The sequence below is a fragment of the Mustela nivalis genome (assembly GCF_964662115.1).
Source record: "Mustela nivalis genome assembly, chromosome: 8".
Lineage (NCBI taxonomy): Eukaryota > Metazoa > Chordata > Mammalia > Carnivora > Mustelidae > Mustela > Mustela nivalis.
In genome coordinates, this window is record NC_139027.1 from 37016289 (window position 1) to 37071317 (window position 55029).

Below are 55029 nucleotides of genomic sequence, written 5' to 3' on the forward strand. Positions count from 1 at the left end.
TGGGGGGCAGAGCGCTGGGCTGAAGGGAGGGGGATGTGGGCAGAAGGTCCTGTCCCACAAGGAGATTTACTCTTCGATAGCTCTGTGGCCTTGGACAAATTATTTCAGTGTTCTGGGTCACGTTCAGTGCTTCGTGTCCTCCATGTGCTCAGCCATAAAGGGAGGAATTAGGATAACTGCTGCCACCACTGCCAGGAATGACGGAGTGCCTTGTGTGTCTGGGAGTCACTCTCTCAAAGCCAGAGTCCTCAGGAGGATCATCTGCAGGCCTGTCTTTGACCAGGTGCCCAAGGCCTCCTCAGGAGCTAGGGAACAGGAGAGGCACTCCTGTCCTCCCCTGTTGGTTCTTCCCAGGTCAGAAATGGAAAGCAGAACCCTACTTCCTACCAAGACATGACTGGGGTGGGGTTGGGGGTGGCAGGGGGATTTATCCCCAATGGGAAGCATGCTTAGTTGGCAAATAGAAAACTAAAAAAGCCAGTACACTGTGGACACATTTTTAAAACAGGAATCATTTCCATCTGTGCCTCCCCCTGAGTACTGACACCGTTGCAGTCGGAAGCTTTGTGTGCTAGTCGGAAGCTTTGTGTGCTAGTCGGAAGCTTTGTGTGCTAGTCGGAAGCTTTGTGTGCTAGTCGGAAGCTTTGTGTATCTTGTTTCCATCACAACGAAAACACAGTAACACTATTGAAATTTAAGAATATATTTGAATCTGAACTTGTCTCACATACCACTGGGGATAGCCATCACACGCTGGGCACGTACACAGGGCATGTGAGGCGTTGTCGTATTAGTGTCACAAGCCCGTCCCAGTTGTCAGAGCCATGCTTATCGGCCGGGGTCTGTAGGACAAGGAATGGAAGTGGACTCAGACCGTTTTTTTTTTTTTTTTAAGATTTTGTTCATTTATTTATTTTAGAGAAAGAAAGAGAGAGTGTAAACAGTCAAGAGGGGCAGAAGGGTAGGGAGAGAATCTCAAGCAGACTCCGTGCTGAGCGTGGAGCACAGTGCAGGGCTTGATCCCACCACCCCGAGATCACAACCTGAGCAGAAATCAAGAGTTGGACACTCAACCGCTTGATCCACCCAGGTTTCTCTGGACTCGGACTGGTTCAAATAGAAAAATACTGGGGGCACCTGGCTGACTCAGCTGGTTAAGCATCTGCCTTCGACTCAGTTCATGATCCCAGGGTCCTGGGATGCAGCCTCACATCGGGGTCTCTGGTCAATCGGGAGCTTCCTTCTCCCTCCCCCTATGCCTGCTGCTCTCCCTGCTTGTGCTCTCTCTCTCCCTCTCTCTCTGTGAAATAAATAAATAAAATCTTTTTAAAAATAAATGGAAAAATAATTTAGTGAAAAATATAATCTGGTGGTCCCCAGAATCCATGGGAAGGTTGCAGAGCTAGCTCAGAAAACAGGGAGAAATCAGGGGGCAGGAGTGGGGTGGGCAGATTGAGGGGGAAAAAAAGAAAGCATAGAGAGAAAAGCCACTCACAGGGGAAGGGGCATTCTGCTGCAGCTTTTTGTTCTTTCTTTTTTCTTTCTTTCTTTCTTTCTTTTTTTAAGATTTTATTTATTCATTTGACAGATGGAGATCACAAGTAGGCAGAGAAGCAGGCAGATAGAGAGGAGGAAGCAGGCTCCCTGCTGAGCAGAGAGCCCGATGCGGGGCTCGATCCTAGAACCCTGGGATCATTACCTGAGCCGAAGGCAGAAGCTTTAACCCACTGAGCCACCTAGGTGCCCCCTTTTTGTTCTTTCTTAAGCGCCGGCAAAATGGAGAGTATTTTGTGGTTAGATACACCCGCATTCACACAACAAGCGTTAGCTGAGTCCTGTTCCCAGAGAAGCAGAGAATGACGAACTGTGGTGTCAGGACAGGAGTAGGCTGGACCAAGAGCAGGACACTGGGGGACACAGAAGGAGTGAGTTCTGGTCTTTATTAAACCGGTGAAGGTGGTCTATGGTAAGCCTTGAAGGGTCATGCTGAGCACACATGTAGGGGAGCCTTGTAACCCATCATCAAAACAGAGCAACGGAGGCTCAGAGAATTGAGTCACTTGCTTTAGTAAATAGCACAGACAAGATTCCAGTTCAGAACCTCCTGACTGAAAGTCATGTTTGTAAACATTGGGCCTTCCTCCTCCTCCTCAGGAGAGTGCGCCTAAGAAGCTCAAACAAGCCAACATGTAGATGCCACAGGGAAGATTCAAAGAATCTACGAAGAGTTAGAGACAGCAAGCAGCTAGGAGATCTGGAAGGCTTCATGGAGGAAGCAGCATTCCCTATGGACTTTGAGGGCTCTCCAGGGTAACAGCAGGTGAATATATGTAGGAAAAATGATGTGGCAGTTTGAGGGAGTGAAACAAGCCATGTGAACAGGAGGGTTGGCGGGGGGGGGGGTAGCTCTAGAGATGGTGAAGGGTCCATGTGATAGCATGTGGGAATTCATGGAGGATGAAGGAGCAGGTGGAGACCTGCTAGGGGATTCTGTTGTAACCTGGATGGGCGTAAAGAGTGACACAGTTTCCTTCCATAGGCAAAGGAGGCATTTTTATTTTTATTTGTTTGAATTACTTAAACTTATTTATTAAGTATGTGAGCCTATAGATGTAGAGGGTTTTTTGGTTTGGTTTTATTTTTTAATTTTTTCTTTTTTTTATTCTAGTTTCAGAGGTAGAGTTTAATGATTCATCGGTTGCATATAACACCCAGGGCTCACTACATCAAGTGCCCTCCTTAATGCCCATCACCCAGTTACCCCATCCCCCCCATATCCCCTCCAGCAACCCTATTTGTTTCCTAGAGTTAAGAGTCTCTTACGGTTTTCTCCCTCTCAATTTTCATCTTGTTTTATTTTTCCTTCCCCTTCCCTATGTTCCTCTGTTTTGTTTCTTAAATTCCACATATGAATGAGATCTTTTTTTTTTTTAAAGATTTTATTTATTTATTTGACAGAGAGAGATCACGAGTAGTCAGAGAGGCAGGCAGGGAGAGAGAGAGGAGGAAGCAGGTTCCCTGCTGAGCAGAGAGCCCGATGCGGGACTCGATCCCAGGACCCTGAGATCATGACCTGAGCCGAAGGCAGCGGCTTAACCCACTGAGCCACCCAGGTGCCCCGAATGAGATCTTTTGATATTTGTCTTTCCCTGACTTATTTCACTTAGCCTAATATCCTCTAGCTCCCTCCATGTCATTGCAAATGGTAAGATTTCATTCTTTCTGATGGCTGAGTTTGCATTCCCACCAACAGTGTAAGAGGGTTCCCCTTTCTCTGCATCCTTGCCAACATTTGCTGTTTCCTGAGTTGTTAATTTTAGCCATTCTGACTGGTGTGAGGTAACATCTCATTGCTGTTTTGATTTGCACTAAGGGAGGGATTTTTAGATTGAGAGTGAGTTGGGGGAAGAAGGTCTGATATGCTCGATGATCCAAGCTGTGATTTAAAACAGTGATTCTCAGACTTTTGAATAACTGATACCAATAATTTGGTTTTGCCTATATATATATATATATATATATATATATATATATATATATAAAATTTAATTTAATTCAGGAAAGCAACTCTGCATTTTGACAAGGGCCTTAATAAAAATAACACATCACATCACTACTACCTCATAAAAGAAAAGCCACTTTTTATTCTGTGCGCCCCTCCCAAAAGATAGGATCTTAGAGGAAAAGACAGTCCTTCTAAAAAAAAAGGGGGAGTTGTCAACAGTCCCCCAGTACACTTAAATATCAAGGGCTCTCTCACTTTCCTCGTTTTATTTGGCCTGTTATTATACTAGTGTGGCTCTAGGACCCCCATGTAGAAACCACAGCTCTGAAAGATCTGGTCATGTATAGAAGGCAGTTTGGTGCTGGGAGAGATCACAGGCAGAGCAAAGATTTCTGCTCTTAAGGAGCTGCTGCAATACTTTGAACAGTTCAAATTGGGAGTGGGGGAGGCCTGTGGGCATGGGAAGGAGAGGGTGGATGTGGGAGATGCTGGGAGGGAGATGCAAAGTACTCATGTGTGTTCTGCCCTACGATGACCACAGTGGACATGATTCATTGAGCAGATCACTCTTTCCTAAGGGATCTAAGACACAGCCTCACAGTCCTCAGCCTGCCTCGGTGGAACAGAGGGGGTCCGTGACCCAAAACTTTTTGCTATCACTATACTGGGTGATTTCCTATGAAGGGAGGTAGGGATGGGGATGGAGATGGGAGTCACAAATGTTCCTGATGCTTCAGGGCTGGGATTTTGGAAGAAGTCTGGCTAGGTAGATTTATGTCTCCCAAAGATATCCATGTTGATGAACATGGAATGCCCAGAATCTGTCAACATGTTACCTTATATGGAAAGGGTATTTTATACATGGAATTAAGGATCTCAAAATTGTAAGAAAAAATGTTCCTGGATTTTCCTGGTGGGCTCAGTGTAATACTTTTAAGAATACTTTTAATAGGAAAGAATACTTTTAATAGGAAAGCAGGCATGTAAATCCAAGAAGATACATCAACAGAAAGAGAGGTCATGGTGATGAAGCCATAAGTCAAGGAATGTGGGCAGCCCCAGAAGCAGGAAAAGGCAAGGAAAAGGACCCTCCCCTAGAGCCTCCAGAAGGAACAGGCCATGCTGTCACCTTGATTTTCTCCCAGTAACAGATTTTCTCCCTGTGTCAGACTTCTAACCTACAAAACTATAAGATAATAAACCTATATTTTAGGTCATAAAGTTTGTGGAAACTTGTTACAGAGGCAACAGGAAACTAATTCAAGAAAGTTGTGTCATCCACAGAAACAGAGTAGTCTGAAGGGTAGGGTGAGCAGGTAATGGATTCTTCTTGGAGCATTCGGGATGTCATATATAAAGTACATGTTATTGGGGGAAATGACCATCCAACAGCTGGAACTCCAGAGACAGAAAAGAAGGAACAACAATACTTTAAAAGGAAGAGAAATAGATAATAACTAATTTGGGGGGGTTACCTACAAGGTTTCTGGTTCTTTCACCAAGTTATTTTATTTAATCCTCATGACATCTTGAAGGTAAGCTTTTTTTTTTTTTTTTTTTTTTTTTTAAACTTATTTTCACAAGTAAGCGGCTCAGGTAAATGGCCAAGGACTAGGAGATGTCTTAAAGTTTACTCAGCTAACACCTGGTCCAATCTCATTCTAGACAGTGTGACTTTGATCATTATGGTTCTACTGAAGTTCTGAGAAGGAAGTCAAGGGAATCTCTGACTTAAGTCCTGATTCTTCTCAGTAACACAGAAAACGAGGTCACCAATAAATAGTGCCAGGGTAAGGGGTCACTTTGGAAGGTTAAAAGTAAGTTTAGAGCAATGGTATTAGGAGGGGAGACAAATCTTTGGCAACCTGGAGATGTTTCTCAGAAGGAAAATTTCTTCATATCATGGGGTCACCAACTCCAAGATCAGTGGGTGTCATGGATGATGTCAGCAGTGACTCACTGTCTGTTGTTCCGGCAGAGGTATAGAGCATGAGACTGGACAGTAGCCAGTGGATCTGATTCCTCCTGCTCATACAGTGATTTATTCCTGGACTTCCTCACTGTGGGGGCAGAAGGAGGGGTGTGAAGGGATTTCCTCCATGTCTGAGGGCTCCAAGAGGACAGGAGAAGCAGCTGTTAATTTATAGACTTACGGTTGGATTCTTGTTGACTCAAGGAACTGGGGTCTTGTATGTTTCCTATACCTTCCTCAACCCATGTAGTATGGCACTGGGCTTGAAGCCACACTGGTCTTATTCTCTTCCAGGGATCCATAAGCCTGGGTACATAGCTGACATTTATTGGACACTTAGCATATGCCAATAGCCTCATGAAGCAGGTTTTCTCTGATCCTATTGTTCTGGTAAAGGATCAGAAGTTCAGAGAGATTCAGTAACTTGTCCAAGGTCGCAGAGCTGGTGAAAGGTGTGGCTAAAATTTAAGACCAGGTTTATTCAATTCTGAATCCCATACTTGACACATTTTGCTATGAATTAAATTCTCCGTCACAGGGGAAGTAGATGTAATCACAGTTTACCATAACACCGTATAGTTATGGAACTAAATGTGGAACTAAAAAGAAGCACATGGATGGCCTGGGAGGAAGCCCCTTTACTGATAGGAAGACACATGGGGGTGGGGGGAGGCTTCTTGGAGGAGTGGCCTCAGAGCTCAGGGGTGAATGAGTTTCTGACCAGTAAAAGAGCATTCTGGCTAGAGCAAGAAACAGGCAAAGATGTGAAGATGGTGGCCATGTTTGGGAAGAATGAGTAGTCTGACAGCCATGACCATGAGTCAAGAGTATGACATCAGGGGTTATTGTTGACACAGATGAAGACTAGAGGTTCTTTGAAAAACAAACCCTCAACACTTCCAGCTAAGTCCTAAAGCCAGACTCAGTATACATCCTCTCTCAAGAGAGCCAAGGAGGTGAACATTAGGGCCTACTTACCATTCTGTTCAGTAATTATTATGTTGTTCATTGAGTACATGTCAGGGTAACATTTTTGGTGGATTTGTTTGATCAGGATGTAAACTCTGTATATGTAGTCACAGGTTTCTCAGCTTGTTACTCAGATACTATGGTGATCTGATCATAAGCCACAGTTGGCTGTTCAGTCTTCTTTAAAATAGAGGGCAATATATCCTCTGAGAACTGTGTGCCTCAAAAATCTGCATGCTTTTCCTGAGCCTCAGCTGGGTGAGATGACACTACCAGTGTGCGATAAGCATTTTCCATGTTTGGTACTCGGTCTTTAAAAATGGAACATTTCAGGGGCACCTGAGTGGCTCAGTGGGTTAAAGCCTCTGCCTTTGGCTCAGGTCATGATCCCAGTATCCTGGGATCAAGCCCCACATCGGGCTTTCTGCTCAGGGGGGAAGCATGCTTTCTCCTCTCTCTCTCTCTCTGCCTGCCTATCTGCCTGCTTGTGATCTCTGTCTGTCAAATAAATAAATAAAATCTTTAAAGAAAAAATAAAATGGAACATTTCAAAGAGATATATCATTTTCCATAAATGTGGCATTATTGACTAAATTTTCTTTTCTGCACATTGAAGTTTCTTCTCATTTTTCCCTGTTTTCATCTACGCAGAAATAACCTGCATAGTTTTTATCCTTTAAATGATTTTTTATTCAAAAATTCCTTGAAATGGAATTAATGGGTCAAAGATGGATAACGTTTTTATGGTTTTTGATACATGTTACACAATCACCTTCTGAAAAGTTTAGAACAATAGCCCATTGTTGGCATCAAATTTCAGTGCAAACTCATCAGTGTTGGGAAGTGGGGTTTTCCTAATTTTCATTCATTCATTAGGTATAAATGACTTATTTTAACTATGGTCTCTTTGTTAATGATGTCAGTTGAACATTTTCTACATTTCTGTCTTCCATTTGACTTCAGCTTTTTGCAAAATTTCCTTTGTTTACTGGTCTGCTAGAATTTTGGTATTTTTCTTTTCAATTTGTAATGGAACTTGAATTCAAAATCACACATGGGAAAATAAACAAGTCTCTCTTTGGGAATTTACAGAAAGGAAAGGATGTATTAAGAACTAGGACAGCAAAGGACTATGAAAATAAAAAATAATAAATTTGAGTTTATTTTCATTTTTGAAGTTCCTCCAGTGTAGTGATTTTTTTTTTTTTTAAGAGCAAGAGCTCACACGTACACATGCACGAGTGGGGAGAGAATTGTAAGCAGGCCCTATGCCCAGTGGGAGCCTAATGAGGGGCTCGATCTCACAACCCTGAGATTATGACCTGAGCAGAATTCAAGAGTCAGGTGCTTAATCAACTGAGCCACCCAGGCGCCCCCAGAGTAGTGATTCTTAACTTGTTTTTAGATTATACATCTTTTTAAGATATGAGTCCTTACCCCCAAAATGAACCTGACCTATTGCATAAAACTTAAATGAGTTCATGGCCCTTCTCAGGCCTCTCCACTGACACCTCTCAGCTTCAGAGCCTTTGTTCTATAATAACTGCTTTAACTAAAAAGTTCAATTCATTATTGCTCATTTTTGTCTGTCTTAACAAAAAGCTACATTGCTTTGTTTGGTGTCAGAACGCTAATGCTATGAATAAGTCATTGTATTTCTTTTCCTTTTTTTTTCCCCCGGAGTTTTGCGACTGTCACCAGTGGACTTCATAATTCCCAGAGGGAATTTGACTTCATGACTCATACCTCCAGCTTCAGGTATGAAATGATCCCAGCAATGTGGGAACCTCAGAGTCTGAAACACAATTAACAGATTGAGGCCCCTATGACTTCAGACTTACCAGATTCAAAATTTTAAATAACATGTTTGAAATACTCAAAGAAAAAAATAAAAACCAACAAAACTATATCAAAATGTGAGCAAGAGAGAAAAATAACAAATGACCAGGCAGTTTGGAGAAAGAACTAAATTGAGTTTTTAGAAATCATCATTCTCTTCAAAGTGCTGAGAGAAAATAAACTGTTAATACAGAATCATATACCTATTAAAACTATCTACCAAGAAAAAGTAACCCATAAGGATATTTACAGGTAAATAACAAATGAGTTTACCACCAACAAGCCTTCACTAAAAGAACAAAGAGTGTTTTAAAAAGAAGGAAAATTATTCCAGACAGAAGGTATATTAGTTTTTCATTAGCTGTTATACCAACTTGCCACTAATGTTGTGGCTCAGAACAACACAAAACTATCTCCCATTTCTTCAGGTCAGAACTCTGATCCAAGTCTCATTGTGTAGAATCAAGGTGCCAGTCAACAGGGCTTCTAGAGGTTCAGGAGACAAACTGCTTCCTTGCTTTCACTACCTTCTAGAAGCTTCCTGCATTTCTTGACTGGTGGCCCCTTTCTCCGTCTTCAAAGCCAGTAATGGATGTTGGGTCCTTGTCACATGATATCACTCTGACTCCTTTTCTGTCTCCCTCTTCTACTTTGAAGGACCCTTGGGGGTTACATTGAGCCCACTGAGATAATCCTGAAGAATCTCCCTGTTCTAAGGTCAGCTGATTAGCAACTTGCTGAGGTTTTCACGCTCTTCCACAGTTTGCACTTTTGGGCAGAAAGAGGTTCATATGCTGGCCAGACATTAACACTCCCGGTACTCCTGTGGCACTGGAGTAAGTTCTTCACCTAGTAGGAGGCTGACAGGTGTGCCCGAGAAAGCCACAGTCCTTCCCCTTCCTGATTTCCAGTTACCCCCACCTTCGGACCTCTGATTGTCGATTCTCAAAAGCCTCTGGTTATTGAAGAGATGAAAACCTCACCTATATAAAGCATCTGGCATGATGCCCAACACAGGTGGCCATTTCACAAGTGTTCCCTCCTTCTAACCCCTCTGGGGAAGTCTGTTTTCTCTTGGCTGGGACAGCTCTTTCTTCCATTGTGTCATCAGATCCATACTAGGGCCCTTTTGGACATGCACTCTGGGAATTAATTCTTGGCCTCTGTTCTGTTGACAGACTTCTCTGTCATTTAATTGCATCTGTCCATTTACCAAAAGGAGGTGATCGCATTGGCCCTCTACCAGCAGGAGTACCTGAAAGGTTTAGGTTTCTGGCCATCCTCCAAGACTGGGGGTGGTCTTATATCCTGCCATTTCTTAGATCTCATACTGTTTTTCCTGTGTAATAAGAATTCCATCTGTTATTTGTAGATGGGTTAGCGATTCATAAAGCACATCCAGCAAAAGGTAGATCAAGTATAAGAATCCCCATTTTAGAGCTGGGAAAACTGAACCCCAGAAAGGAAGAAAGGCTCCCCTGGAAAACGGTCAGTGACTAGACGGCAAGTGAGGGTCTTCTGTGCTGAGGTTTCCTGACTACCCATCCAGGGCTTTGCTTGGGAACGAGACGTTATGGGGAAGCAGGGTCTGAGTCAGACAACTGTGAGCCTCAGTTTCCTCATCTGTAAAGTGAAGATAATAGTAAAACATGCTGAAGTTGTGAAAATTCAGGCAGCTAGTCCCCTTGGTAGCATGGTGGCTGGCATTGGACACTGCCTGCTGTAGACGCTGGCGGGGCTGCCCAGGCCTGCCCCTGCCCCAGGACAATGGCCTGCACCTGCACAAATCACGTCTGCTCTCCAAGGGAAGCCTGCATCCAATGACCTTTCAGTGTTGGGTGTGGAGACCCGACTCTCTTGCCAGGCCCTCCCTAGCTCCAGACGTCTGAGGGCAAGGGCTGAGCCTGTGTTCTGACAGCTCAGCTTGCCAACTCCCTCGGCTTGGTCCTTCTTTATTCACACCACGCCAGGGCAGATCCTGAGCTAACTCCCCAGTAAGTACCCTGTGTGCTAGTCTCTGTGTCATGCTCAGCTCTGTGCGCATACATGAAAATCAGCCTCATCAGGTGTGAACCGCAAAGGAGAGTGGGTTTGCATGGAACCATCTGCACAAAGTCATGTCCTACCAGTGTAGCAGAGAAGCTGGCCTGGGTTAAGCGTGTGTCCCGTGTCCTTGCAACAGACTAGGATGGGCAGGCTCTCCTGGGTCCTAAGTCCATGACCCTGGCCCCCTGTCCTGGGACCTGACAGCTGGGGAAGCCTCCAGGTTGGGGCAACCCCAGAATCTGGGCCGTTCTGTTCCTGGGTGCAACCTTCTTTCCCCAGTGATGCAACCCTTTGCAACAGACCACAGGGCAATCGTGTTCCTGTTACTGAGCACGGAGAGGCTTGCGGCTCGGTCTCTCCAGGAATTCTGACGCACCGCAAGTCCCTGTGGTTGGAATGCTTCTTTCCTCATAAAAGCCCCGGGCCTCAGAAGAGGAAGATTTCTTAGGGGACTAACATTTGAGGGAGGGCTTCCCAGGACCCAGCGACCTTGTTACACGAAACACCCAACAGAGAGATCCACTTTACCTCAAGTTATTTGGGGAGGGGGAATAGGACCCCTTAATTACCATCCACTCCCCAACTTCTCCTCCCCCAGGTAAGCATACAGTGAAAGAGGGAAAATGCAAGTGGAACTCTTGACAGCCTTTTCCCCACTTCTTTTTTTTTTAAGTATCTTTTTTTTTTTAAGATTTTATTTATTTATTTGACAGACAGAGATGACAAGTAGCAGGGTTCGATCCAAGGATACTGGAATCATGATCTGAGCTGAAGGCAGAGTCTTTAACCCACTGAGTCACCCAGGTGCCCCCTTTTCCCCGCTTCTAACCAGACTGCCACCCCAGTGTCCCCTGTCAGAATTCTGGAGCCCCTAATGCTGCCCCAAATATAGAGCCCTGATGACATGGATGGGTGAGTGCCTAGAGGCCAGGGGCTCTGTGACTCTACAGGCTGCTGCCGCTGCTCTTGCCCTCGAATGCTGCCTCTCAGCTCTGCTTTGCCTAAACCCCTTTCACTGTGGAGCTCTTCTTCCTTCCTCCTCCCCTACCTGTCCCATCTCGCTCCCCTGGCTGCTCCCCCAAGCCTGATTAGGGCGCCCCTGCTCTGTGCTCCCACAGTACCCCGTGCTTCTTGTATCCACGCACATACCACCCTGCGATGTAGTTTTCTGGGGGTGTGAACACTAAACCCGTGAAGACAAGGACACACCTGCCCCACTTACCTCTGTCCCCTCAGGATCTAACATAGCCCCTGGCAGTGGTCGGGGGGGCAAGGGAGAGGGCAAGTCTTCATGGAATGGATGCACATTAGGTTTTGCTGTGATGGCTGGTTGTTTTCACAAGGGGCCAAATCCCACCTTGAACTAGCTGGCAGCTTCTACAGTTTGGCTGCTGTGAGAGCCAGAGGAATTTCTCCTCTCGCTGAAGTTCAGCTTGAACAATGTCAGGAAGAGTCCCATGTCCCAGGCATTGTGGCTGAGGAGGTCTGAAGGTGGGTGGGCTGAAAAGCAGAGGCAACTTAACACCATGAGGTGAGGGAGCTGGCAGACGAAACCTCAGGCCCTGGGAGCCCGGGATCCCCGTGGCAGAGCTGTGTGAATTGCTGTGTCCTGTGCACAGATCTGGGGAATGACTTCCCATTGTCAGCCGGTGCCTTGCTGGAGTCTGTCCCCCTGCATTTTCATATGGATTCACTCCTCAGCTCCCTTCTGTGTTGCTTGTTGGCTTTGATAGGATTGTTTCCTTGAAGGCTTTGGTCACAGGAGGCAAACGTGCTTGAGCTAGCTAGCGTCCGCCATCCCGGGGAGTGTGTGAGACGGGAGTCGTGGTAAGAAGTGCAGTCAGACCTCGTGAGAGCCTCTGCCTGGCGACAGGGAGGTGATGAGATGTGAAGCCAGCCACATTTAGCTGTCAGGCAAAGCCCTCTGCCTTCTCACCTCCACATCTGTCTGCTTCATTCTTCCCTCCCCACAGAGCACGTTTCTCTGTCTCTCTGTGCACCTGCGGCAAGGGGCCGCTCGAAAGCATATGGAGCTTTCCCAGCTCGGAGCCTCTGTCTGAGAGCATGTCGGCATGGCCAGGCCTCTCTGCATTTGAGTTTCTACCTCCTGCCAGTCAGCTGGTTGGAAGCAGCTTCTCACCACAAGTCCCGTCAGCCATGGCCTGGGGACAAGGGCAGGTACATTTATCTGTGCCTGGCCCCAAGAGTTGTGGTAGAGGTGAGAGGGGTAGTTCGCAGAAGAATGGATCATGGGATTAAGCAGAATCTGCATATCTTGACCTTGACTGATGTGAACTTATGTGTTTCAGTGTGACCGTTTATGAGTGTCGTGCTGGGAGTCTTATTCTTTCATACAAGTGTATGGGGGGGGTGTATGAGAGAGAGAGAGGGAGAGAGAGGCGCCATGTACATGAGTGGCGGCTTCCAATCTCTTCCTTTACTCATTCGTCCACATGGCAGGTTCTGTGCTGAGAGTCAGGATTATCATGGTGAACAGAAAAGACACAATCCTTGCTGTGACCCGCCAGGGAGATAGATGTCACACAGAGGATCACACGAAGGAAGGAAGTGTCCGGGCTGAGGTCTTCAGGGTGAGGTTAGTCTGCTAGTCGGTGGGATAGGGCAGGGAAAGGTGTTCCGTGTGGAGGATGAACATATGTCCAAGGCCCAAGGCAGGAGGAAGAGGTGATATTGAGAAATCAAGAGGCCCGTGTCGCCAGAGTTCAGGGAATAAAGGGGGTTGTTTTGCAAGCAGAGCCTGGGTTTTGTAGACTCTCACAGATCCTGCAAGGACTATCGTTTATCTAAGATCACGGGAAACAGCTCAATGCTGGTTCTTTTCTAAAGTCCCCTCCATTGCTCTGACCTCATGTAAACTTGCAGGAAGTGGGCTGCCCCCTCAGTGCCTCTTTCCCCTGGCTGCAGTGAGGGGCTCTCTGATGCTTTTAGTCTCCTCACAGTGGACAGGGACCCAGCCATCAAGCCCAGTATATGACTTCTGCTTGGGGACTTGGCATCTCTTGTTAGGTGACCTCATCCGCAGCTGTCTCAATCAGAGATATGGGTTCTGAATAACATTGATCCCCCCATTCCTGATGTCTGCTCTCCTCGTTACCTCCCACCTCCACCCTGTCTTCTCTCTGGTCCCCAACCCCTTCTTCCTTGTGCAGCTGGCTGGCCCCGGGCAGGTTGGTGCTAGAATGAGTGCTCAGTCATTGTTGCTGAAGGTGGAGTAGCTCTGTGCTCTGCAGAAGCAGCCCTCCTCCACCACCAAGGGCGCCCAGCCACGAGGAGTTCCCAAGGCCTCCAATGCCAGCTTTTCCCATAAACACAGTCTTCCCCATCTCCGGGGCGTTTTTGGCTCTGGGCTTCTCAGGGGCTCTGAGTGCCCCAGGCCAGGCCAGTTGGTCTCTTAGATATTTGTAGCTTTGGAGGAGAGGTGGTAAGCCTGGAGAGGAGAGTTCTGGAGTGGGCCAAGCTAGTGGGGTGGAGATGACCTCCATCTTGGATGTGCCCTGAGTCAGAGCTAGCCAGTGCAAGTCCTGTGCACCGACCAACATGCCATCCCCGGCCCTGACTAGCAGCCTTGTTTACCATCTCCTTACTGCCTGAAGACTGACCAGGCCGTTAGCTCCCCAGGAAGAATTCAGACCCTTGCTCTGCAGAAGTAATAGGTAATGCTTGCATCGTGCTTTCTGAACTCTAAGCACCCATTAGCTTAGCTTCCTGAACTCTAAGCACCCATTAGCAGCCATTAACTCTTAGCACTTATTAGCTCAGTCCTCACAACCACCCCACAAGCTGGAGAGCAGTCGTGTTCTCATTTTACCAATGCTTCCAAGATCACCCAGACGTGGTGTGTGAGGCCAGGACCTGAAGCCCCAAGCACGAGAACCTGCCTCACAGAGTGGTCCTCCCGATGTTAACTGACTTGGCGGCATCTTGATGAAGCGATGGCCGGTGTAGGCAGGTTCCCCTGCTGCCCAACTTTCCAGGTTTACAACATTAACTTCCTGATTTGCTTGCAAATGGGCATTTCTCTATGAAAACTGCTTCAGAAATTCCCAGCCCAATCTCAGAGGCCTTGGCATTCTAGCTGATGAGCCAAGGCTGCAGAGAACAGGAAGTGAGGGCCCTGTGGGAAGTCCCGGCGGTCAGGAGTCCCCAGGGAAGGGCACCCTGCTCTCCTCTGGCTCTCTGCACCTCCCGGCCGACCTCAGGCCCTGTGTGTTGAGTGGAGGGACCCTGGGAACGAGCCCAGGCCCCAGAGACAGGGTTAGGGGAAAGCGAAGCCCTCCCCCAGACCCCCCTTGAGACCCCTTCTGCAAGTAAGCATGGTATTCCCTTCTCCAACAGAAGAGACAGGTTTGAAGGTGGCCAGGAGGCTGGCCTGCTCCTTCACTTTCTTCTTCCCCTGTGCCCTTAAACCCTGTCTAGAGCAAAGGCCTGTTTCAATGCTACAACTTGTAACGCATTTTACAGTCTGCATGCTATGTCTTCCTCCAGTCTGCCCCTGCTCTAAAGGACACTTCCAGAGTCATACAGCTGCTTAGCTGCAGGCCTGGGGACAAGATCCGGGACTTCTAGCTTGTCAAGGAAGCCCTTGTCAACACTCCTCATGCATCAACCCAGACGGTCTTAAGGATCCCTGAGTTGTCTGCTCCCTGATGGTGGGATCCAGGGGCACGAAGCTAGAGAGCAAGTTCAGAAAGGCAAAGAAGAGAAAGTTTAGGGCATAGGGTCTTGGAGAGAAGGTGGGGAGAGTATCCAGCCTTGTGGACAGTGTCATGCCAGCTGCTGGGGTGGGGAGCCTGAGGGGAACTGGAAGAAGGGTTGGACACCCTGCTGCTCCATTAGCCTTGTCCCCACTGTATGAGCCTCCACGTGGTCCCCAAATAAACCAAGAAGATCTTCACCCAAGGGTCTTTGCGTTTGCTGTTCCCTGCCCTGGGATACTCTTCCCCTTCTTTGACGTCACTCAGGTCTCAGTTCACGAGTCACCTTCTCAGACTGGCCTTCCCTTCCACTTTATGTAAAACATGCGCGCATCCCTAAGTCCCTCAAAAACAGAGCATGCTTGTGATTTCCCCTGAAGCACATACTGTCCTACGAAGTTAGTGTATTTGTTTACTAGTTTCTTGTCTGCCTTCCTCCATTAGATAATCAGGGACCTTATCTGGCTTTCCCCCCAGTGCCCGGAAGAGTGCCTGGCACACAGGATTAAGTCATTCCACGTGGTCTGGATGAAAGAGCACATGCACGCGTGAATGGGCTGCAGTCGGCTTGAGCCCAGAGTGGGGTGGGCACAAAGGTCCAGGCTTGCTAAGACCGCTCAGTTCCTCGTGTGAGATCTCTGGCTTTACAGAGATAAGAACCAGTTTGGCTTCTGTTAGCCTGAGTCACCCTCTTGGAAGCTGGGCTTGGCGAGCCCTGCATGGGTGTGTGAAAGCCAGGCACAGGCCCTTCCTCTTCCTCTCTGCAGGTAATCAGGAGGGAAGGAGCAGCTCCGCCCTGGGAGGTGTGGTGGCACAGGTAGTGCCCACTGCTTCTCCTTTACGTGCAGCAGCTTGGTCTGGAGCCAGAGGCTGGACGGTCTCCTAGGACCGCAGATTCTACCAGGCCTTTCCCATGGCTGCAGGTAAGTTTCTCTCACTCCTACTTTTCCATCTGAAAAATAGTGGGGGAGGGAATAGCTACCATTCGTGTTTACCAAATGCTCTCAGACTCTCAAGAGCAAGCTTCCAGGGAGACGTCAAGGGCAGGTAGCTCCAGGCCTGTCTGGGAGACCTGGCTGAGGGGGAGGCAGCAGCAGGCCCCACAGATGCTATGGGGCCGGGGACACTAGCCCAATGCCTGCCAGACCCGCAGGTGACAGAGGGGGCACACCTGCTGCAAGAAAAATCCTGGAGCTCTAGAGTCTGTTGGTCATTTTCCACTGGTGAGAGAGACGTGGAAATTGGGGATATATTTCTGTTCAATGGGAGAAAGAACCATGTGAACTCAATGAGAAACACTGACAGAATTGGGCACCAGGTCCCAAGATCTGAAGGGTCAGACGCAAGGGCAGGGGCCGGAATTCCTTGGCTACACCTGATTCGTTCTAGCGGATGGTTGTCTCATGAGGGTGCAGGCTCAGGTGGTCAGAACTTCTCATTTTTTCAGGAATAGTCAGATATTCCGATTTCCTTCAGCAGTATTTTGATTAAATGAAACAACAGAGTGAGCAAAGAAAATATTCTTTGGGCTGCTACTGGTTTGCAATCTCTGCTTAAGATCTGTGTGGCACAGAGAAAAGAACTTAAACTTGGGAGTCTGAAGACCTAGTTTCGAATTCTGTGCTCGACCTTGAATGGGTGAACTGTTTTCCTTTCTGGGTCTCCCTCTTCTCAGTATCAAGAGGAAGCTGACCAACTCTCAGGGTCTCATGGGCATGGTCATAGCCAATTCTCCCATAAGCCGGCAGACCAGGCGCTCCGCTGAGCAATTAACATGACCCATCTCTTCTAATCCTCACCACAACCCTATGAGGAAGCACTAAGACTGTTTACTGTTTCATAAGTGGGAACTTGGACAGAGAGGTTAAGTAATTTGCCCAAGACCAGACAGCCACTCTAAGGGGAGGAGCTGGGGTCCACTGCAGATGGTCTGTTCCAAACCACCCTATTGTGCTCTTGGATGCAGAGACTGAGTGAGCTCATGCAGGAAGAAGGACTTTGTAAACCACAAGCAGTTTTTCCAAGAGCAGCAAATCCTCCCCTTTCCCTCGGCAGGTGAGGCGATTTCCAGTGGAGTGTGTTAAAATGTCAGCCCATGGTCTTACCCTTCTTTCAAATGTGTAAAGAGGACACCATTCCCAGAACCAGACAGTGATAGAATGTGAAGGAACCTTTATGCTTAAAAACAGTCCACTTTGAAGTATTTTCAACTGGCACATGGTAGGCGCTGAGTAAGTTCGAGTTCAGGAGACGAGGGCGTGCAAGCCCAGTGAAGACACCATGTTTTCTGGGAGGCCAGAAAAGGCCGAGAAGGGAGACCATGGAGACCATGGAGAGATTTAGGGTTTGCCTCAAGGTCTGGGAGCTCGAGGACAGAGGAGCAAGGACCAAGTTGAGTGTGCACCTGGGACATGGAACTTCTCTCACTGGCCCTCTTCCTCCTCTCTAACACCACTGACCTCACAGCCAAGGTGCGTGAAGAAGGTGAGGCCGGAGGAAGAGGATGTAAAGGTAGAGGCAGGGATAATGATAGAGAAACTCCTTTTTTATAGCCTAAGTTTGAAACCAATGTGGAGCTACTGGAGGCAGACTTATTTTGATTTACATAGTTGGAGGAAGTGTGAATGGCTAAATTAAAAATTAACTTGATCCAAAGGGGAGTGATTGACCAACGTTGCATCTGCTGTGGTCTCTTTTCCTGCATGGAAGCCTAAGGCTTTTGGTTCTTGTGTGCTTTATCTACCTACGTGTCTATCTAATAAAATGGATCACATCTCTGCTGGGTAGGACACAATGATTGGCAGCTAATCGCGCCTGCAATTTGCAGTACTAGCCACCAGATGGTATGAGCACCTTTTTAGGATTTGTATTATAGGGTGACCAATCATCTCAGCTTTCCGGAGATGCAGGACTTTCCGTACTAACATTGGAAAGTTCTGGAAAAACCGGGCAAATGGCCACCTTAGTCCAAAGTCAGTTATAGAGCTTTCTTGTTAAGCTCCAAAAGGTTTTCAAATCATCCTTTCCTTACTACCAAAAAAACAAACTCCTAAAATTTCCAAGCAATTGTGGAATAAATTGTTTCTCTAGAAGACTTGAGTTCCAATCAAAAGGAACGCCGTAAGAGCAAATGTAATTTCTGCTTCTATTCCCTGTGCAATGAAGCAGAGAGGAAAGAGGTCAGTTGCCTTTCTGGCAGGACTGGTGTATGGGAAGGGATTCAAGAGCTGGGTTCAAATCCTGCCTCAGCCACCATCTGGGGCAAGTGATTTAATCTTTCTGAGCCTTTATTTCTTATTCTGTGAAGTGAGTGTAAGTATAAACCCGCCTTGAAAGTGGGTGTAAAGATACCCACCTTGCGCAGTTGTCATGAGGGCTAAGTGAGATCCATGGAAAAGAAAGAGCACACAGCCTGAGCCCGAAGCGCAGAAGGTAAGAAACCCAGCTGTGCCCTCCCCCAGTTCCTGGCCCGCTCCCTCTCCCTCTCCACCTGCCTTTGGAGAAGCTAGCTGCCTTATGAAGCTGGTCACCAAAACCAAGAAGGCAGGAGCAAACATGTGCCTCTAGAAGGACCAGATAAGCAGATAAAGAATGGCTTTCGGTTCAGATCCATATCAGACCCAGAACTGCTGGAGCAAAAACTATCTTGGAAGACTTGGAAACTTGTACAAGATCCACAGTAAGTTTGCCATTTGGACCAGGAAGGGAGCATGCTTCTTATGAAGCCGAGACTGATAACAGTTGACTCTATATACAATCTCCCAACAACCGTCCCCAGGCCAGGAGGGCACTCAGGTGGGCCAAGACACCTGGGAGAACCTCTGTCTCCAAACCTGGCCTGTCGCCGTGGGCAGCTTCTCACAAGCTCCTGGGTTTCGTAAAAAATGGACTTGGTTACAGGGCAGGTCTCGGCAGGTGGAAACTGACAAGAGAAGATGTGAGCTGGTGTTTGCCCGTCCTCCTCCTATTTGTACTGATATATTTACTCAGCTCTTGGAAAGAGTAACCAGAGACTTTGTACCATTATCTTAGTAAAAATTTCCGAAGTTTGGGCATGTGTGCTGTGACGCTCACGTACGCAGGAGTTGGTTGAAGGATCTAAACGTGAGATCGAGCTGTTGCAACTTAAGGTGCACATCTGTCCGCCCAAAGCCGGCTGCTTAAATTTTGATGAATGCTGTTTGTGTGACCTGCCTGCAGGCCAGCAGACACAGTTGGAAACGTTTACACCAAGGTTCACTGAGGTGTCCTGGTGAACTGGATTTGTCGGGACGGACCGCTGGCTGTGAGGGGAATGGGACCTGGGGGCTGAGCTGCTGGGCTGAGGCAGGGAGAGATTGGAGTTGGGAAATAAGATGTTCTCTCCCAAGAAGGACCAAGAGCCGTCAGATCTCCCCATCTCTGTGGGGTGCCGGAGCCGGCAGGATCCGCTTGTGAGCATCTCTTCCCAGTTCTGCATTCAGCATGGTCCTGCTGGTGGCTTGGGATCATCCACGGAGGGAGTGTTTATCCCAGAGAAAGCAGCAAAAGCTACTAATGGGAACTTTTTTGGAGAAGCCAGCTGTCCACATGGACCAGCACAGCACAGCCCTGCCTTCAGGCTCAGTGGCCCCAGATCACACACCAGGTCTCATCTATCTGTCCACGGGCCCCAGGGTGATCTTAATGAAAGAAATTTGACAGTGTCACCCTCTGGTTCCAGGTTCTTTAAGATAAATTCCCTGCCCCTCGGTGCAGCATTAAAGGCCCTTCCTCCTCAGACTTCTGCCCAGACTTTTTCACGACTTCTGCCCCTACCCCCAAATTCTGTTTGGACTCTGCCATCCTGAAAAATACAACTCAAGAAATACACATCGGGCTCCACATCTGGCCCAGGGCCAAAATGCCTGCTGTGATAACCAGCAAAGCTAGCAAAATATATTTCGAAATAATCAGATGGCATCAAAGAATGACCAGGGCTTTGAAGAACTGCAGAGGCCCCGACAGGTGGAGGTCAGCCTGGAGGCCTTTTGGCCCAGGAAACATTTTCTGGTTTCAAAAGCCCCAGCTGAGTTTTGGACAGTCTTATGGGGTTGGAGAGGGGGTAGGAGAGGATAAAATTTGTGTTTTATCTCCCACTGAGGAGAAGGGGCCCTGATAAACACCCCAGGTCTGGGCTGGGACCCTAAGGACCGGGACTGAACAGAAATGGAGTAACCTGCCTAGTTCTTGATGCCCCATTGTGACCACTGGAAGCCTGCTGGGGAGAAGGTCACCCGGAAGCACCCCCAGCCTCACTGCCCAGGGGAAGCAAAAGGGAATCATCTCTAGATAAAGACAATATGTCCAGAGCCTCAAATGACCTCTACAATGTTTGTTATACTACCGTGCCCAGCAGTCAATAGAAAGCAGCCAGGCATACGCAAGACAACCTGTGCACCAGACAGAAGCGGATTCCAGAAGGACACGCAGCAGGGATTCAGATAACGCCCTGAGCAGGCATAGGCTTTACAAGAACCATGAATACTATGTCCAAGGATTTAAAAGACAAGACTGAAACTTTTGGCAGAAACCATACCCCCCCAGAAAAGGAAGCAGATGGCAATCCTAGAACTGAGGGATGCAATTAGCTGAGATTGAGAAATAGCATTTATTGAACCCTTCCTATGTGGATGGTGCCCTAAAGGCACCAATAGTGGGCCAGGGCTTGGTCCCAGTACAGCTTGTCGAGTGTCACTCCGAGGACATGGTTGTCCTATTTCCCTCTGAGTGGGCCTTTGTCATTTCTGCTGTTACCAGGGCAGGGCAGGGCTCAACATGTAGAAGGCACTCGATGTCGTTTGCTGCCTTAAGCTCACAGGGAGAGCACAAGGTCTGAGTGGGAAGGCAGGGTCCGCAACGCTGTGTGGTCATCGAACTGAATTCGGGAACTAGAGTGAGGGGCTGAGCACCCGGAACCGAGAATAAGTTTAGTCAGAGATTTCCTGTGGGCAGAAATCATAGGGACACCAACTATTTTTGATAAGACGGAACCAAGAGTGGAATTGTGGCCAGAAGCGTGAGGAGAGGGGAGGAGCCTCAGGTCCCCCGCTCACTTCCTCCCCCAGCCCAGACGGTGAGGGCCTCCCCTCTGGAGTCCAGCCCGGCGAGCCGAGCAGGGTGGATGGGGTTAAGGGCATTGTGACTGACCTTTCCCACTTTACGTGGGGCGAAGAGGCAGACGCAATAGCTTTCCATTGTGTGAGTATCTGCTGCGTGCCAGGGTCAGGGTTGAGTACACCGTGTGCAACATCTCAGTCCTCACGGAACCTGTGACAAGGCCTCAATTATCAACCCGGTCTAATGGATAATGAAACTGCAGACAAGAGAACAGGGCGTGGGTGGCCCAGCTCCTAAGTGGCATGGGAGAGGGCAGCCCCAGGTCAGCGTGACTTCTCAACCTGGCCCTAGGGACTCCCTCCTCCCCACCTGGAAAGGCCTGCTAGGCCACTTCGCCAGCAAAGGTGGAGAACCCAGGGTTCTGCTCTCTGGGAGAAATCTGTCTCTCTGAATTTGGGCTGGAGACAGGGGAGCATTTACCCAGGAGCCACAGTGTGGGTGGGACCTTCACCTGGAATGCTGTCTGAGGGCAGGCAGGCAGGACGGAGCCCCTTGGCGCCCCCTGGGCAAGTCATCCTTCTCTTCAGTCTCCAGGGATGTTTTTCAAGGGGCGCTGGGGTGATATCAAGGAGGGCTTCGGAAGTGGCATTAAAAGACAAGAAGGAGAGAACTTACCACAGTGGGGGCTTGCTGCCTTCCCTCTCAGCAGGGGTGGTGACCAGTTTAGGCCCCTGATGATTCGTAGGTGTTCCAGAAATTATTCAGCAAATGCTGAATGAATGTGGCAAATAATCAAGCAATCAATCCTCCAGCCAGCCCTCCCCCAAACCAACAGAACTCCCCCTTGGCCCTCAAAGGTAGATATTCTTTCTTGCATGTGTTTCAAAGGCGAACACCTTCCTCAAGTCACTCATCTTGTGAGGACCGAGGGGACAAGTACAAGTCACTTTGTCCCTCAAAGTAATCACCCAGAGAAGTGATACAATTTTTGCAGAAATATTCCATTTGCTCTGAAAGAGTTTTTTAAAGATATGAGAAATTCATCTGTAACCTTTATTTTAAAAAATCTTTTAAAATTGAGGTGTAATTGACATATAACATATTAATTTTTTTAAAAATTGAGATATAATTGACATATAACATTAAATTATATTTAATTAAAGTATAATTGACATATAACATTAGTGGTATACAACATAGCTGTTTTCACCTATCATCTGTTTTATATACATAGTTATAAAAGTATCTTTTTTCTTGTGATGAGAACTTTTATGATCGACTCTTTTAGCAACTTTCAACTATACAATGTAGCCATCCTCTTTGAAGGATTTTGACCTCATTTGGACAATGACACTGATTTGTTGGTTAAAAATAAAGTCAGACTCATCAAGATCAGCTGTTGAACAGGATGACCACTGGCTGGGGGTCTGGGGACCCAGATTCTTAGGCGTACCTTTGCTGTTAATGCTCTGTGTGACCTTGGGCAGGTCCCTTTCCCTCTTTGGGTCTTTCTGAATGTTCTTCAAGACAATGATAGGGTGGGTAAGACCACTGCTGAGCTCCCACCCAGTTCTCCAATGGTGTAATCTGTGCTTCTGCATTAACGCTGGGCCCTCTGATTACGTAAAGCCCTGTCCATGCTCTTGCCATCCATAAATAGGAATATGCATACCTTTTTCCTAACTTCTAGAACGTAGTAAGGGAAGAAGTTAATGCTTATGTGTGCTCACTGCAGGCCAGAATTTCTTCCTTCCTGTCTCCCTTCCTCTCTTCCTTTCTCTTTTCCTTCCTACCTCCTCCTTCCTCCCTCTTTTCACCCATAGAGGAAGACATGATCAACCCCACTCTGGGCACTGAGGCAGAAGGGGCAGAGGCAGAGCCCCGAGAAGTTCAAGGTCACATGGGTAGCAAATGGCAAGTGGCAGAGGTGAAATCTGGATCCATCTGTCCAAGAGTTAAGTTGACCCCATTTTTCCAAGACCATAGCTCTCTCCCAGAGAGAGAGCTGAGGTTGAAACACCTCTCAGGAAACTGACTCCATGGCAGGGATCAGCGGACTTCAAGCCAAATGCAGCCAAAAACAACTTCAACAAAAACTCAAGCTGCCCTGTCCTATTCTGAAAAACAGAAATGCCCTGTATTTGTAAATTGTGTTAGAAGGTAACTGGCTTGTCATTTACAGATCACCTATCACTGTTTAAGCGACAATAGCTGAGCTGAGAAATCATGACAGAGACAAACCCTAAAATATTTACTATCTGGTCCTTTACAGAATGTTTGCTAGTCCCTGGTCCAGAGTCCAGCACGGCTGTCCATCCTTCAAAGAACACAAAGTGTCATGAGACTGTTCTGTGTGCCGAAGGGCCCCACCACTTGGCTTGTTAGAAAGGAGGATTTTTCTACTTAAATCTATTTTTTTCCCCCTTATATCTATTTTTAAAAAGGTCAACAAACAGTCTCAGGATACCTGTCAGGCCAATGAGGGAGTCAGTTTTCATTGCGCTCTTCCCAGGAACTCAGTGAAGGGGAAATAGAAATCTTAATTTTGGGGAAATTGCATGGGGGAAAAGGGGAGGGAATCAGTTACGACACCCCGTTGCGACACTGAGCACCGTTGAAAGTGACAACAACAAGGGTTTCTCATTTTGGAAATATGAGGGCATTTCCGTTTCTCAGAGTAGGACAGGGCGGCTTGGGTGAGTGACTATTTTCTTTATAAGCGGCAACTCAGGGCTCGAAATGGCAGTGTCGTGTTGCCTCGCTGTGGCCGCAGAATGGACACCTGCAGGTATCCCCTCAGTTACCTGATCTCTTTCCTCCTTTTCCTGTTCCATTCAGAGATAGCCTGCCATCCCTCGGGGAAGAGACCTTGCAGGATGCAAGTCTTCAGGTAAGGCCGCCCCTGCGAAGGCATGGTGGACGGACAGGCAAATGGAGCCACTACTGGCCGTGGGGGGCCACTGGCCACCACGGTGACTGCGATCTGAGTTTGGGCTGGAAAGGGAGGTCCGTTATTCAGGAAAGGGGAGCCACATCCGTGGTCTTTAGGGAGTGTGTCTCAGAATATCTCAGATGGGCAGAACTTGGCCAGAGGCCTGGCTGATTGTCCCGGAGACTCTGGCAACTCAGTGAGTGACAGCCATGGAGTCATGCTGAGGCTCTTGGCTGGGCAAGGCAGCCAGAGGGAGGCCCGCTGTGGGCGGTGCACAGCCCGGAGGCCCAGACTGCCAGCCAGCCTTGTGGGTCCATGTGGACATGATGGAGGACCCCGCTCCTTTGTGGCCTCAGTTTCCCTGTCTGTGACATGGGGTTAAGGATAACCCTCTGCCTGCCTTACTGGGTTGTTGTGAAGATCAAAGAGCCCCTGAGCATGACTGTGATTTAAAAAAATTGGGCCAGGAGTTTTGTGAGATGTCACCAACATTGTAAAATCAACAGGCTATGGCTCTGTCCCCATGGGCCCTCTGTCCTGTAACATTCTGGGACTAAGCCACACCAGGGTGACTTCACCCTTGAATCGAGTTTCCCTGGCTTAAGATGCAGTTTGGGATTCTGTGCATGTGTGTAGGTGTGTGCATTTCTAGACATGGGAACTTCTTCATGGGCTTTGCCTCTGCCTCCTCCTACTGACTGGGAGCTCCAGGAGATGCACTTCGAGGTCTCTAGTAGGAGACTCATCCAGGAGCTCAGAAGAATCTGGAAAGGTCCGATTTTTACATTTTGTCCAGCCATCCCTCACTGAGCTCATGAGCTCCCCAAAGTCACCCGATGTTACGGGCATTGGTTGCCACACTTCACTTGTGAGGAGATGAGGCACAGTTCCAAGGTCACACAGGTGGGCAGCAGGGCACAGAGGGCCCGTGTTCAGGTTGGGGCTATGCAAGCTTGGCTCTCAGCCCTTCACCAAGGGCTCGATGGCCACATGTGGCTGGTGGCTACCATGGTAGAATGTGGGTACACTGCTTTCGAGAGGTGACAGCTGGGCCTCCTCTTCGTCCATGTAGACCTCAGCGTCTCCTCCATGCCAGGGCTGGGCTAAAGCACCACACCTGTATCAGAAAGCTGAATGCAGGTTCAGTGAGCTCTGGGGGACACAGGAAGAGTGGGGGGAGGCACAGGACTGGGCATACAGAGGTTGTTCACCATAGTGGGGGGCTTTTGCATTTCAGAATCTGGGATATTAACCAGAAGACCTTCTACCTGAGGAACAACCAGCTGGTTGCTGGGTACTTGCAAGGATCAAATACTAAATTGGAAGGTGAGTGGTTGCCAGGAGAGTGGATGCTTTGTGGGTCCTGGGTCATGTTGGCCTGGAGTCTGTGGCTTGCTCCCCAAAACCTTCGGTTCAAAGTCCTAACTCTCGCTGGATCTTTGTGGCTGAGTTGGAAGCTGGGGGAGTCCTGGCCACACTCGAGGGCAGCCTCAGAAGGGTAGGAGAGTTATCTAGTTCTGGAGCCCCCACCTGCTGGCATGGTGTCACAGGGCCACAGCTGGCAGGGAGAGGGCACAGAAAGCAAGGTGCTCCCTTTCCCTCCATGACTATGAAGGCTTCCATGTTCCTATGTTGTTCAGATCCTAACTACCACCCAAAACGAACCCACCACATCTAAATCTGGGTTCTGTCCCTTATCCTCGGACACCACATCAGCCATGTTCTGGTCCTTGTTCTAAACAAGCTCCATAAGCTTGAGCAGGCTTCCCCCACTCCATCCCTCAGTTTCTCCTTCAGGGAAATGAGGCCGGCATGATGGCGCCATGAGAGAGTCTCTGAGCATGAGCTTCCTGGGATGTTTTCACATCCTTGTTGGCTGACTTGGCACAAGGGATGGCTCCCACCCTGCCCCGTCCCCTTGTTCCCAGCTCCCTGCCTTGCCCTAAAAGAGTATAAGACTGGCCTTTCCTGTCCTTCTGTTAATTCTCCTGATGAACATGCCGAAGCACAGGAAGACTGAGATTCTCACTGCTGTGTGAAGGCTCAGAGACTACCAAGGCCAAGAGGCAGGTTCAAAGTCACCCAAGTGCCTGTAGACCAAGCCCTAGGGCCCAGTGTGCTATTTTCCTGCCCCCCTGGAGACCTGGAGCACAGATGTCCTGGGGAGAAGGAAGGACAGGAACCACACAGAGCAGAATCTAGGCAACACAGTCCTTGAAGAGTAACACAGAGACTACTTGGTTTGATCTTCTGTTTGAAGGCAGACCAGGAAGATGGGGCTTTCCTGTCCTTCTGACCTTCGGGGTTTAGTTGGTGGGTGGGCAGTGGGGGGAGACAGAAAAATCTCCTGGGAGAGTCTGGGCTGCCTCCTTCTCTCTGTGCAACCTGACCCTGCCTTCTGCTCTTCCCCAGAGAAGTTAGATGTGGTGCCCATCGAGCCTCATACCGTGTTCCTGGGGATCCATGGGGGGAAGCTGTGTCTGTCCTGTGTCAAGTCTGGCGATGAGACCAGGCTCCAGCTGGAGGTAAGGACCCATCTCAGATAACAACCACCCCAAACCCCATAGCTGGAACAATGGCAGTAGGCTCTTTCTCGGGCTCGGGGTTGATGAGGCAGGTGCAGCGGGCTGTGTGCTCCGCTTGGCGTAGCTCCTGTGCCTCCCGCAGCAGCATCAGCAAGGAGTTCTGCTGGGGGTGGGGGGAGATGATGGCTTCTCACTCCCCAGGCTGCTGTTCCGCATGCTCTCCCGAGGTCAGCGTGGGCCTCCTCACAGCATGGCTGCTGGCTTCCAAGCCAGATTATTCCACAGAGACCAGCCTCCGTGTGCAAATGTGTATCAAACCCTCACTGACATCATTCAGCTCACATCCCATTGGCTGAAGCCAGGCGTGGGGCTAAGTCTAGTCTCGAGAAGGGAGGGGACTGGGAAGCATGGTTGCCTTGGAGGCCCCATTCTCTGTGTGGCACTCTCCTGCCCAAGGCCCCTGATCCACTTGGACTTGCCCTCTTCCAAGGAAGCGAAGCTTCAAGACCTTTCTCTTCTAATCCTTATTTACTCCAACCCACCCACTGGCATCCCATCTGGGGCCCTGTGCTCCTTGCTCCCCGCAGTGTGAAGGGGAAGAGATGGCTTTGCCTCAGGGGCTTGTGGGTCAGGATCTTTACTCAGTGTGAGTGGCTGGAACTAACTGGGGCACCGTCCCTTCTCCCGACCGCAGGACAGGGGCATTCTTTCAGAGGGCGACTACTCCGTGTGGAGGGGGGATGAGGAGGACGTTGTGTGTACTGTGCCCAACGTGCTGTGCTGACCTCTGCCCACCCCCCGTCGCCATGCCCTCTTGCCAGAGGCGCAGGCCAGGAGAGAACTCCGGCCTCCATGTGCACTGCCCTCTGCTGAAGACGCCATGTGTTTACCAAATGTCCTGGCCCAAGGCTGGAGCGGCCAGATTCCCCAAAGTCAAGGCGTGACTGTGGGACAGCCTCTTTGTGTCACTGCTGTCCCAGACAGCCCGGGACACATGGCCAGCTGCAGGGGTCCCTGGTCAGTGTTTCTCCAGCTCCTTCTTTAGGCCAGCCAGGGGCCAAGTGTGAGCAGGGGGAGGGAGGCAGCACGGATCCCTGGGCTCCCCAGCCCTCACTGCTCCTGTCTTGGCCTCCAGGCAGTTAACATCACCGACCTGAGTAAGAGCAAGGATCAAGACAAGCGTTTCACCTTCATCCTCTCGGACAGTGGCCCCACCACCCGCTTCGAGTCTGCCGCCTGCCCCGGCTGGTTCCTCTGCACAGCACTTGAGGCCGACCGGCCCGTCAGCTTCACCAACACCCCCGAAGAGGCCATGACGGTCACCAAGTTCTACTTCCAGAAAGACTAGTGGTGGGACCAGGCTGCACTTGCCCCATGCCCAGCACATCGATGACTCCACAGACACCTCACCACGCTGCCCGCGGCCTCCTGGCTGTCGCGGGGGCTGGGAGGGGCAGCCTTGGTGGGGTGGGCCCTCGGAAGGATGGCCGAGAGCCCCCGTGACAGGACTCTGTCGCCAGCCCCTCAGCTAAGTGACCTCGATGCTGCCTCCATGGTAGTCTTTCTAACGTGCAGCTCAAGCCACAGCCCTGCTCCAGGCCTTCGAGCGGGGCCTGTGCCTTCCGGATGGAAGCCAGGCTGCTCGGCCAGCCGGCCCTCCGCTCTGCCCGCCATGACTCCTTGTCCTTCTCCCTCGCCCTTCGCCTGTCCGCATCCCAGATCCCTCACGCCCCACGCTGCCTGCCAAACCTTGTTTTGCAAATTGAGGCTGTTCTGTGAGGAAAACTCACAGAGTCTGTGCCACAATGGAGGACAAGGATTTCCTTTTTCTTTTAAGCCAACTGCATCCAGTCTGAAAGAGAGTCCTTTATTTAGAGACTGTGGCCTTTCTGGAAAGGGGGCGGGGGAGGGGGAAAGGAGCTCTCCCTTTTGGTTTCCCTGTCTTATTTTTGTAACACCCTAACCTGCAAAAATGAGAAATTAGTTTGTTATGCTGGTCCCTAGTTTTTCTCTTTCTGTCACGTTCCTCACATCTGGCTCCCACTGCCCAGGCCCGGCACCATCTCCACTCCAGGCCTTGTACAGCGGCCCTCTCTCCCAGCCCGCCCATCAGAAGCTCCCAGCTCCCAGGGTGCACAACTTTGGCTTCCCTGGGGCCAGGTCTCCTGGGAGGGAGGAATTGCTCTTGGACTATTTTAGCACTTCGGACGCTCTGAGACTTGTTCAAGGACGGTTGTGTCCGTCTGTCTCCCAGCCCAGAGCCCCAGATTCTGAGCTCCTGAGAGCAGGGAGCATGACCTGGCTGTGTTTGGCCCTTGGCGTATGCTCACTGAATGTGTGTTATGTGTGCAGAGTAGAAAGTCTGCTACTCCCTGTGACTGAAGCTCTGTTTTACAATAAAATCTTGAAAACGTACCTACTTTGCTGGCTATGTCTTTGGCCTCGCCAGGCTTGGTGCGTGGAGAGCTTGGGAAACGAGGAAGCCAAGGGGCCTTTCTCACCCTGGGGGCTAGGCCTGGCTGCCTCTCTTCTGAGAATCCTTTCCTCCTTGGGCCTCACTCTCTCTGGATCTGTGAGAGCGGATCTCACTGTCAGGAAGGTGGGTAGAACCACTGTCCACGATAGCCGCCAACAGAAAACCATCCAAACACCCATCACCGAGGAATGAATACAGACATTGTGTATGTTCATATAAAGCACAGAAAGCAGGAGAACGGCAGTCGGCTGTGTGCCACAGGGAGGTGCACCTTGACCACATGACGGGGGCTGCGGGAGTCACAATGGGAGTCACATTAAGCACTCCTGGAGCGCGAGTCTGTGGACATAAAGCTAAAACAGGACAAACTCAGCCTTTGCAGGGAGGGGTGTGCAGACAGGGGGTGAAAACAGAGAGAGAAGCAGGGACGGGCTGTGTCCGAAAGCGGGGCGGCTGGGTGATCCCCTGGGAGACAGAGGGTCAGATGGGAGCACCCGGAGGCTTTTAGGATCCAGACAACACTCTATCTCTTGGCTGCGGTTAGGTGGTTTTCTGGGTGTATGCTATATTTCACAATTTCAAAATCTAAAAAAAGAAAAGCCTTGCCCCTCTGGGGAGTGAGGAAAGGGGGCACTGGGAAATAATGAGATCGCCGGGTAGACTATTGAATTTGGCCCCTCGAGGTGTAGGAGCTTAAGATCATCCTCGGACCTGGCTCGGCTACCAGCCAGGCCAGCTGCCAGTGTGGTCCCTCCTCCCTCCCGGGTTCTGCTGACTTCTGGACTTGGTCTCTGGAGCCCTCGAGTCAGACCCGACTGGGTGGCCTCTGTCCTTGAGGCCTGCTGCTCCTTGTTCCTAGAGAGAGCTGACTGAGACAGGGTTTGCAAACAGCACTCCTGGCACTTGCCTCCAAGGTCCGGGAAACAGAGCTCAACAAAGCTAGGCCACGAGGCGGGGCTGCAGGTCTCGAACCTGGCTCCAGCCGAGCCCTCTGCTCCTCTCCGCGTCCCCAGCTGGACTTCGCGCACCACTTGGCTGGAAGAGGAGATTTCACTGCTAATAACTAAGTTCAATCGGTTAAAAGGCCACCGATTGGAGAAAATATTTACTATCTCTAGATCTCAGCTCCTCAGAGAAGTCCACCCTGGGGTCAGCCGTCTCTTACTTCCGTGGAAGATGGAAGAAGCCACACACCTGCTCCCCAGGTATGATGTGGGATAAAATGAGCCGGTATGGGAGCAGTGCTGTGCATCAGGGAAGGATCCCAGCAGCTGGTAGATTTTTAGTCCCTGCAAAAGGGGGACGTTCAGGGCAGAAAACCCTTCAGGGCTTAATGGCAACAACAGCAACAACACTTGTGGGGCCCTACTGCCATCCTGCCCTCTGCTGACAGAAGGGAAACTTGGGGTTTGGACTCCTCATGCGATCAAATCAAGCAGCCAGTCGTAGCTAAGTAAGAGGCAAGGGAGCAGACAATCAAGTGCACGGGCTCTCGAGTGTTCCGGCTCTCCCGTTGGCAACGTGCACTCCCGCACAAGCGAGTTAATGTCTTGGAGGCTCTGTTTCCTCCTCTCTAAATGCAGGTGATAGCGAAAGCCTGACTGAAGCTTTGCCATATCACTGTGGTCATATTACTGTCACTTGTTTTCTAAGAGTCAGGGCTCAAGGGAATCTTCAAAGCCTTGCTGCTCCAGGTGTGGTTCCGAGATCAGTATCATCATCATCAGCAGCAGCAGCAGCATTTGGGAGTAAAAGGCAGACCCCCAGGCCCCATGCCAGACTTCCTAACTTAGGATCTTCCTCTGAAGCAGGTCCTCAGGTGATTCAGTGCAAGTTCAAGTTTAAGAAGGTCTCCTTCAAAGTGCAGTGCTCGTGCAGTGTATGAACTCAGGAACATTTGTTAAACCGACTCTCATGATTATAAACCCAACTCATGTCCTCAACATCCCTCTCACTAGCTCACTGATGATACCCAAAACTCGCCTCTTAAGACCTCCTCACTCCGGCTTCAAGGGTTCTTTAAGAGAGGAAAAGCTTTAGGGGCACCTGAGTGGCTCAGTCGGTGAAGCATCTGACTCTTGGTTTCTGCTCAGGTCATGATCTCAGGGTCATGAGATAGAGCTCTGTGTGGGGCTCGGCGATCAGCATGGAGTCCGCTTGTCCCTCTCTCTCATAAATAAACAAAATCTTTAAAAAGAGAGAGAGAAGAAAAGCTTTAAGCCCCTTCTAGAACATCACCAGCTCACTCAGGGATTTTGATCTGTTTTGTTCTACGACATATCCTAAGTCCCTCAAGCAACACTTGGAATGTCCAGGGTGGTCAATTGATATTAGATTAAGCAGTGAATCGGCCATTGATATATAAGTAGGAACTCATGTATTACATGGGTCAGAAAACTTGGGAAGACAGGGAACTTAGGCCACAGAAGTTTTTTTTTTTTTTTTTACTTTATTTTTTTATTTTCAGCATAACAGTATTCATTGTTTTTGCACCACACCCAGTGCTCCATGCAATCCATGCCCTCTCTAATACCCACCACCTGGTTCCCCCAACCTCCCACCCCCTGCCCCTTTAAACCCCTCAGATTGTTTTAGAAAGAAGCCTAGGGGAAAAACAAACAAACAAACAAACAAACAACCCCTGGGCGTTGCAGGTTGCAGATTTTGGAGCACATCAAAGAAAAAGAAACGGCCACAAGGTGGCAGCAGCGCACCCGGGCTTTACTGGGCGGGACCTTGACAGGTGCGCTTCTGCCCTCAGAAGTCTCTCCAGAGCAGTAGGGAGTTGCTACTTAGGAGGACTTGGGGACTTGGGGGTGGGGGGGGGGGACGACTCATGTGTCTAGGTGATGTCACTCAGCAGCACAGTGAGGAATTTCTGGGTCAGAGAGCTCCGAAGCACAGCGGCAGCTTGGGGTCTTTATGGCCTGGGGCTTATCCCCAGCTCGCAGATGTTAGGAGCAGTGTCATGGGGTATGCAAAGCAGGCTGGCCATAAATGGCTACAAACTTGCTTATCTGGGTGATGTTTAAAGCAATTGGTTGTGGAGATATTTGAGTTTGGTCTCAGGTGGGCTTTGGAGCTAACAGTTCACGGTCTGCTGTGAACAAATCAACCGCCTAGGGCTCAGGACAGGCTGGCCTGGGCAGCATGTGAAAGTGACATATCTGTGCTTGAGGCAGTGAGGGTGACTGAGAGGCGGGAGGCTCGGCTGGGAGAACAAAGCTCAGGGGGGGAAGATGGGCATGCTTCGGAGAGGACTGTGGCCTTTTCTGTCTCTTGGAGGCCTGCCTGCGCTGTCAGACCACAGGAGCAGGGAAGAGTTCATTTGAAACTTCGAAACTGAAAGTACAGGGCTTTAGTCTTTAAGGCTTTCACAGTCTAGTCAGAATTTCCCTGCTAACTAGCTGGGTGACCTCAGCCAAGAGCCTTCTCCTCTCTGGGCCAAGGTGTTCTCACTTTACAGAAGGAGGGGGTGAGACTAGGTCTGTGGTTCTCATTCACCTCACCTGTGGAGCTTTTAAAAAAAAAAAAACTGACCCCATCCCCAGAGACTGGTTTGCAGGTGGTCTGGGCATGTCCAGGTCAAGATCCCCTGGGCCAGAAGGTTCCTGAATTCCAGTCCTCCTAGCTGCTCCCTCAGAGTGAGCCTCATCTGGCAGTATCTGGAAATGTAAAGGAGGGAGAATGGTCCTTACCTTCAGGGAGAGGCTCTTTACCAAGTCAGCGGTATATTTTGACTATATTTCAATTTGAGTTGAAGGTAGGAAAAGGTTTTCTACTTTCTTAGTCTGGTTAAGACACACTTTGAACTTCATTTTTTGGGGCATAAATTATGCTAATAGTAGATGTTAAATTGACATAAAATTTCTGCAGATCTCAGGGAAACCAAATAATTTTGTGTTTTCTCTTCATAAAATTATGAAATCCCTAATCAGAGCAGAAAATCTTAGTATGTTTGATATTAAACCCAACTCTCAGAAAAGTTTGGAGAGATAGTGAAGTATGTGTTTTGGGGTTCATATCCTCAGACCTGATGAAGCCTAAAGAGAGGGACGTTCAGCTTTCAAGAGAATGTTTTGCCTCTGGGACTTCTGCTGCGTCGTCAATTGGGTTTTAAAAACAACAACAACCCCAAACCAAAAAGCAAACGAAACCAAACCAAAAAACAGTTCAAGAAATGTCCACCAGAGGTCAGCATTTTACTGAAAAGACTCCTGTACGCCTACCTTCCATCTTCGTTCTGGAAAGAACCTTGAGAAGGCCAGTAACCAGTTCATGCTCTCAGGCTGGTGAAAGTTAGGTTTTTTAATAAAAACTCTCTGAGAAATAGCTGGATTTCACGCCAAGGGAATTATATTTTCACTCAGTCTCTCAGTCAAGCTGCGGTCCTAGTTTGAGCTATTTGCCTCTTGAAGTGCATGAAATATGCAGCGGAAGGTGTCTGTCATGGATGACCAACGTGCAAAAGGTGAGACTCAAGAAGCTCCAAAGGTCTTCTAGTATCTGCTTGAAAATCCAACTCCTGCGGTTCTGTTTCCAGCTGAGGGCCTGGTAGCAGGCTGATTGACATGTGGAACTACCTCCACGCCCCCTTCCCGGGGAAGAATGTGCCCCTGCCTCACCAGAACTCAAGGCAGGAGCCCCAGCGGCATGCCTGCCAGGGACACGTGCCCTTTTTTATGTGCTGGAAAAGGGTTAATGGAGCTCACAAAAGACAGATAAACAAAAAGGCCTAGACACTTACTATAATGAGGAGTGGATCTGGTCTCTATCCTGTCTCCAGGGAGAGCCGATACACAGTCAGCTGACTCGGAGTCAGGGCGGAGTTCCCAGATCCTAGTGACCAGTGGCCTCAAGCTGCCACACCTTGTTATCCACCTCTGTTCAGACGGTCTCCCTGCCAAGGGATGGGAACGGCCAATTCTTAGAGTCAAAGCACACTCTTCCTTGGGCCTTGATGGAACCATCGGGAAACTTCTTTCTCCTTGGCGGTCTTCCTGATTAGTCATGGAAGTTTTCTTTCCTTTCATGGAAGGCCTGTGGCCGAAGCACAGGGACAGGGAGAGGTAGGCAGGGGTTAGATCCCGCCGGGCCTGGCTGGTGATGGTCAGTGTCACAGTCTCTGTCCCGAGGCATAAACAGGACTTGGAAGCTCTGAAACTTACCGTGTCAGCACCCCAGGTCCAATTTTGGGGTGCACACTGTCTTCCTCAGCACCACCGAATTCCTAGTCAACCTTCATATCCAGGCTCCTGGGCCGTTTTCTGGGAAGCCACCAAGGACCATCTGTGCCAGCCCTCCGTACCCTGCTCTCTTGACATCTCCCCCTGGGACTTGGGCCCTGATTGCAGAGTACTGATGGGGCCCTTCCAAAAGTGCATGTTTTAACCATCCTCTGAATGCCTGAAGGTGGGGACAAAAGTGTATTGCATTTGGCAACCTCCAGAGTACTCGGCTACTTCCGTGAAACTGATGAAAACTCATCGCAAACAAATTCCCAAGCATATTCATTTCCTATGCACTTCCCATTTACTCCTTCCTCTTCTTCCAGTGCTCTACCCCAGAGATCCCCTGGGCTGCTTTCCTCTTCTTCCCTGAGGCTTCTGCATGAAGGGCACCTTATTGGGTCTTTTGTGGCCCCCCATCTAAGACAGCATTCGACCCCCTGCCCCCACCCCCCAAAGCCACCTGCATCACCCTTACTTGCTGTCCCTGAACACCTGGCTTTATTTTTCTTTTTGGCCATGATTAACTTCTGACATGTTACATATTTGCTTGTTTGCTCACTTAAATCTATTGCCCTACCACATTTTAAGCTTCATTAAGGCAGGAACAGCTCCCCACATAGGTGCCTGATTAGTAATTCATCGGTCTTTTTCAACAAGCACCTGCTCTATGTCAGTTCCTCGCGCTGGAGAAAACAGCTAGAGTGCTCCCCAGCAAGTCCAGCCAGGAGCAGAAACCCGCTCCAATATATACTGGTAATGCGGAGTAGTTTTACCTGGCTAGAACTTGTATTCCAGTTTTTCTCTCCTTTCTCGTGTGGCATAAAACAACTACTCCTTCTCCTGGGGTAGACATGGGGGCCTAAGGGTACTAATGGCACCTCTATGTCCTTGTTCTGAGAGCCACAAAAGCCTCAGGGGTGTGATGGAATCATCTAAGGAGAAAAAGAAGGGTTTGGATAGTGAATGGAGGGTCACAGCAGAGACAGCAGGAGCCACAACAGGACTGAGTGGGAGACACCACAGTCCTAGACATTCACGGGCCTCTCCACCCCACAGGGCAGGATCCCAAGGCCTGGCCAAACGCAATGTTCTAGGCCCTCTTTCTGTAAAGACCCTTCCCCACCACTCTCCAGCTGCCGGCCCCCAATGCTCGCGTTTCTGCAAAGGAGCTTTCATCTCCTGACCTCCCTCCACCGCAAGGGCTTACCTTTGCGTTTCCAAACAGACCAAAGAGCTCCACTAAGCACAGGGCCCATGAGTTCTAGAAGGGGCAGAGCTTTCAATTTATGGTTGTCTGTAACATTCTTGGGCAGAGGTCCCATTGCTTTCAGACCAGAGCGAAGGGCCTGGGGACCGCCTGAGCTTCTCTACCCACTCCAGACGCCCTCCGCCCTCTGTCAGGAGGCCGGGCGTGCAGTCAGCGGAGGGGCGGGGCCGGCCGCAAGTGGGCGGGGGAGGGGGAGGCAGGTGCGCCACCTTCCCCGCCGAGAGGGTCGCCTAGCAACAGGAAGCCCAGCCCCGAAGTCCGAAGGCTCAGGAAGGTCCAGCTCCACCCTATCACAGCTGGAGAATTCGGAGCAGGCTACTGAAGCTTCCTGAAGCTCGTTGGATTCATTTGAAAAACCAAGATCGCAATACTTGGCAGAGTTGTTTTGATGGTTAAATAACGTATGTGAAAGTACTCTATCAAAGCTCTCTATAAAACCCGGCTTTATAATGTGATAACCTAAGTGTCTCCAGATGTCTCCAGGCTGCGGAAACAAGGCAAATCGCATGATCCGGGAGTCCGGTCCCGCTCCAGCTTCCCCCCACAAGTCCCTGGCTGCCCCCGACAGGACTGCTGGGCTGACCCAGGAAGGGGTCCGCACTGGTGTCTATCAGAACCTCAGCCCCAAACCTTCGACCACTTACTTCCCTCCTCTCCTTATGCAACAGCGTCTGTGCCAAGGGCAACCTCTCCAGATAATCCCAGAGCGTCCAGTTCTCAAAAAGCGTCCAAGCGGGTTCAGAGCAAGGGAGAGAACATGGATTTCTCCAGCGCTGGTACCACTAGGTGGCACTTGTCTCCCCCAAAACCACTCAGTGAGGCTTTTCAGGTCCCAAAGAAAAACTTCACCTGTGGTCCGTTCCCCAGAAGCAGCAGCAGCAGCAGCAGCAGCAACATTTTGCAGGCACAGGGAAGTCTGATCCTGACTTGGGAAGAAAACCTAAGGAGGCAGTGTACAGGGTCCTTCCTCTCCAGCTCACTTTGCCCACAGAACCATTCTCCAAGGCGTCCTATTTTGGAGGTTGGTTTCTGCTTGGCAAATGCATAATCAAATGGCCCCTTTCTGCACCCAGAACGAGAGACCTGCCTGCCCCAAATGCCTTTCCAAGTGTTCATTTTTCCCCAAAACCAAACTGCTTGCTGCTTTGAAATGACAATTTCTCATTCAACACAATACTTCGAGAGTCATCCTTGTGCTGTAGGCCTTCAGTAGAATGTATCTTTTCATTTGCTGAGCACTAACTATTCCAACTGATTAATCACAATTGTTTATTTCTGGGTTTTGAGGTCATTTCCAGTTTTCGTATTTGATAAATGAAGCTGTTGTGAATATTCCTTTGTACAAGTCTTCTCACGGACACTTATTTTTCATTCTCTTGGGTAAGTTGCTAGGAGCGGTGTGTCTGAGTTTCGTGGCAGGTGTGTGTTTCATTTTATCAGAAATTGACAAATTGCTTTCCAAAAAGGTTGCGCATTTTTTAAAAGATTTTATTTACCCATTTGACAGAGAGAGAGATCACAAGTAGACAGAGAGTCAAGCAGAGAGAGAAGGGGAAGCAGGCTCCCTGCTGAGCAGAGAGCCCGACTCGGGGCCCGATCCCAGGACACCAAGATCATGACCTGAGCCGAAGGCAGCAGCTCAATCCACTGAGCCACCCAGGCGCCCAGGTTGCGCATTTTTTAACTGGTTGTTTTAATTTCTCGCTGATATTTGGGATTAGGAGTATTCAATTTTTAGCCATTCTTGGAGGGGTGATGTGGTATCTCGTTGTGCGCATCATTTTGTGCGCTTACTGGTAATTTATCTTTCAGTATAAAGTGGCTGTTCAAGTCTGTTGGCCTTTATTTTAATTGAGGGGTCTGATTTTTACTACTGATATACAGACTGTAACCTGGATATAATTCTTCTGTCAGATATATGTGTTGTCGATATTTTCTCCCCATCTGGAACTTGCTTGTTCATTTCTCTAACAGGGTATTTTGATGAACAGAATTAAACAAAAATTTAAATCCAATTATTGTTGTATAGAATCTTGGTCTCTTACAGAGTTGCAAAATTGTCTCCTTATTTTCTTCTGGATATTTTATAGCTTCAGTTTTTATAGTTAGGTCTATGATCCATTTTGAATTAATTTTTATGTGTGATGTGAGGTGAGACACAGATTTTTTTCTTTTGTAATTGCTTTGTTGCATATCATCTTTTACAGGCCACACGGTTCAACCAGTTAAAGTGTACGATTCAATGGTTTGTGGTACTGTCATGATGAATTTTATGGGTTGGCGGAGCTGAGAGACACCCAGGTAGCTGGTAAAACGTTATTTTGGGGTGTGTCTAGGAGGGCATTTCTGGAAGATGCATTAAGTTAGTAGACTGAGAAGGTGGCCCTCACTCATGCTGGTGGACATGATCCAATCCGTTGAAAAGCACATATGGCAGGGGAAGGATGAATTTCTTCCTCTTCTTCTCTTGCTCTGGCACATTAGCTCCCCTGGGCTTTGGGGCTCATACTGGGGCTTACACCACCAGTGATCCTGGTTTTCCAGCCTGTAGACAGCAGATTGGGGGCTAATTCCTATAATAAATCTCCTGTTTTGTAGAAATCTCTCTCTAGATCCTGTCGGTCCTAGTTGTCTGGAAGACTCGAATACAAGCATCTGTGTCGTGTTGTGCAACAATTACCAAAATCAATTTCATCCTTTTATCACCCCAAACACATGCTCCGTATTTTTAGCAGTCACTGCTCATTTCCCCTTTTCCCTTGTCCTGGCAATGGCGAATCTACTTTCTGTCCCTGTAGATTTGCCTAGTTTGAACATTTTATACAAATGGAAACATGCGATATGTGGTCTTTGGGGACTGTGACTGTTCTTTCACTCAGCAAAATGCTTTTGAAATTAAATCCAGGGCACCTGGGTGGCTCAGCTGTTAAGCGGCTGCCTTCAGCTCAGGTCATGATCCTGGGGTCCTAGGATAAAGGACTGCATTGGGCTGCCTGCTCCGTGGGGAGCCTGCTTCTCCCTCTCCTTGCCCAACTTGTGTTCTCTCTCTCTCTCTTTTAAATATGTGAAATCTGTAAAAGAAAAAAGAAAAGGAATCAAATACATGAAATCTATAAAAGAAAAAAAAAGAAATTAAAACCATATTGTATCATGGATCAGATAGGACAAATAATATTCCACTGTATGCGTAAGCTAAATTTTCTTCATTCATTCATCAGTTGATTGACATTTGGGTTGCCCTACTCTCCGCTACTATGAATAACGCTGCTATAAATATTCCCGGACAAATTTTTGTGTGGGGATATATTTTCATTTCTCTTGGGTATATACCAGAAAGTGGAATTGCTAGGTCATATGGTACTTCCATGTTTAAACTTTGAGGGGCTGTCAAACTGTTTCCCAAAAGCTGCAAGATCTTATAATTTTATAATCCCCCCAACAGTACATGAGGGTTCCACTTTCTCAACAGAAGGATTAACTGTCTTTTTTGTTGTAGTCAGCCCAGTGTGTGAAGGCGTATCTCACCGTGGTTTTGATTTGCATTTCTCTGATGGCTAATGATGTCGAACATCTTTTTTTGTGCTTGTTAGCCATTTGTGTATCTTTTTCTGGAGAAATGTTTATTCAGATCCTTTGCCCATCTTTTAGTTGGGCTATTTGTCTTTTAATTATTGAATTGAAAGCTTTCTTTCTTTACTCTAGATACAAGTCCCAAGGTTCACACTTTACCATGTGAATTTCTAGGTGTTCCAGAACAATCTGTGGAAAGACTTTTCTTTCTCCACTGGAGCACCTTGACACTTTTGTGAAAAGGTGCCCATTGCTCAGATGGGTGTGGATCTGTGTTTGAGCAGTCTGATTCTACACTGATCTGCTTCTCTGTCTTTATGCCATTTTGGTTTGAAGTGCTTCCTGTTTCCTTGCGATGTCTTTTTTGACCCATGGGTTGTCTAGTAGAGGTATCTTACTTGATGTGTCATTTTCCAGATAAAACACTGTTGTTGATTTGTAGCTTAATTCCACTGAGATGGAGAAGATACCATGTCCATGAGTGGACCCAATGAAATTCAGGCGTTGTTCAACATTCTGTACGGTCAGTCTTCGTCCTTTATCCCAAAGCACCTAGTCAATGCCTAATGTATGTGCTGCTGGTTCACAAGGAATGTTTGTAGAGTGAATCGATAAATTAATAAATTATAGGATTGCAGATGTAGCATCACAGCCCCTTCTAAAAACGACAAAGCATTAGCCCTGCATGGTAATGTAGATCATGAACTCTAGGTCCTTCTGCCTGTGTGACCTTGGTCAGGCTACTTACCTCTCTGTGTCTCTGTTTCTTCATTATATGAAAAGCTTCCTACCTCATTGGGTAGTTGTGAGGATTACATGCGTTAAGACACATAGGGAACTATTGGCTGGCATCTGGTTAACAGAATAACCATTAGCTGTCCTCCCTCTTCCTTGTAAAGAGCCTAGTCAGCTCCATTTTAGGCAGCATCAGATAAAGAGATGGATTTCTCCAGGTTGCAGTCTCTAGAAGAGCTACAGATCACTGGCTATGTTGGAAATACGAATCACTTAACTTGGATTTTCACACACGGAGCCTTACATAGCTACAGAAATAGAGACCAGATAGTGCCATCAGGTGGGTTCCTGAAAAATAAAAGCTTCTTGCCCATGTCAACCAATGTCTGCGGATATGATTGCTCAACTATGCTCGTTTCAAAACGCAACTATTTGCTATCATGCCATCAATCCCAAAGCAGCCAAGCATCTAGCTAGCCCCGTAAGTCGACAGTCACAGACAGCTGAAATCCTGGACTCCAAGAATGCAGTTGTTTTCGCGCCCACGAAATACAAGCAACGGGTTTGCAGGGACCCGCAGCAGCGCCCCGCTCCAGGCGTGCACACACATCTAGGTCTGGCCTCAGTTTCCGGTTTCTGGGCCGAGAGACGAGGCAGAGGGCCCGGCCGGCGGTGGACGGCTCGGCCCCGGAGAACGCAGGCGGACGGCCCAGCCCGCGCCGCCGCCGTCAGACCAGTCGGACGGCTTCGCCCCCAGCCCGCCCCTCCCCGGCCGCGCCGCAGCCAGCCCTTCCTCCCTCCCGGAAACCCAGTCCCTCCCGCCGGCGCCCCAGCAGGACGCGCCCGGCCCCCGCGCAGCCGCCGCCCGCAGCCCTGCGCTCCCGGCCAGCGCCCGGGCGCCGGGCCATGGGGCATCCGGGCCGGCGGGAGGCCGGAGCAGGAGCCCGGCGGGAAGTGGGTAAGGGCACGCGGGAAGGCCGGGCCGGGGCGCCCCCGCCGCCCTCGACAGTGACTGTGTGCGGGCGCGGGGCGTGCCGAGCCGGGGAGCACCTGCGCGGGGCTGCGGGGCCTTGCGTTGAGGTCGAGGGCGCCTGCGGACAGGGAGAGCGGGAAGAGGCCGCAGGAGGGTGGAGAGCGAGCTCGGGCCCTCGGTTTGCAACCTAATCTGGTGAGAGGGACGGCACACGGTGGCGACTGGTGCCGCACTGGGAGAGTCAGCCAGGGCCTGGGCTGCCGTGGCTCCGCAGGTTTCTCCAGCTGGCCAGGCTGGTTCTGGGCTCCAGTATTAGAACTGAGTGACAGCGAGGGGTTCGCTGCCCCTGTCGGTCTCTATGTCCCGCAGGGGCCCCTGGCATCCTCCCTGCCCACTTGGATGTTGGCCCCTCTGCTTGGCCCCCCTGGGTGTGTCTGGGCAGAAGACACCAGAGATTCCTGAGAAGTGAACAATGTCTGCTCAGCTAACTCACATCCCCTCTAGGGTCCCATTCTGGTCCTAGAATAGAATCTAGCTTATCCCTTCCGTAGGACCGGGGAGCCAGGGATGTGCCTTCTTTGCTGTTTTTTCCCATGCTGCAAGATGGATTTTGCTGCTCTGGTCAGTGCCGTCACCCAGACCCCCTGTGTCAGTGGCCTGCATGCGAGGTCAGGAGGCCAGCATCAAAGTGAGGGCCCTGGGCAGCTTGGGGCTCCACCTGCCCTTGAACCTCATTAGCCCAGTCCTTTCCCCAGCCCAGTGCTGATTGAATGTAATTAGCAACTAATTGGATATCTGTGAGCCCCTCTGCATAAGAAATACACCAAGGTCAAGGTTAGAGAGCAGAGCTGCTGAGTGATTCATTCTTTTCTTTCAGACACTGTATTTTCTCTTCGTGGGGCCTATGAAGAAGAGCCATTCATTCATTCATTCATTCATTCAACTCAGGTGTTAGTACTGAGTGCTAACGACTAATCAGGCAGGTAGGCATGGGAAATACAACTGCTTGTTTACGTATGAATTGTATCAGAGAGAAAATAAGCGAGTAAGCAGGTGAATCGTGTTATTTCAGAGCGTGAGAAATGCTGTAAAAACCAAAGAAACTGGCTGGTGAAGGGCAGGGTGGCGAGACAGGAGAAACTGGCCCTTAGACAAGGTAGGAGCTTTCTGAATGAGGGGGGAGGGTAGTATGATTTTCAGGCCCCAAAAACTCTGGGGGCTGAGAATAGGATGCCCCCTGTTTCCATGAGGGGGGACTACTGAGCTGCCCCGGAGCGGGGAGTCAGTGAGCAGTGGGTGGGCGGTGAGTAGCTCCTCTCTGGAGTCCTTGGGGTCCACCTGTTGGGGGCCTTCCATCAAGGTGGAACCTAAGCTTCCCCAGAAGACAGGCTCTTGGGTTCACTTGCTCGGTTGTTCATTCAACAAATGCTTACCGAGGGCCAGGATGTTCCAAGCACAATTGTAGGTGTTAAGGATGTGATCAGTGAACAATACAGTCTTTCCCCTCATGGAGCTTATTTTCTGGTGGGGAGAAATGGACAATAAACAACAATACCAGTGACTTTAAGGTCATAATGATAAATGCTATGGAGGGACAGAAAGTAGCTTAAGAGGTTAGAAGGCTGTTATGTTTAATAGAGTGGTCAGGACAGGTTGTGCTGAGGAGATGAAATTTTAGTGGAGACCTGAATGTAGATAAGATATAGGCATGCAACGCTCTGAGGGAAGGACATGCCAGGCAGTGGGAATGGCAAATGCAAAGGCCCTGAGGCACAAATAAGGCTTGAGCATGCTGGGCATGCTGGACATGCCGGAGGAACAGGAAAGAGACCGGTGTGACTCTGGGAGGTGAGCAGGCATTTCAGAGGCTCTCCTTGGATGGGGCCTCAGCCTGAGGACCAGAGGCATCCCGGGAGAGTAGATGATTCTCCCCACTGCTGTGGCAGGAAGATTCATAGGCTCCCAGGGTTTGGATATGGGGCAGAAAAACTAGCCTTCTAGGAAGATTCTTATCATCTTTCATTCATTTTTTTAAAAAATATTTTTTTTTATTTATTTGACAGAGATAGACATAGTGAGAGAGAGAGAACACAAGCAGGGGGAATGGGAGAGGGAGAAGCAGGCCTCCTGCTTTCCTTCCTGAGATGCCAGGCTTGATTCCAGCTCCCAGGATCCCAGGATCATGACCTGAGCCAAAGGCAGACACTTAACAACTGATCCACCAAGGCGCCCTTCATTTTTCATTCTTTAATTGGGTGATCTCAGTAGACCGAAAAGGAAAACAGAAGAGTATATAATAATTGACATATATTGAACACGTGCTATATGTCAGGCTGTCCTTTGAGCATCTTATGTGCAAACACAAATCCTTGGGGTGCCTGGGTGGCTCAGAGGGTTAAAGCCTCTGCCCTCGACTCAGGTCATGATCCCGGACTCCTGGGATTGAGTCCTGCGTCAGGCTCCTCTGCTCAGGGAGTCTGTTTCCTCCTCCCTCTCTCTCTCTCTCTCTCTCTCTGCCTGTCTCTCTTCCTACTTGTGATCTCTGTCAAATAAATAAATAAAATCTTAAAACAAAACAAAACAACACAACCCCCCCCCCCCACAAATCCTCACAGTAAGTCTGTGAGGTGTGGTACTGTCCCATTTCACAGATGAGAAAAATAAGACCCAGGGAGTAGGAAAGTTGCCCACTTTCGCACAGCTAGTAGGTGAAAAATTGGGAATTACAATTGAGTGGTACAGTCAAGGGCTCAGACAGGGCAGGGCAGGTTTTGGCTGAAGGGATGTTTGTCCGCAAAGGAGAGGAATCCAGTGGAAAAGGGTTCCTAGCACCTAACAGCAGGGGGTGGTTAGACAAGACAGTAGGGGTTAGGAGCACATTCCACTTCTTTTGTTCTTTTGAAGATAATTATCTACATGGGTTAAAAATTCTTCAAAGAAAGTATTTTTAAAGGTATTACTTGTATGTGTTAAAAATCTTTTTATAAATGTTAATTGAAACAGCTCTTAAGGTGCACGGTGAAAAATCAACCCGCCCCCCACCCCCGGTCCTGTGCTCTCAATTCCCCTCTTTAGGGCCGATTTCTAGAGAATATTTCCAAAGAGATAGGTTCTGCTAGTAAAGGAGCATATAAGTGTGTATAACTTTCTTTTTCTATACGAATAGTGATGGTACTCAGTTCTGTGCTTATTATGATTATGATTATCGTTTTACCTAAGATATTTATTCTGATTCAGGACATACAGAAATACTTTTCCAAATAAATGTGTGATGGTTCCCTGAGTGGGGTGTTTATCTAGCCAGGCCTCTATGGGCTTCGAGGTGGTTCTCCGCCTTGTTACGTGTGTGTGTGCTTGCTGTGATGGACAGTGACCCGTTAAGCATTCGTGGGCCCGCGTACCCGCTCACTTCTGTGACTGTTTCAGCAGGAGAAATTCCTGAACCCAGAATGACTGACTTCAACGCCTCGAGGATTTTAAAGGTCGGTGGCCGCTGCCGGCCGGCCTTCTAGAGCCTCAGTGTGACTTAGAGCTTCTGAGCTTCCCCGCCACTCCCCGAGCTCAGTGGGTTCTCAACCTTCTGCTCTTGCCAATGTGACAGACGAAAACAGCGGGCACCACGTTGTGGTTTTTGTATGAATTTACAGTGAACACTGTTAGGAGCCTCATACATGGTTTTAGCTCTTTGTCTTTCTCCTTTTGTGGACTCGTCATGTCCTTGGCCTGGAGTTTACATTGGATGTTCGTCTTGTGGTTTGTTGTGATTGAATTATCCGAGGTCTTAATTAGGATTTCTTCTCCACCCCTCAAATCTAGCCCCGTCCACCGCCCCCTCCTCATCTCCCCCTACCCTGCCTGTGAACAGCCTTCCTTCTGGTATATTTCTGGTGGGTTTATCCTGGGATCAGGACGTATTCTAGAGAAAGTGATGGGGTTGATTTCTGTATGCGTGTACGGTAGACTTACATAAACTGTGTTGTTTATGCAACTCCTGCTCTTCTTACTTTTTAAACCCGATGCTGTTTTTTAAAAAGAGGGATCTGACTGCCGTGTGCAGCCCGTGGTTTGTCGCTCCTGAGTCTGCCCCGCGTTCCCTAGCTGGGATTGTGGAATTCCTGCAACAGTTGATTCTTAGTGGCTTGGTCTACAAAGACTGTTTGGAGAAACGGCTTTATGGGGACAGCCTCGGAGGATGAGGAGGATTTGAAAGATGCGTTGGAGAGTGGGGAAAGGAACAGAGATGACCCCGAGTGCCAAAGTACCAGGAACACTGAGGCCCCAAGACACTCTTAGACTTTAGGGTTGTGCTCCAGGGTGTGGACGCGTGGTCCTGGGAGAGGCTAGGGGGCTCCCATGTCCGTGTTGGGCCTTCCCTAATGGCAGCATGGGTGAAGCAGGGGGTGGGGGTCAGCGGGAAGTATTTTCAGGGGGCAGGAGGGATCCTCTGGAGAACTGGGGCCTTCTGCTTGCAGGAACCTGGAGGCAGGAGGTCCCTGCTACTCTCCTAGTGGCAGAGGAGGGCTCTGGGGGAGGGGAGAGGAGCGTCACTTGCCGGGGAGGGAGCCCCCACAGGATGGGGCCCTGGGGTCAGGAAGGGTCTGGGCTAGCATTGGGGTTGTTAACCTGGGAGAGAGGGGCAGTTGTGACACGGCGGACAGGACCCAGGAGGGCCGGGCCCTGGGAACGGGGATGGGAAGGTGTGTTCACAGGCACGTGGACATCCGGCAGGGCGTGCTGCTAAATTTAAGTCCTGCTCATCCAGCTAGAGGATTCCTGCCGGCAGTTAGGACCCTGGGTGTCAGTGAGCACGTGGGACAGGAACCTGTGGGGTGAGGGAGGTCACCCTGGGAGAGAGTATAAGGCAAGAACGCCTGGGCAGGGCAGAGCCTGAGGCGGGCAAGGGAGGAGAAGTGGATAGACAGGCTGAGCGGGCCAGGGAGGCTGGGTACACTCTGGAACTCTGCCTTTGCTGGCTCCATGACCTCAGGGAGGCCTCGTGTCAGCATGGGAGCCAGGACAGGCGTGAGGTTTGGGGGCTCTGCCTTCTTGGGGTCTCCCGGTGCTGCCTCGGAGGAGGAGGCATAGACAGGAGCAAGAGTTGCTCAGGTGGTGCAGGTGTGAGGGCTCTCTTCCTGGGAATGAGCTGGGAGGCCCCAGCGCTGTTCCCCCCAGAAGCTGCCACCCCAGGCCGCCCCTTGTCCCTGCAGGTGACTGCGGAGAGAGGACAGATCAACTCCTGCTGGCACAGAGAGGGCATGAGAAGCCCAGGGCTTTGCTGCCATGGGTGGGGTAAGCCTGGGCACCCGCAGGGAAGTCCGGGGCCTTTCAGGAGACCCCAGGAAGTGCCTTGCTCTAAGTTTTGTCTTCCTCCTTCCCTAGCTCAGAGTGTACCTGTTCTGTTTTATGTAACACGGGAGCCTTGCATTCCTGCTCATTGTAAGCCTGAATTTCTGTTCCGGAGTTAACGGCTGGTCAAGGCCAATTAGCATTATCGTATTATATGTAACTCCAAGTTCTTTCTTTAAAGTAAATGCTCGAAGATTTGAGTCGACTGGCTGTATGTGGTGTCTACGCATTTATTTTTCTTGTCATGATTTTTGACAGAAGAGTTTTCCACCTATACAGTTTTATTTCATAGTTTTCCTTGACGACACACAGTTTGAAAATAAAGAAGCCATTGTGTCCTTTCCACATGGTCCTAAGAATAACATCTGTGGGAGCACAGGTTTGTTGTATCAGTTATATTTTTTTAAATGCATATTCAAATAAATACTTAACTATTGAAAATGTTCTTTATGTGTACCATGTACCTACTTAGGCAGACATAGCCTTAGATTCATGGAGTCCTGAAGGAGGTCATCTTGGCCAGGTAGGAGAGGGGAAAAAGACTCTTTGTCTACCCTATTAGATTCAGTTCCTGAGACAGGCAAATTAAACTGATGAAAGAGTAACCGTAGAAAGAGGTTTCATTGGCATGCACCTGAGAGCCAACCAGAGTAGTAGCTGGCTTGTGAAATGGTTAAAAGGGTATATACCTAACTTCATAGGGGAATTGGGGGCAGAGAGAAAAGGGCTTGTATGGGAAGAACCAATAGGTTTCTTTAGGAAAGACAAATGGGTTTTTTATAACATACGAGAAATGAGAAAGTTTGTGATAACATTTGTCTCTATGCTATGGGTGGCCTTTGAGTGTCCCTCATCTTTCCTAGAGAAGGGATTTGGGATAGTTTTTATTTTGTCTTCTGGGAGTGGCTCTGCCCTGAAGAAGGAATTTTCGGCTCCCTTATTTTTCAGAAGTTGCTGTGTTATTCATGTGGGAAACTCTCAGAAGACTTCTTTTTGCACCTGTCAAATCTCAGAAGTCTTTTTTTTTTTTTTTTTAAGATTTTATTTATTTATTTGACAGGGAGAGAGACAAGTAAGCAGAGAGGCAGGCAAAGAGAGAAGGGGAAGCAGGCTCACTGCTGAGCAGAGAGCCCGATGTGGGTCTCCATCCCAGGACCCTGAGATCATGACCTGAGCTAAAAGCAGAGGCTTAACCCACTGAGTCACCCAGGTGCCTCCTCAGAAGTCTTTACCTTAAAATAATCTTCATGGCCACACTGGGATTCCAGATATGTCCCCACACCACCAGCAGGGAGGTCACCCTGGCCTCCCCTTGAGGACGGGTGACAGAGAGGGGTCGAAAATGGTGAACACCATTGCAGGCCCTCCCGGTGGCTTGCTAGCTCCCTGCCTCCACCGGAGAGGAGAGACAAGGTTGGCAAAGAACATCCCAGTCTTTAAAGTGAGCAGAAATAGTCAATTCTTATTTAATTCAACATATTTAATTTCCTAATACTTTTATTATTTTGCGGATGATAAACATAATACATACTTATTTTTTTTAATTAGATACATACCAAAAAGAGCATGAATCACATATCCTTTTGCCACACACAGCCACTAATAACCGATGCTTTGGTATTTTGCTGCCTAAATACACAAACGAGGTTTTAAAAATTGAGAGCGTACTGAATATATAATTGGTTTTCTTAATAATATGTTGTGAGCATCTTTCCCCTACATTAAATACTGTCTAGAACTGAGATAGTTAAAGGTGCCTGGGGCTCACCATATGGCTACAGGCTCTACCATAATCTATTATCTGGTTCCCAGTTGTGGGTGCTGAGGTTGTAGCATTTTTGCTGCTAGAAGAACTGCATGCCTTCCACTTCAGCAGATGCTGGTGAGCATCTGTTGGGGGCCAAGGGGGTTTGGAGACCAAGGTGCATGCCTGGAATCCCACCCATGGCTTCCCTAAGGAGGGCTGACCCAGGAAGAGAGGCCTCGGGGAGGGTGCCAGTCTATGACACCCGGAGCTGGGAGGGAGCGGAGAAGGGGAGCCTTGGCAGACAGAGTCTGGGGTCAGGGAAGCTGTGGCCTGGGCATCTGGACCTGCGGGGTAGGACCAATTTTCCCAAAGTTGCTGTGCCTGCCATGGAATTGGACAACCAAGTCCAAGAGGTAGAAGCTTCTCATTCACTGTCGTCATCGTCACTTCCTGGCCCCCCTCCAGGAAACCAGGGGCTGCACTGGGGCCCGCAGAGGTGTTAGGTGGTTGATGGTGGTGTTACTGCCTGACTGGGCTCCCTTTCCTTCTGGCCCTGCCTTTGAGAGATTTCTTCCTCCCATTCCAGGACTATAGGCATCCGGCAGGGAAACTCTCACAAGCCCCCCAACCCCTAGCCCCTCCCAGCCCCTAACTCTGGGCTCAGATACCCAGAGGGCTCAGAGTCACGTGGGCCAGTGCAACTGTAACTATCTAATCCTGCAGAGGAATGATTAGGGAGGCAGGTGTCCTCCTGTCTGTCCTGCCTGAGGCCTTAGGCTTGTGGAGGCTGGAGAGCTAGGAGGGAATAGGGCCTTTTTTGGAGGCAGGAACATGTGGCCACCTTCCCCCTCAGGCCTCCCTAAAGGACAGAAGTTTGTCCTTTGGGCACACAAGAGCTCACTGAGGTGCTTCTGGCTTCGGCTCTCACACTGTCCAGTAGCTGGTACCCTTGGGATGCTGGTAGTGAGCCGCATCCGCCCAGGAGTTTCTAGAAGCTTCGAATTGGGAGAGATGGTTCAGGCTGTGCTGTCAGTAGTGCTGCTTGCTTGGAGAGAAGGCCTCCTCCTTCCCATCAGTGGTATGCAGGTGGCAACAGGGTAGAGCAGAAAGTAGACTCACTTCAGTTTGGCAGTCCGGGGTGCAAATGCAGCCAGACTAACCGCTCAGACCCTCCGTCTCCTCACCCATTCTGCAGAGTGGGGATAATAGCACCCTGTTCCCGCCTGGCCTCATGGGCCCTAGAGATGTTGCTTCTAAAGGGCCTGGTGAGTGTCAGCGCACGGGGGCCCTCGGGGACGGGCAGGTGTAAGTCAGGGGCTGCTCCCTTCCCCGCCGCCCCCCTCCTCTCATACCTGCACCTCTCAGGAGGGCAGACTGGGTGCTGGAATCCCCAGAGCCCCTCTCCTGGGAGGTGGGCCCCATTCCCTCTTCTGTGCTCAGCTTGTCGGCTGCCACCTCCCTACCTGTGCTGAGCCGCTTCCTCTGCGGGCAAACAGGAAGTCACTTCCCTCGAGGGAGGCAGGAAGGGGCTGCCTGGCAAGGTCGCGTGGCCCAGAGCTGTGGCCTGGTCAGGAGGCTGGGTGTCCTCCAGGCCCTGGGGAGGGGATGGTGGGCCGGGCATGGGGAGGGGAGGTAGATCAAGCTCAAGCCATCAGAATCCTGCCCTCCTCCAAGCCCCACAGCCACTGAGCTGGTGCCCTCCTTGCCTGTGTCCTGGGAGCCCTGCCTCCAGAGTTTTAGTCCTGGCGACCTTGGGAAGGAGATGAGAGCTTTGGGAGATGGAAGGGAGCTGGTGGCTGCTCAGGTCAGGGCATCTGTTTTTGGAGATTGCTGTAAGCAGGAAAGCCCCACACTGCCCCACACCCCCATACCGTGCCCTGTATGCCCAGGCCCACAGCCTGGGAGGAAAGAGGGGGCACATTCCCTCTCCCGTGGCATTGTCCCCAAGCGATCAAGGAGGAGACAACGAGTTGCTATCCCTCATTCATTCATCAAGTGGCTGTGGACACTTAGGAGCCAGGCCTCTGCTGCACAGCCTTGGTGCTCCACAGCTGAGCGGCCTGGCCTTGCCCTTGAGAAGGTCACATGGTAGGGAGCATATGGGCTCACAAACACACGGAACAGGCAGTCATGGGACCTGCTGGTGCCAGCATCCCTGCGGTTGTGTCCAGGCTGGACTGCAGGGGGCAGCCCGCAGTCGGGGTCTGGGAGGTGACCCCAGGTCCTCACCTCCTCTTCAGTCCCCACCTCATGGCCACTGGCTTTGGCGCCCCTTGTGCCTCCTGCTCCCCCAACCCTACCCGTCCATGACCTCCGTGTGGCCACATTTGATGACCACTTTGCACCTTATCTTCCTAGCCTTCCTAGTAGCATTTGACATGGCTGACCACTTCCTCCTTTTAGTTATCGCCTCCTCTTGTCTTCGGTGATGACACCCTCTCCATGTTTCTCTCTTCTCCTCAGCAGCCCCTCCTCACTTCCCTCTGCAGTCTTGTCCCTCGTAGTCTCCGTCGGCCGCCGGTTTAGCTCCTTCGTTCACGCGTTCACCTCGGCAGCCCGGCCCTCCCATCCTCTGCAGGCCTGGTTTCAGATGCCTGCTTGAGTTTCACAGGTATCTCAAACCTGATACTTTGAAAAGCAAACTCGGGATTTTCTCCCCTAAGCCTCATCTCCCCCATCCTGCTATTTCCGCGAGTGCCATTTGTCCCATCTGGTTGCTGTAGCCAGGAATCCAGAGCTTGCCCCCAGCCCCCGATGGCAGCTGGCCTGCCCACTCAGCCCAGTGTGTATCCCAAGTCCTCTGGCTCCCCTGCTCTGCCCTTTCTGCCCTGCTCCAAGCCTGCCTCCCCAGGAATACAAAGCCTCCGCTGGTCTCTGCTCTCGGTGAGCCCTTGGCTGGCTCTTGTCTACACAGCAACAGATGATCTTACAAACCAACAAAGCCGTGCTCTCTGACCTGTCCCTTCCCTGCTTAGCCTGCATGCTGGCTGCCCACTGGGGACCCCCTGGCATCCAGTCCTGCCTCTCCTGCCTCATCTTCTCACACTATTCCCTGAGCTGGCTGACCAGCCACACTGGCTTGCTTTCTGTCCCCTTAACTCATGGAGAACTTTCCAGTCTCAGGCAAGGAATTAGACATGTTGGCCCCCCTTCACCAGGGTACACAGGCCCCCACGAGCAAGGCTGGTCTCCTGCCTCTGTCCCTGCTGCTGGCCCTCTCTGCTCCCCGCTCTGTCCTACCTCAGCATCTGTCACAGTTTACAATCAGATATCAAAGACTTAGGCCATTTGTCTATTTTCTGCCCCTGTCACTAGACTGGACACTCCCTGGGGACAGATGTCCTGTGTTTTATTCCTGAGGGGTCAGCAGCTTCTCACATAGGGACTGCAGGAGGAGTGGGTGTTGGCCAGCGTGGGGGCCCTGGGAAGTCGGAGGCCTTGGGGGAGGGTTTGCATTTAGGGTGAGGTGACTTTGGGTTTCTGGTATACACACCTGGGCACAGTTCTATAAAATCCCAAATACAGAAGGAGGGGCTGCCTGGGGTGGTGAAGAACTGGGTTAACATTGCACTAAGTCTGAGGCACTCACGAGATAAGCCTGCCCCCCCAACCCCGTTGGGCAGGCCCAGAGAATGAACAATGGAGGGCCCCATCGGATGTGTTCGAATATGTAAAAATTACAACCGCAGCTGACAAAGTGTTTTGTAAAGTGTCCTATCCTCCTACCTCCCATCTTAATAGTGACCCCTGAAGGTCCAGGTTTGAATTGAGCTTCTCGGCCTCCTGCAAATGTGGCTACTGCATGCAGCTGGGCCCACTTCCAGCCTCTAACCCCTGCCGTTCCCCTCCTCCCCTCTCCCTTCTCTACCCTATACCACAGTGCATGCAGAGGGCCACCTGCCTACAGGTGCAAGTGCTGTCCGCCCCCCTCCCATCTCAGAGAGGGTGGTGCACAGAGAAGTGAAGCAAAGCCTCGTAGCAGGCAGATAACACGTGCCCCCCCCCCCCACTGCTCCCCAAGCAGAGAATTCCAGGCTCCTGGGTGCTCTGAATATGGTGGGAAAGGGGCTGGTAGGCATGGCTTTGTGGGGGAGGGACACAGCTGGAGGAGGGGTAGAGCTGGAGCTAGGGCCTGTGAACTACAGGCTGGGGTGGCCTGGGTCAGAGGCGCTCTGCTTCTGGGACTCCCAAGTGGGAGGGTCTCTGGGGCACTCAGAATTATGCGGCCTGGAGCTTGAGGGGTGGGAGACAGGGGCTTTAGAGCCTCAGCAGGGATGTTGGTGGTGGTTGTACAGAGGTAGAAGAGACGGGTGCATAAGCATGGCTCCCCATCAGCCTCTGTCTCTCACTTGTGGACACCTGGGACCTGTGTCCTGCAGACACCCATTGGGAATTCAGCAATGGGGAATGGATGACAGTTGGTTCTCTTGGTCAGACACTCTGAGTTCTAACTTTAGCTGTGTGACCGTAGGCAGTAGCATAACCTCTCTGAGCCTGCCTCCTGTCTGTAATGGACATAGCAGTGCTTGCTTCATAAAGTAGCTGAGAGGGGTGGCTGAGGTGCTACCAGAGGACGCTTTGTAAAACAAGACAATGGCATTCAGCTCCGCTGTTACCTACGGGAGAGGAAGCCATGCAGAGTTCCCAATATCATTTATGCAAAAAAAAAAAAAAAGAAAAGCTGCCAGGCCCAGGGCCCTCCTCTGTCCCGCAGGTGCCTGAAGGCAGGGACTGCCAGCTGGGGCAGAGATGAGAACCTGGGGACAACCACAGGGAGGAAGGGGGTGGGGCCTGTCCACAGCAGAAGGCACAGCACCTTCCCCTTTCTCTCCCTGGGCCCTTGATTGGGGAGAAGGGCGTCGGCGCTTCTCTCTGGGCCTGGTGCAGGGTAGGGGCCTCCAGGCAGCGGGCGGCCTGGGGAAGGGGGCCAGAGGCAGTGGGCCTAGGAATGGAGGCGCTTGTCTTGTGGGCAGGAAGTGTGAGGTGGCAAGCAGCTCGGGAGCCCTGGGGAGGCCGCTGGGTGGGAGGGCTGAGTGTGTGGTGGTGAGGGGAGCGGAAGTCGGAAGCACCGGCAGCCACATTCTCCATTCACTGGTGAACGGCCCTTGTATCGGGAAGACCCGCTTGCCCTCTCCAGGGGCCTTTGGAGGTGAGCAAGGTGGGCCTGCTGGGGGTGGCGGCCGGGAGGGAGCCGGGGGGGAGCAGGGGATGCGGAGAGTCCCGTGTGGGCCCTTGTGGTAGCTGCTGGGGCAGGTGGACAGGAAGGAGGACTCTATGGGCCCACTGTGTCCGCACCTTCTGTGGGCCTGGCGGGACTGGAGCTGTCACCTTCGTGTTCCTTCTTGCTGTCCCCCTCCTTCCTCAACCTACCCCTCCCAATCTGGCCCCCACTTACCCTGGCCTCTCCAGAGCCGCTGAGAGGGGGTAATCTGCCTTTACGGGGGGGGGGGGGGGGGGGGGGGAGGGGCTTCTTCCTGAAGCTCTTGTGGGCCTCCCTGGGTCCCTGGTGATGACTGTGGGGCGGTGCCCGGTGAGGGGTTTTGTGGCCAGAGGCCTCCAGTGAGCCTTGGAGAGACTGAAGAGAAGGAAGCCAGGCAGGCCTGGGCTTTGGGTGGGGGTGGGCAGCTCTGGGTGCAGTCACTGTGGGAGATCAGACACAGAATCCACCATGAGGGGGCTCCTGGTTCTACCTTGCCTTCTGCCGCACTCTGAGAGGCTGGGTTGGTGCTAGGGATGCCAGTAGCTGGCTTGCCAGGGCAGCCGATGTTTCGACCCATTGACCTTAGGTGCGACGGCCATCATTTTACTCGCAGATGCCTCCCTGTGTGGGACATTGAGGCCTTCTGCTTGTAGCTGTCATCCTTATGGTAGACAGGAGTCTCCCAGAGGGAAGGTCCTCCTAGGGCCTAAGATCATATGGTTGGTGTCACTCCTCTGCTGAAAAGGCAGGGGAGAGTGACCTGTCAGCAGATAGTCATACCCCTCAGGCCTGTTGAACCTTAGCCAGGTTGAAAGCAACGTGCCTCAGAGGGTCCTGTCTCCCCAGCCTTCTGGAGCTTCAGAACATCCCAGAACTGCTGCTTTCTACAGATGAGGAACCACCCAGCACAGGGCTTAGAACCTGGGCTGTGGGCTCTTTGGGGAAGGAGAGGGGGGACCCAAGAAGGCATGAGAGTGGTCCAGCCTGGCCTTGAGCCCTCCTCGGGGTCCTCGTCCTTCCCAGGGGGCAGCTGCTCTGGAGACACATCGGTGCTCTGCTCCCTTCTCTCTATACCCTAGCATCTCTGTCCCATCCTCTGCGCCCTCCATCTTTTCTGTCTTCCATTCTCTCTTCCCCCCACCCTCTCTGCCCTCATCTTCTCTATATCCCATCCTCTCTGCACCCTCTCTGTTCTCTCTCTCTGCCTGAGCCCCAGCTGACACCCACCCCCGCAGGGTCCTCAGCACCACTGACCCCCCCGCCGTCCCCCCCTCCCCTGCCGGTGCACACTTGCATGAAGGCTTCTTCCGTGTGGGCAGGATGTGGGGCTGCCCCTAGTGCTGTCTCTCACGGCGCCCTGGCCCAGGTTCAGGCAGGAGCATCTGTCTTGTAACTCCAGATAAGAACCTTCTCTATTCCTCTGCCTTCCAGGATGACATCCCTCACGGGGCTTCTCCCGAGGGCTGTGTGGGCACAGGCTGCCTCCTAAATCCCCGGGCGGGCGAGGAGCCTTTGCTTTTTCCATTGGAAGGAAAAGTTTCCATGGCAAAAGGAAGGAATGTCTGCTGAGTTTGGAAGTGTAAACGGAGGCTCCAGGAGGAGGCTGAGTGCCCAGGGAGCCCACTGGGAGGGTTGTCTGTGTGCTTGTTTGTTTTGGCTTCTTGAATGACCAGCAAAGGAGCAAAGTTGAACTTGAGCAGGACATGCTGTTTCTGAGCACCTACCAGGGGGCCGGGCCAGCAGCAGCAGCTCCCAGACCCATTCTGCTTTACCGCAGATGTATAGAATAGCTTGACTCCATCTTATTTCCTTATTTTATAGATAAAGAACCAGGTGAAGTTTTTGACCAGAGCCACAGAGCTCATCAGTTGTAGGCAGGACTTGAGGGAGTCTCGTCCGTGAG

The 55029-nt window shown here is 50.3% G+C and overlaps 1 protein-coding gene and 3 long non-coding RNA genes across 7 annotated transcripts; 2 read left to right on the plus strand and 2 right to left on the minus strand.

Moving 5' to 3' along the window:
- Positions 1–15818: 15818 nt before the first annotated feature.
- On the plus strand, positions 15819–28996 carry IL1RN (interleukin 1 receptor antagonist). 4 transcript variants are annotated; one of them, XM_082743446.1, is made up of 5 exons: positions 15819–15969; positions 23963–24014; positions 25294–25382; positions 26469–26581; positions 27717–28996. In XM_082743446.1, exons 1-5 carry the CDS (start codon positions 15960–15962, stop codon positions 27927–27929), a joined length of 477 nt encoding a protein of 158 aa, XP_082599572.1. In that variant the 5' UTR covers positions 15819–15959; the 3' UTR covers positions 27930–28996. The 4 variants fall into 4 exon arrangements, with proteins under 4 accessions (XP_082599572.1, XP_082599571.1, XP_082599573.1 ...); XM_082743445.1 differs by lacking the exon at positions 15819–15969 and adding an exon at positions 23763–23820; XM_082743447.1 differs by lacking the exons at positions 15819–15969; positions 23963–24014 and adding an exon at positions 23838–23912.
- On the minus strand, positions 20657–23744 carry LOC309870872. Its single transcript, XR_014314862.1, has 4 exons — positions 23592–23744; positions 21636–21758; positions 21215–21334; positions 20657–20968 (listed from the first exon to the last, which is right to left on the minus strand). It is a non-coding gene; the product is annotated as an uncharacterized lncRNA (long non-coding RNA).
- A 2678-nt stretch (positions 28997–31674) lies between the features above and the next one.
- Positions 31675–35673, minus strand: LOC309872104. Its single transcript, XR_014315668.1, has 3 exons — positions 35496–35673; positions 33805–34097; positions 31675–32722 (listed from the first exon to the last, which is right to left on the minus strand). It is a non-coding gene; the product is annotated as an uncharacterized lncRNA (long non-coding RNA).
- A 4848-nt stretch (positions 35674–40521) lies between these two features.
- On the plus strand, positions 40522–46255 carry LOC309870874. Its single transcript, XR_014314864.1, has 3 exons — positions 40522–40818; positions 41711–41816; positions 46041–46255. It is a non-coding gene; the product is annotated as an uncharacterized lncRNA (long non-coding RNA).
- The last annotated feature ends 8774 nt before the right edge of the window (positions 46256–55029 follow it).

Bases quoted from the DNA above. Each gene is read 5' to 3' on its own strand.
- IL1RN (XM_082743444.1), top strand. From the start codon at position 23,899: ATGGACACCTGCAGGTATCCCCTCAGTTACCTGATCTCTTTCCTCCTT. The intron at 24,015-25,293 runs GTAAGGCCGCCC...TTTGCATTTCAG, and splicing joins TGCAGGATGCAAGTCTTCAG to AATCTGGGATATTAACCAGA. The intron at 26,582-27,716 runs GTAAGGACCCAT...CTTGGCCTCCAG, and splicing joins AGACCAGGCTCCAGCTGGAG to GCAGTTAACATCACCGACCT.